This window comes from Dipodomys spectabilis, unplaced genomic scaffold, assembly GCF_019054845.1.
Source record: "Dipodomys spectabilis isolate Male_0828 unplaced genomic scaffold, ASM1905484v1 ptg000218l, whole genome shotgun sequence".
Lineage (NCBI taxonomy): Eukaryota > Metazoa > Chordata > Mammalia > Rodentia > Heteromyidae > Dipodomys > Dipodomys spectabilis.
This window is the reverse complement of record NW_024870895.1, coordinates 131375-203463: the sequence shown is the minus strand read 5'-3', so window position 1 is coordinate 203463 and position 72089 is coordinate 131375. Positions and strand designations below refer to the sequence as shown.

The 72089-nt window shown below is 38.8% G+C and overlaps 1 pseudogene; it reads left to right on the top strand.

Moving 5' to 3' along the window:
- The first annotated feature begins 40797 nt into the window (after window positions 1-40797).
- On the top strand, window positions 40798-40897 carry LOC122122919 (annotated as a pseudogene).
- The last annotated feature ends 31192 nt before the right edge of the window (window positions 40898-72089 follow it).

Genomic DNA, 72089 nt, shown 5'->3' with positions numbered 1-72089 from the left:
TCTGCTTTGAAGGCCTTGTAGAATTCCGCTGTAAAACCATCTGGTCCTGGACTTTTCTTAGCTGGGAGGTCTCTTATTGCTGTTTCTATTTCAATGCTTTATGTGGGCCTGTTAAGATGGTTTAACTCATATTGGTTTAGTTTTGACATGTCAATATTTGCTAGGAAAAGGTCCATTTCTGCCAAGTTCTCAAACTTATTAGCATAAAGTTTTGAGAAGTTATTCCTTTAAAGTGTTCTGAATCTTGATTGTTTCCGCGGTGATGTTTCCATTCTCATCTCCGAGTTTATTTATTTGGGTGTGTCCTCTTTTTTTCTGATAAGATTTGCTAAGGGTCTGTCAATTTTGTTAATTTTTTCGAAGAACCAACTCTTTGTTTTGTTGATCCTTACTATAGTTTATTTGGATTCTAATTAATTTAATTCTGATTTAATTTTAATTATTTCTCTCTGTCTACTGGATTGGGGTTTATCTTGCTGCTCTTTGTCAAGGAGGTTCAGAAGTCTCATGAAATTGTTGGTTTCAGATCTCTCTAATTTGTTGATGTAGGAATTCAGAGCTATAAACATGCCTCTGAGGACTTCCTGTCCTGTGTCCCAGAGGCGCTGGTAATTTTTGTGCTTGTTTTTGTTGAATAGCATAAACACTTGAATTTCCTTTCTGATCTTTTCCATGATCCACTCGTGATTCAGCAGTGTGTTGTTCAGCCTCCATGTGTTACCGGACAATCTTTGGTGGCTTTTGTTGTTGAGTTTTAATTTTATTCCCTTGTGGTCCGAGAGAATGCAAGGTATAAGTTCAATGTTTCTGAATTTGGACAAGTTTGCTTTGTGGCCTAAAATGTGGTCTATTTTAGAAAATGTTCCATGTGCTGCTGAGAAAAACGTGTATTCTGATGCTTCTGGGTGAAATATTCGTTAGATGTCTGTTAAATCTAGTTGATCTATGCAGTTGTTTAGATCTGCAGTTTCTCTGTTGAGTTTTCGCCGAGTTGATCTATCTAGTGGGGAGAATGGTGGGTTAAAATCCCCAACTATTGTTGTCTGTGGATCTATGTGGGATTTGAGGGAATGTAGTGTTTCTTGGAAAATTTGGGTGCTCCGTTATTTGGCGAATAGATATTAAGAATTGTAGTATCCTTCTGAAGGGGAGATCTCTTAATTAGTATGTAGCGACCTTCTTTTTCTTTTCTCACAAATTTTAATTTGAAGTCTATTTTATCTGATATTAGGATTGCAACTACTGCCTGTTTATGGGGGCCGTTTGCTAGGTAGATTTTGTTCCAGCTTTTAACATTGAAAATGTGTTTGCTTTTATGGGCAAGATGTGACTCCTGAAGGCACCAGATAGAAGGACCTTGTTTTTTAATCCAACTAGACAGTCTATGTCACTTAATTTGACAGTTGAGTCTGTTAATGTTAAGAGATAGGACTGAGAGGTATTTGGGAGTTCCTGCAATGATATCAATCTTCTTGGGGTCTGTGAAAACTGGGTTCTTCCTATGGTTCTTGGATTCTCGGTTTGGGTGCAGTTTCTTGACCTTTATTGTGGTCTTGTTGGTTTTCTATGTGTAGAACATCATTAAGAATCTTGTGTAGGGCTGGTTTGGTGGAGATGTATTGTTTCAATTTTTCTTTGCTATGGAAGGTTTTTATTTGGCCTTCAGTTATGAAGGACAGTTTAGCTGGATACAGTATTCTTGGTTGATAGTTGCTTGTTTTTAGGGCATGGCATATACCATTCAAGGCTCTTCTTGCTTTGATTGTCACTTCTGAGAAGTCTGAGGTGATTCTAATTGGTTTCCCTTTATAGGTGATTAATCCTTTCTCCTTGACAGCTTTAAGGATCTTTTCCTTGGTCTGAGTTGATCCTGTGTGGATTGTAATGTGACGGTGAGATGTCATATTCTGGTCTGGTCTATTTGGAGTTCTAAAAGCTTCTTGTATTTGAATAGGCCTGTCTTTTTGCATGTTTGGGAAGTTCTCTGCTAGGATCCTGTTAAACAAATTTCCTAGACCATTAACTTCTGTTTCTAGGTGCTCCTCTACACCCATTATCCTTAGATTAGGCCTTCTGATGGTGTTTTCCAAGTGTTGGATAGATCTCTCATATTTCTTGGATTAATCTTGGATGGTTGTATGTTCTTTCTCTACAATGTCTAGGCTGTCTTCAATCCCCAAGATTCGATCTTCTGCATGGTCTAACCTGCTGTCGAGACTTTCTACTTTGTTTTTTATTTCTTTTCCTTCTATTTGGTCAGCTTTGATGGCTTCAAATTCTTTGTTGAAGCTTTTTTTTAGATCTTGTATGAACTTCTTTACTTACTTAATTTGGTGTTCACTGTTTATTCTCAAATCATTTAGTTGATTGGTTATGGTTTCCTTGGACTCCCATTCCTTCTGTTGGGTTCCATTCAGCATTCCGTTTGTGGTCTCCCTGACTTCCTTCAGCTCTTTGTTAATGGATTCCATGAATGCCTTTAGTGATCTTTGTGTATTTTCATCCTGCTCTCTCAATTCCTATATTACTCTTTGATTAGCTTCCTCCCGTTCTTGAGATTCTTATAGTTCTCTTTGAGTGTTCTTAAGCTGCTGTGTTAAGTGTGTACACAATGGGGGATAAGGTCTAATAATCGACTACGGGTTTATCTGAGGATGTGCAGAAAAGCAATTAAGTCACATAAAGAATGAAAGAGAAGAACAGGTGAAAAGGATAAGAAAGAAAGAAAAAAAGATCAGAAGTTCAGTAGAGCTAAACAAAAATCAAGACAAAACATAAAAAAAAAAGAAGAATAAAAATGCACACACACTTATACCCCTAAAATAAAATTTTAAGAGGAAAAAAAATTACTAGAAAACAATTTTTTTCAAAAAAGGTAAAAATTAAATTAAAAAAAAAGCATTTTTAGAAAAAAATTTTTTATAAAAGATACAACAACAACAAAAAATCTTCTTTGATTTTTTGGAGATGGGTGGGAAAAATCCTGTGTCTCCCTTGTGTCTGTAACCAGCCTCTTGTTGGAGTCTCTGGTCTGCTTGTGTTCCTGTGGCTTGGTTGGTTACTTAATCAGTTTCTTTGAACAGGCAGAAAAATGTTCTGCGATCCTCCTCCCAGGTGAGTTCAATGGGTGGAAGATGGTTTTTCCTCGAGTTTGGAGATGCTGTGATGATGCTAGGTTCTGGGTAGAATTGAGGCCTTTCAGCAAACATTAGCTTTTCCTGGGGGCTGGTTTGTGAGAAACTCATAGAGTCCAGCCTGGAGCCATTCTCAGGGTTTCTGTTTACTGAATTTCAGTTGATTGTCGAGGCTGCTAAAGGGAGGGGCAGCCTCTGGCTCTGATTACCAGGTGAAGAAAGCCACTCCTGGTGCTGGCACCCGAGCTAGGTGACTTTTCCCTGGGTGGAGTTGAGTCTGGCAGGTGAGGTAAGGCTCTTGTGACCTGCTAGATGACCCTAGATTTATTCCAGGGCCTGAGTTGGAGCTAGCAGCTCCTCCGAGCTTTGTCAGTATCCAAGATGGAGATCTCCGGTACTGGGGGTGGGGAGGGGTGTCCTTCCCTCCTCTGCTTCCTGCGAAGGAGTGAGGACATCAGGCTTCTACTCATGCCGAGCCTTGGTTCCTGGGTCGTCTCTGGTCTGCGAACTGCAGGATAAAGATGTCTGCTCCTTGTCGGTTCCTGTTGGTGTTGAGTGGAATCCACTCGCCCACCACGTCTGGCTCCTTCATCCCGGACTCTCTGTGATTCAGGTATCACGCCTGCTGTCGCTTCCGCCACTGCTGCCGCGGCTGTGTTGGCTGCTGGCAAGTGCCCAGGGCTGTCTCCTTGCCTGTATTTTCTCTCTCTGTCCTCACTCTCTGTCCTGTGAAGGCACACTTGTTGTGATTCTATAGCTTAGGACTGTTCCCCGGAACTCTAAAACTGCTTTCTATGCCAGAGCTTGTTTAGCCTACAGCTTCTCTTCCGCAATCTTCCTGGAACTTCCTGGCAGTTTATTCTTAATGCAAGAATTACAATCACAATTCACCAAACAACAGAGCACCCAAATTTATGCAAGAAACACTATTTTCCCTCAAATCACAATAGCTCCAAAGACTTGAATTGTTGGGGACGTTAACACACCACTTTCCCCACAAGACAGATAAACTCAGAAAAACTCAACAGAGAAAACACAGATCTGAACAACTGCATAGATCAACTAGATTTAACAGACATCTATTGGATATTCCAACTAGCAGCATCAGAATATACGTTTTTCTCAGCAGCACAAGGAATACTTTCCAAAATAGAACACATTTTAGGCCACAAAGCAAACTTGTCCAAATTCAGAAACATTGAAGTTATACCTTGCATTCTCTCGGACCACAAGGGAATAAAATTAGAACTCAACACCGAAAGCCACCAGAGATAGTCCACTAACACATGAAGGCTGAACAACACACTGCTGAATCACTAGTGGGTCATAGAAAAGAACAGAAAGGAAATTCATATATTCATGATATTCAACAAAAATGAACACGCAAATTACCAACTTCTCTGGGACACAACAAAGGCAATACTTAGGGGCAAGTTTATAGCTCTGAATTCCTACATGAACAAATTGGAGAGATTTGAAACCAACAATTTCATGAGACATCTGAGCCTCCTTGAAAAAGAGGAGCAAGATAAACCCCAATCCAGTAGACAGAAAGAAATAATTAAAATTAAAGCAGAATTAAATGAATTAGAATCCAAAAAATATAGAAAGAATCAACAAATCAAAGAGTTGCTTGTTCAAAAAAATTAGTAAAATTGACAGGCCCTTAGCAAACCTTATAAGAAAAAGAAGAGAACTCACCCAAATAAATAAACGCAGAGATGAGAATGGAAACATCACCACAGAAAAAAACAAGATACAGAACATTATAAGGGAATACTTCTCAAAACTTAATGCTAATAATTTTGAAAACTTAGCAGAAATGGAACTTTTCCTAGCAAATACTGACATGCCAAAAATAAACCAAGATGAGTTAAACCATTTTAACAGGCCCATATCAAGCATTGACATGGAAACAGCAATAAGAGACTTCCCATCTAAGAAAAGCCCAGGACCAGATGGTTTTACAGGGAATTTTACAAGGCCTTCAAAACAGAGCCCAGAGCCCACACCAATACTTCTCCAACTCTTCAAAAAATTGAAAGAGAAAGTTCACTACTGAAATCATTCTATGAAGCTATGATAACCCTCATCCCAAAACTAGGCAGGGACTCATCAAAGAAAGAGAATTATAGACCCATTTATTTGATGATCATTGATGCAAAACCTCTCAACAAAATTTTGACCAATCGACATCAACAATTCATCCAAAAAAAGTCATACACCACGATGAAATAGGTTTCATTTCAGGGATGCAAAGCTGGTTCAGTATACACAAATCAATTAATTCATCACATCAACAAGAGCAAGGATAAGAAACATATGGTTATCTCAATAGATGCAGAAAAAGCATTTGACAAAATCCAACATCCATTCATGATGAAAGTTTTGGAAAAATTAGGAATCCATGAAACATTCCTCCATACAATAAAGGCTGAATTTCAAAAACCTACATCCACCATTATACTTAATGGTGAAAAACTAAAGCCATTTCCTTTTAACTCAGGAAGGAGACAAGGATGTCCCTTCTCCACTTCTCTTCAATCTAGTATTAGAATGCCTAGCTACAACAATACGACAAGATGAAAACATAAAGGGGATCCAAATAGGGAAAGAAGTAAAACTCTACCTCTTTGCAGATGACATGATATTGTATGTAAAAAATGCCAAAGTCTGTACTCCAAAATTACTCAAGCTGATTCAAAACATTGTCAAAGTAGCTGGGTATAAAATTAACCCTCAAAAATCCATGGCTTTTCTGTTTGCCAACAATGAGAAAAGTGTGGCTGAAATTAGGAAAGCAATTCCATTCGTGATAGACCCACAAAAAATAAAATACCTAGGAATTAACTTAACCAAAGAAGTGAAGGACCTCAATGATGAAAACTTTAAAAGTTTGAAAAAGGAAATCAAAACAGAACTTAGAAGTGCAAAAACTCCCATGCTCCTGGATTGGAAAGATCAACATCTTGAAAATGGCAATACTTCCCAAGGCTATCTACAAATTCAATGCGAAACCTATCAATATTCCAACCTCATTCTTCAAAGAAATAGAAGAGGCAATGCAAAAAGTCATATGGAACAATAAAAGACCCCAAATAGATAAAACTATCCTCAACAGAAAGAACAGTGCTGGAGGAATATCAATTCCAAATTTCAAACTCTACTATAAAGCCATAGTAATCAAAACAGCTTGTTACTGGCACAAGAACAGACCTCAGGACCAATGAAATAGAATTGAAACTCAGAAATGAACCTACAGTCCTATAGCCCTCTAATCTTCAATATGGGAGCTAAAAAAAAATAGAATGGAAGAAAGACAGCCTCTTCAGTTAATGGTGTTGGCTTGGTTAACTACTTGTAGAAAACTAAAGCTAGCTCGTTATATATTACCCTGCACCAAAATCAACTCCAATGGAGCGAAGACCTCGGAGTCAAAGCAGACACTCTGAAAACATTACAGGATCGAATAAGAAAAACCCTTTTTCTCCTTCGCTCAGGCTGAAATTTTCTTAATATAGACCCAGAAACACAACAAATTAAAGAAAGGTTGTACAAATGGGATTGCATGAAATTGCAGAGCTTCTGTATGACAAAGGACATCGCTAGCAATATCAATAGAAAGCCCATGGATTGGGGGAAGATCTTCACTAGCCATACAACGGACAGGGGTCTCATATTTAAAACATACCTGGAACTGAAAACATTAAATCCCCCAACCACAAATCTTCAAAGAAACAACTGACCAATAAATAAGTGGGCTAAAGACTTAAACAGAAACTTCTCTGAAGAGGAATGAAAGATGGCCAATACATACTTTAAGAAATGCTCAACCTCCCTAGCCATAAAAGAAATGCAAATCAAAACAACATTGAGATATCACCTCGTCCCAGGTAGAATGGCTATAATCAAGAACTCTAATAACAACACATGCTGGAGGAGATGTGAACAGAAGGGAACCCTACTGCATTGTTGGTGGGAGTGTAAACTTGTTCAACCTCTTTGGAAAGGAGTATGGAGGTTCCTCAAAAGACTCCAAATAGAGTTCCCCTATGACCCAGCAATCCCACTTTTGGGCATTTACACAAATATTCACAAACAAGATCACACTAAAGGTACCAGCAGGATATGTTTATTGCAGAATTATTTACCATAGTTAAGATATGGAACCAAACCTGATGCCCCTCAGTAGATTAATGGATCAAGAAAATTTGGTACATATATATATATATATATACACAATGGAATTCTATGCGTCCATCATAAAGAATGGCATTGCCCCATTTGTGAGGAAATAGAAAGAGTTGGAAAAAATTATATTAAGTGAAGTAAACCAGGCCCAAAGAAACATAGGCCCCATAGTTTTCCTTTTTTCCAATAAATAGTATATGTCTGAATCAAGCAGAATAGCTCAGATATATTGATGTTAGGGAAATGTACCCTAAGATATGTACTCAAATGCTGTTTTCTTTCATGCGATTTTTTCTAACACATTTATAAGATGATATCTTTGTTGCTTTGTATGTCCCTCCCCCATGGTATAACCCCTACTTTCACTGTTTTGATGTTGTTATAATTTGTGGAGGGTAAGGGCAAAAACAAATCGTTTAAATAGGGATACAGGTGGACCCATTGCAACAATGAGATGTACAAGTCGTTATGTCGAAAACGAACTTTCCAACTTTGGTGTGGGGTGATTGTAGGCTTGGGTAGAGGGATGGGGGAGGATGGGATAGAAAGGGGAAACAAAGGAGCAGGCTACAATGCTTGATAAGAAATGTACTCATTATCTTGCTCATGTAATTGTAACCCCCTTGTACAATATTTTCACAATAAAAACAAATAATAATCTAGAAAAAAAAAGAAAAGAAACTAGGCTTAACACCTTTATAACTTTTAAAAACATCCTAATTGTAGAACATCATTGAAAGCAAGTTCCATTATACAAATAAACTTTTTAACCCTCCTTTGAAGGCCTTTTTAATTGTAATTTTAACACATACAAGGGGCAGTTTTAGCAATAATAATCAGATCATCACATCACTCATTTTAACCATCATGTTTTCAGTGTCTATCTGCAGGGAAAAAAGACCGAACAAAGATGGGCCACTCAGCCCCTCCTATGGAATGGGCACACACCCAATCTGACTCTTTAAGGTTAGATGAACTGCGTTTATGCCAGCTTGCCCTCCTTTACCATGTGTGGACTCCTCCCAGGGCCAGTCCCACCATCTATGAAGCCCCCCCCCAGGGTCGATCCCACCATGCATGACCCACTTAACTGCACTGCTGCCTGCTCATCCTCACCCCTAAATATAGATCTTAGGTGGTCTTCTAAGTTTTCCCATTTTTGGTGCAGAGGTTTGAATAAAATACTGCTTTAGATAGACAGAACGGGTCATGTTTTGTAACAGTGCTAAATTGACCTTTACATTTAAATTTTTAATATTTATCCTGAAATTTTAGCCAAGGGAACTAAATCCCAAACTGCCAAAACATTTTAAAATATTAAATTTTAAAATAACACATTTTCTAATTTCTACATTAAAGAATCCTTAAAAAGCCATTTAAAACAATGTGAAAGATTTTTTAATTTTTAGTAATGTCTAAATCCCTTAACCTTTTACATTTTAAACTTAAACTCACCCAATTTTTACAGCATGTTGACAATTTTTATCTTGAACATGTTTACAAACACATAGAAAACACACACATCTTAAAGCGTGCAAAATTTAAAATCAGTTGTACATAGATTTTTTTTAAGATTTTTAACAAAAATGTAATACAGTATTTTTTTTAACTAAGTACCTTTGTTAAGCTTCATTTTCCCAGGCTTGCTTGTTTAGCAAGGCAATTCACCAATGGATCTTTTGAATACCTTCTGTTGCAGAAGGGCTGGTTGACGGGGTCACCTGAAACTACTGGCCTGAATTTTATCCAATATTAGACAAGAGCACTTTACAAATTGTTACATTGTCAGGACTCGCTGAAAAGTCCAAACCAGGTGCTTAGCCTTCCACACCCTCCGCTCAGGCAGCCTCCACAATGAGAAAATGCATCCCAAGGCCTGAAAGGTACCAGACTAGTCCAGTAACCTTTCATACCTCACAGTGAGGGGAGCATAACAGGTCTGTGGCTGAGCCCAGCCAGAGGCTGGAACTTTTATTTCCCCAGAGTTGTTCAAATAAATAACAAAAATATAAATAAACACAAAAACCAAGAATCCACACTTAAAACAGGTACCAATTCTAAAACAGAACTAGACAACAAAGGCTGAGTTGGGGACTAATGGACCCTCAGTTCAACCCTACTAGAATTGCTCCATTCTCACTCAGCAAGCTGAAATCAGAGTCTGCTGAGTGAGCTGGCCACCCTCACCCAGAATTTCCCCACCTCAAAAATAGAACAGAAACGACACCAAAGTAAACAAGACAGACAAATGGCCACAAAGACAAAATCAGATTTCCTTGAATTTGGCAACATCTCACCACCAGAGGATTTCTTTCTTTTTTTTTTTTTTTTTTTAGATAACTGCAAATGTTGGCCCAGGGGCCTTCCAAGGTGGAGGAGAACTCCCAATCATCTTGGGGCAAGGGAAAAATGACCCTGGAAGCTATCCTCTCAGACTGACAGTCTCCCCCCCATACTCAGAACCTCTGGGCCAAGTCCCGAGGCTAAGATCTTGCTGGTGGCACTTGGTGGTCAGTGGCAGATTCATCTGGCTTAGAGTTTTCCCTGCAGGCCCCTTTCAAAGTTATTGCTAGATCCTGCACGTTCTCCCTTCCCCCACTGCCTCCTCTTCTAGAGAATAAGTCTACCCTTGATGTCATCCTAAAATTCCAAAAGTATTAAAATGGGAGAGCGCCTGAGGTGAAAGGAGCCTCTGGCCCCTACTTTTGTGGGGGCTCCAGGATGCTCACTGATCTGAAAATGAAATAAAATGAATCAGGAAAGGAAAGAAAGAGAGGCGCTGAATTAAAATGACAATGGCAACTACAAATGAGACAAAGAGAGCAGGCATGTTGATCTCAAGCTCGAATCCACCCCTAAACCACGGTAGTGGAGGCCAGACGAGTTCCTGTCCCAAAGGATGGCAGAGGCCGGTGAGTCAATACCCAGGAGGTGGATAATCTACCCTTAACCCAGAGTGGCAGAGTCCGGATAAGTCATGGTCCAAAAGACGACAGAGTCCAGAGAGACCCCACTGGGGAGGGCTTCCCCAAGGTCCCAGGAAATGTCTTCCACCGGCCTGCTGGTTACCTTGTAGCACATCCGCCAACATTTCTTGCCAGCTCCAAAACCCTACTTGCAAGTCAAACATAAAACACTCAACATAAAGCAGCTGCACCCCCTCTTACCGGCTAGCTGGACGACTCGCTGATCAGGTATTTGGGTGGCTTATGGGGGGGCTATCCCAGAGGAGCACCCACATAAAGTGCCCAGTTTTTGGACGCCCCCTCTCAGAACACCAGAGACCATGATCAATGCAAACAGCAAAGAGTCGTTTATTGCAAGCTGGAGTTTGGTCCTCTGTGCACTTGGTAACCGGTGATGCTAAGAGGCCCCAAGCATAAAATTGGCACAGCTTTTATATTATCAAACAAACAAGTTTAGGGGGTTTCCACACAAGCAAGTTCACAAGTTCAGGGGGTTTAAGTCCACCCTGATCGCACTTCCCTTTTTCAGCTGGAACACCTGGGCAACTGTTCTGTTTTTTAAGGGTGGGTAGGGTTGGTGGCAACCTGCGGTTTTTCTGAGAACTATTTTTCTCTTTGGCAGCACAGCTCTCTTTGGGGGTTACTTTGAGGGCAGCACAGCTCAGGGGGCTTGATCTTAAATTGGAATTACTTTAGTTCTTCAGTTAGGTCCTGAGTTCAAGCACCAGGAATGGTGTATGCACACACACACACACACACACACACACACACACACACACACACACACACACACACACACACACACACACCACATGGAGGCACCTTTGCCAAAAATGTATCATTCCATTATGTTCAGCTCCCTAATTGTCTGCCAGAAGGACTCTTGAATTAATTGTAGCAGTTTGTTTCAACACTGAAACATAGTCTTACAAAGACAGCATGAGTGCAGGGAACTTGGCCTGCCACAAAAGGTGGCACAAATAAAGGCTTCCGGTCAAAACAGACCACTGGGGAGAGAGATAGCTTGGGGTACAAACAAGCCTTTTTCTCCTGACTTTCAGAACCTGTGCACATTTATCCTCATTAATTGGCCTGGATGAATTGTTTGTTATGCAGCTTTACAGGAGTGAAGCTTTTTGTCTGCCTGTTCCAACAACGAAGTCGACTTCCTCCGGCAGCCTGGGGTATGGAGACTCAGCAGGCTACACTGGGAACAATGAGGGAGCCCCGGAACATGGATTGTCTTGAAAGCACTCTCTGTGCTATGAAATCATTCTATTCAAACAAATTTCCTAGCTGGGTGCCTTTCTTCATAGCAACTCTGGATCTTCACTGATACAAATACATGCATACATACACAGACACATGGAGTTGCTGGCTCTTTTTTTTTTTGTGGCAGGTACTGGGGCTTGAACTGTGAGCCTAGACATTTTCCCTGAGCTCCCTTTGCTCAAGGAAACATTTTAGTGTGTATTAAACCATGATTACCCTAGGCTGGGGTACAGCTTGTACACCCACAGATGATCCAGGGATCCTAGGACCAGAATTCAACTCCCAGCACTGGCAAAAATACATTAAACCAACAAAAATGGAGGAGGAAAAACCAGAAAATGTTACACAACAGTTTTTACCTTTGTTTCCTTAGCACTGTGACCCTCCTGAGCCTCAATGACTTGGCTTGAAAATTGTATGTGACCTTGCATGGATGATGGCTGGGGGGCTGTCAGTGAAGCTTGAGGCAAACCCAGACACCTAGGCCCTGAGATCAATCGTAGGACTGCCACCTACACACAGCTGAAGATCCTAGGAAACTCGTGCCTATCTATAGGAACACTAATAGAATATTTGACATATACTAATTGAATTACTAACTAGCTAGTCATTCTAATATAAGATTCTATGCAATAAATATAGGTCATTGATTAATTAGTACTTTATTAATTCTTCTACCATGATAATTGGAAGCTTAATTTTATACCAAATAATTGGTAGTAATAGAATATATAAAAATAAGTTGCAGATATCACTCTTTATATTGGGTTATACACTAGAATCTACATAAATGTCTATCTGTGTCTCTCTGTATATATTTATAGATGCATATACATATGTAAATACATACACACATGCACACACACACACACACAAACAAACACACACACACTGCAATCTAAACATCTACCTGTTTATATATTGGTCATTCCTGTGGCTTGATCTCAGGTCCTCAAATTGGCCTGCCAACTTCATTTGCATCAGACTAGTGTGCTAACATGTAACCATTCATGAACTGGGCCTGCTAGGCCCTGAGTTCAAATCAGAGAATTGCCAAAAACTTAATCCTGTTGGAAAAGCCAATTGTTCCACTTGTTTTCCGTATCTGTGAAAGTCCTGGGTCTCAGGAATGATGTAGAATACATAGGAAAACCTATGTCTTATGTAATAGGATGCAAAATGTTATATGTGTAATCATACTCACTCTCAAATACATAAGAAATAAAACACAAAATAAAATGAATACACTAACTGCAATATGCAATAAACACGTGTACGTAAATATAAATCATGTATTTCAAATATATACGAATATTATATATATATTATTTTTTCAAGTGCTAGGATTTAAATTCAGGCCCTGGGAACAGGCCTGACTTTCTTGTCTTCCAGCACGGTGATCTTCCCATCCCCCACAGTGCTACAGATTTACTCACACCCTGAGTTCAAATCCCAGGCCTGGCAAAAACAATGGCTTGAATTCCAAACCAAGGAGCCACATAATATTTTAAATATTTTTAATGTATATATGTATGTATGTATGTATGTATTTTTATTTTTCAAGCACAGGGCTTGATCTCAGGTAGTGGCAATTCTGTCTCAGCATTGATCACTCTAGGCTGGAGTGCAACCACTGGACTCACAGACAAACCTGGGTTCCTGGGCCTCAAATGCTGAGAGGAAAACAATAATAAATAATGCGACAGAAAAATAAAAACTGGCAACTTCCTAGTTTTATATTTGTTTTCTTTGCAAAGTGACCATCCTGGGTCTGAATGACACGGCTGCAAAATGTTGGTAACCTGGCATTTCTGAAGGCTGGTGGACTACCAGGGAAGCCTTAGGCCAACACGGCAACATAGGCCATGTGTTTGAAGCACAGTCCTGACCCCTACCAATGGAGAGAGATCCTAAGAGTCTTGTTCCTATTCATAAGATTAGCGATGGAAGATTATGAATGGCAAAGTTGAATTAGTTGTTTCTGAATACTACTATACAATTAGATGGAGGGATTTTAGGAGACCAATGGATTTTAATGAATATTTTTGATACATTCAAAGAATACTATTAATTACATGGATGCAATAGTTTTGGGACAGTGGTTGATTTTTTAATAATTCATTAAGGATGAAAACAAGAATATTAATTACATGGACGCATAATAAATACCCAAGAATTGGTAGGAATGCAGTGCATATACCTGAATAATGTATAGACATCACTGGCACTCTATAAAGATCTATATTTATTTGTGTACTGCCATCTGCATGTCAATCTGTTCTTATTTTGTCAACCCCTGGGCTCGATCTCAGGTGCTAGAAATACTTGTCAGCTCAATATGTCCCAAGCTGGTGTGCTGACACTCACCCATTCATGAATTGGGACTTATAGGCTGTGAGTTCTAATGCCAGCACTCACAAAAATTGAATCGTGGAGTAAGAATCCCACGGTGACACATGTTTTCTGATTCTTTGAAAGTCCTGAGTGTAAGGTATGAAGTTTCATACACAGGCAAATCTATATCTTATGTAATATATGTAGTAAATATGTCATGTGTAATAATAGTCAATAAAATAAATGGTAAATAAATTAATAAAACAAAAAATAAAATGAATAACTACACTAAGTGAAATATGTGTTCAACATATGGGGCTCGATATCAGGGCCTGGGAACAGCCTGGCAGCTGAATAGGCTAGAGGCTTCTGTGCTGACAGTCAGCCATTCATGAATTGAGCCTTCTAGGCCCTGAATTTAGATCCCAGTACTGCCAAAAATGTAATCGAGGAGGAAGAAGCCGAGCGTGACACATGTTTTCTTTTTCTTTGAAAGTGCTCAGTGACAGGATGTATAATTCAGATGCAAATATATATGCTATGTAATAGGATGTCATAAATGTAAAAAATGTCATTGGTGGAAGAATTGTCACTACAATAAATGAAAAACAGGTTGAATTAGTAGTGAATCATTCTAGGATAAAATTAGACACACTAGTTATAGGAGGTGGATTAAGTTTAATATTTTATTAAGCATTAATAGAATAAAAATTGCATGGAAACATAAATGCCTAATAATTGGTAGTAACACATGATGTATAATTTAATTATATAGACATCTGTCACATTCTATAAAATATGTAATTTATATACAGATGTATGTACATATAATTTTAATTAATGCTTTATTAATTGCTGAGACACATGATTAAATGGAGACATAACTTAATACCTAAAAATTGGTAGTAATATTATCTATAAATTAATAATGTACATACATCTTTTGTGTATATAAAATCATATACAGCAACCTCTATCTATTTATAACTCTTTCACTCCTGGGGCTCTTTGGTTGAGTGCTTGACTAGTAAGCACGAAGCCCTGGGTTCGAGCCCTCAGTGCCACATAAAAAGAAAACCTAGAAGTTCAGCTGTCTTTCAATCAACTGAGTGCTAGCCTTGAGCACAAATGCTTAGGGACAGTGTCAAAGCCCTTACTCAAGTCGCCGGACTGTCAAAAAAAAAGGTAGAATATACTCACTGCAACTATAGAAGGACAGGACATCAAATACCTCATCACAGAGAAAGCTAGGAGTCTGGTGCTGACAGCTGTCACCTAACCTGACTTAGCCAGATGTAAACTGCTGTATCCCAGCTCCATGGGTTACCCCCATCATCCTGGCTTACCCTGGCTTACCCCCGACATCTTGGCTGCTTGGGGGCTTTAAATCCTGGCAGGAAGTCTGCTAGAATCTTTGAAATATGGCTTGAAATGGTAGACCACTAGCCTTGAGCAAATGTTAGTAGAAAAGTATCCCCATGTTTTGAGCTCAAGCCCCATAAGTAACCTCCCCCAAAATAAAAACACCCCACTAAACTATTAGTTATGAAATGTTCCTCAAAGAATGTGAAACCACCTTAATTCTAATGATAGCTTGTGGAACAGAGCTTTGTGCTGAGTCTTTCATAGGGTGATCTGTGCTGAGTCCTGCACAAGATGGAGTGTGCTGAGTCCTTCATTGGGTGCTGGGTGCTGAGACTTTCACAGGATGCTGTGTGCTGAGTCATGCAAGAGTGCCATGTGCTGTGTCTTTCACAGGGTGCATTCTTTCAACTTGTCCTTGTAAGAGCTCCACAACTGAGATGATTATGCAGACAAGAATATTGAGGCTCAGACAGGTCCCCATGGCAGGGACTAAATTATGTATTACTGAAGACTAGTGAGTTGTGTCCTGCAGACAATTGTTTTGTTTTGTATTTTCTCAGTCATGAACCTTGAACTAGGGGCCTAGGCACTGACCCTTACCTCTTGGGCTCATGACTAACACTCCACCATGTGGAGCCAAGGAGCCCGTTGCACCAGAAGCCATGGCCTAGTGTTCTATAGCTGAGGTCTGTCATCCTGCCTTCTCAGGATGCTGAGATCTGAGGACCTGAGTTCCAAACTATCCCAGGCAAAAAGGTCCTATGAGACTATCTTCAATTCACCACTAAGAAACCTGAAGTGGAAGCTGTGTGCTTGACGCTCATGTTTGTCATCCTAGCTACTCAGGAGGATGAGATCTGAGGATCATGGTTCAAAGCTAGCCTGGGCAGGAAAGTCCTTGAGACACTTTGCTCCAATGGACCACCAGAAAAGCTGAAATGGCTCTTTGGCTCAAGTAGTAGAGCACAAGACTTGAGCTGAAGAGCTCAAGGACAGCACCCATGCCTAGACATCAACTCCTACAATAAAAAATGACAGAAAGAAACAAACACACCTGAAATAGAGGGCTGGGAATGTGCCTTAGGGGTAGAGTGCTTTGCATATATGAAACCCTGGGTTTGATTTCTCAGGACCACATCAATAAAAGAAAGCCTGAAGTGGTTCTGTGGCTCAAGTAGGAGAGTGCTCTCCTTGTACAAGAGAATCTAGGTACAGTGTTCAGGTCCTGAGTTCAACTTCCAAGAATGGTATATGGGCGCACACACGCGTGTGTACACACACACACAGACTAGGAGTGATGCTGTTACACAAAATGGTAAGGTACCGGGCTTCTTCACTGAGATCATGGTCAGCAAGTTAGCTCCGTGTTCCCAAAAGATAGCCACCCTGGGCCCAAATAGGAGAGGGCAAAAGTTTCAACACCTGATGAGATTCACCAGCCCTAGAAGACAGGAAGCTTTGTGATGTCAGATATGTGCTTGGATTTCCCAAGCTTGCGAAAAACTAGGAGAGGCATCATAGGCCCAACATCGCCCTCAATGAAACATTTCATAAGCTTCAGTGCCCTAGTTGTCTGCCAGAAGGACTTTTGAATTATATTGAGAACTGTATCTGAACACTGGTATATAGTCTCACAAAGGCAGGATAAGTGCACAGAACTTGGCCTGTCATAGGAGATGGCACAAATGAAAGCTTCCTGTCAAAACAGAGCACTGGGGAGAGAGATAGTTGCGAGTACATAGTGACCTTTCTCTCCTGACCTTCAGAGCCCGCCTGCACTCCTCCTCACTATCTGACCCGGATGGAGTTGTTTGTTACACAGCAGTACAGGAATGAGGCCTTTTTTCTGCCTGTCCAGGAAATGAGAGAGATTTCGTCCACAAGGCCTGGGATACAGAGAAATCCACAGGTTATACTGGGACCAGTGAAAGGAGCCCTGGAACATGCAGTGTCATGAAAGCAGTCTCTGTTATAAAATCATTTTATTGAATACAAATTTCCTAGCTTGGTGCCATTCATCATAGCTACTCTGGAGCTTCACCAATAGGAATACGTCCATACATACACAAAGATATGGAGGTACAGGCTCTTTGATGGGACAGTTCCTGGTGTTGAACTATGAGTCTAGGCATTGTCCCTGAGCTCCTTTTGCTCAAGGATAGTGCATTAACCTTGAATCACAGCCCCACTTTGGTTTTTTCTGTGATCTCTTAGAAATAACAGTGTCATGTACTTTCCTATGCCGGCTGGATTCAAACTAAGATTCTCTACATCTCAGCCTCCTAAGGAGCTGGGATTACAGTCAGCAGCCACTGGTACCTTCTTTCTTCTTCATTTCTTAATCTGGACTATCTGACTTCTTAACAGGGTCATTCCAATGTCTTGAATTTATAAGTTAACTACCCAATGATCTTTATGGCTGTTTTCACTGAGAAGGATTTTCTTGCCTCATCTTCCCCTCTGGTCACAGGTTTGAAGCCAAAAGTGAGTAACGAGTGTCACAGGAATTGGGAGAAAATATCCACAGGACATGCCAGTTCTGTCACTTAGCATTGAGCTGCAGTGAATTTACTGTCTCAGGATGAGAGGACTGAAAGCTGCAATGATTCTCATAATGTCTGCATTGTTCCTTTTGCACATAAAATGATCTAATAATTATGTGTTGTGTGTCTCCAACCTTAAGTATCTAGAACACACTAGAAGCATTTTCATGTATCTCTTTTCCTCTAGTGCCTCTCGAGATTTACAATGAGGTTTTGTATGGAGCACTCCTCTGTGTATCCTTGAGAAAAGCTGCTTGAATCCTCTTCGGGAAATCGCCATTCAAAGTCAACCTGAGCAGGAAGTCTGTGAGACTCTTATCTCCAATAAACCACCAGAAAACTGGAAGTGGAGCAGTGGTCCAGAGGAAAGAGCTCCAGCTTTGAGAGAGAAAGCCAAGCAGGAAACACAGGCTAGAACAGGTAGGAAAGCCTGGGAGGTGCTTATGTCCAATTAATGACCAGATGGCTGGAAGTGGAGCTGTGGTGGCGGTAACACCTCAGCCTTGGGAAAAACAGCCAAGGAACGCATCGGGCCCTGAGTTTAAGCCCTGGGACGACCACAAAAAAATTTTCAAAAAGAGAAGGCCAAGTTTTTTTATCAACGCCCTACCTACTTATGTGTGTATATTACCTCCCTGAGTGCAAACAGACTGTATGCATTGCTTCTTCTTTTATTTACTTGTTCATTTTTTCAAATATGCTCCTAGTGCATACTGCACCATTTTCTTCATTTCAGACCCATGGCTTTTCTCTTCCAGGTTTCCAGTCCTGTGTCATTATATGATGAACACTGCAGCTCTCAGCAGCCTTTATTTACATTAATTATTAGGCCAATGCAGGACCAGTCACAAATCAGGCAGGGGAAAAGAAAATCAGGTTTTGTAGAAGTAACCAGTATTCAGAAAATTAAACTAGGGGACTTAAAATGGTAGCATACTTATGTAAAAATTACCATTAAGGAAAAGATGAAGGGGCTGGGAATGTGGATTAGTGAGAAAGTGCTTGCCTAGCATGCACGAAGCCCTGGGTACGATTCCTCGGTATCAAATACAAAGAAAAAGCCAGAATTAGTGCTGTGGCTTGAGTAGTAGAGTGCTACAGACAGTGCCCAGACCTTGAGTTCAATCCAAAAACTGGCAAAGAGATACCTAAGTAGGTAGGTAGGTAGATTAGATAGATAGATAGATAGATAGATAGATAGATAGATAGATAGATAGATAGATAGATAGATAGATAGATAGATAGATAGATAGATAGATAGATAGATAGATAGATAGATAGATAGATAGATAGATAGATAGATAGATAGATAGATAGATAGATAGATAGATAGATAGATAGATTAGATAGATAGATAGATAGTTGATAGATAAATCTGGTCTTGGATGTCAGGAGGAAGGAAGGGAACACTTCCCATTCATGAGGCCTTCTGCAGTGTGCTAGGTCACCAGCATCACCTTCACACAATGACAGAGCAGGAAGACTGTCTCTTTCCCACTTCTAAGGTAGCCAAAGGCCCCAGAGCCACGAGGGCAGAGCTAGGTTCTAACTCAGGGGCTTGGAGACAGAAGAGAAACAGCCCTGCCTCTAGTTGGTCTGGGGATTTGCATTAATTAAGTGGAGAATGAAGGAAGGAGAATGGACTGGCAGAGGTAGAAGGGCTTCAAATCTGACAAATGGAAGTCAAAAACCCACTCCCTAAGACCAGAGAGCAGGGTTTTTCTACTCTGTTCCTCCCCTCTCCCTCACTAAACTGGCTCTCTATTGGTAACCTAAAGATAGCCTGAGGCTCCTTTCACCTGAAGGAGGAAGGTTAATTAGTCATTATTTGAAGAGGCTGATAAAAGCCTGACCCTGATGTAACTCTAACAAATATTTCAGGTTTCCCTTCATTGCTGGTTGTTCCTGGAATGCATGAAGTGGTTTGGCAGCTCACTTCCCTGTTGAGTGTGTACATTCTGCCTCTTAATCCTGCAGGGCTAGGTCTCGGCACCTAGCCTGGCTTTTGCAACTGTTTTCTTTCCTTCAAATACAGTGTTACACTGGATTTCATCCTGCTAACAAGGCTAGGGCTTGGATTCTGAGAACTTCATTTGAACCCCGGATGGGTCTTTGATGTTTCTTGCCTTCTTCTATAGCTCAGGAACTCTAAGAACATTTAGAGTGCAAGTAAATTCTCATCACCAAGGGAAACACAAGAAGCTCTTGTACATCTGACCTTTCAGAAGTGGAAGTCAGAATGTCAAAGACTTCCCTGCCCTGATTGGCTTCACCCTGTGTTCCTGAGACCTTAGCCTCCGGAGCTAGGTTGATGGGCATGAGCTACTGGAGCTCTGGTAGGTTCAGATCTGTAATGACATTGACAATAGAAGTCAAATGCTTATTGCAAAGTGTTTGGGGAGCATATTATGCCTTTCAACAATGGACCGTTCAGAACCCTGTAGGACACAAGGTTACAATGCTAGAGTCTGAGAGGCTGGGTATATGGATCTGCTACACTTGAACCTGGAGCTCTAACTGCAATTCTGGTGTACATCAGTGTTCATTTTCCAGAGAATGTTCTCCTCATTAATAAATAGGAAAAGTACTTTGATTAACCCTCACTTTTTTTTCCAGGTGTATGTCTCGAACTCAAGCCTGGGCACTGTCCCTGATCCCTTCAGCTCAAGGCTAACACTCTACCACTTTAGCCATAGCGCCACATAGGGTTTTTTGGTGGTTCACTGGAGATAAGAGTCTAACAGGCTTTCTTGCCTAGGTTGTCTTTGAACTCTGGTCTTCCGCTCTCAGTCTACTGAGAAGCTAGGGTTCCAGCTGTGAGCCACTGTCATCTGGCCTATTGTTTTTAACACTTCTGGGGCTTTATCTTAGGGCCTGGGTACTGTCCCTGAGCTTCTTTTTCTCAAGTCTAGCCATTTGAGCCACTCCACAGCTTCTGGCTTTTTCTGATTATGTGGCAATAAGGATTCAAACCCTGTCATTCATGCATGTTGAGCAAGCTCTTTACCACTAAGCCACATTTCTACCCCACCCTTCCAATTTTATCCCTCACCTGCCTATCCTCAAGAAAAGGTTTCTGAATATAAACGTTCTAAAGAGATCCCAATGGGAAGATGTCCAAAGATAAGACAAAGCTCATACTTGGGGCAGGCTATAAACATGTGAAGACTGTGACAAATGCTTCCATTTAATTATGTACTGTGTTTCAACACTTAATAAAATATTAATGAAAAATGAGTCAATATCCTAAATTATTGTGTTTAATTTTAAAATATATGTGCAAAATGTAAAAAAATTATTTGTATAATAATACTAAATACAATAATCAATAAATGAATCAAAGAAAAATAAAATACAAAATCAATAATAAAAATCATAATGTGAAATTAACATACATATGTAAGTATATATATTACATATGTATAGAAATATTTTTTCTCTTGCAGGACCTTCATTCAGGACATGGGGATTCTAGCCTGAATTTCTTTTCCTCAAGGACAGTGAGCTCTGCCTTCAACCATGCTGCAAAAGAGTTACCTGGATGGTGAGCTCAAATCCTAGCAATGGCAGAAATACTGGCCCCAGGTCCAAGACAGTGACTTAGTTTTTATTAATGGAAGCAGTTATGTTTTTTCAGTTCCATACTGAACATTTTAAAAAAGCAGTGTAGAATTTTGTACAGCTATTCAGACGTATTTCCCTGAGTGCTTCTCTGAGAATTACATTGTTTCTCTTCTTTTGTATTTTTTTTTTTTTTAAAAATGTTGTACAGATTGGTTACAGTTACAGGAGCAAGTTAATGAGTACATTTTCTATTGAGCATTGTTGACTCCTCCTTTGTTTTCCCCTTACTATTCTTTCCCTCCCATCTCCACAACTACCTCCCCCTGCCGAGGTCAGTGACTTAGTTTTCCATTTTTTGTTGGCACAGGCTTTGAACTCATGTAGTGGCAACTCTTCCCTCACATTGCTAAATATTTACCAAGATCCTAATTTTAAATCCCAGGCTAGGAAAGAAAACTTGCAGAAATTCCAAACCAGGGAGTTTTATTTTTTTAATTTGGTTAAATGATTAATTAATTAATTAATCAATTAATTAATTTTTGGCCAAACATAGGGCTTGACGTCATGTCATGGAAACTCTGCCTCAGCTTGGATCTCCCTAGGCTGGGGTGCAGTCTCCAGACACTTAGCCAATCCTGAGATCCTAGGCCTAGAGGGATTTTAGGAAGAAAAAAAAGCTGGAAAGCACAAAAAGTGGTGAGGTGCAGAGTGCTGGGGTTTTAAAATTTTTTTCTTTGCATGTTGACCATCCTAGGTCTGAATGATATGGCTGCAGTAGACTTGACCTGTCATTGCTGAGGGCTGGTGGGATATCAGTGAAACCATAGGCCAACCTGTCAACATGGCCCTGGATTCAAATCCCAGTCCTGACACCAACGGCAGGAGATCACAAGAGACTCATTCCTATTCATAGGAATACTGATTAAAAGTGTAGTTCATGCACCAGTCTAATCTAAAATTGGATGCAATAATAGTAGAATGCTGATTGATCTTAATTAATACTTTATTAATCATGAAAAGAATAATATTCCTTCAATGGAGGTATAATAAAGATCTAAGATTTAGTAGGAAAGTTGTAGGTGTCATTTAATCATAGATAGACAGCCCTGGCACTCTTTACCAATATATATTTATTTATATACCACCATCTGCCTATCCATGTATCACTGTTTTGGCCAAACCAGGGGGTCGATCTGGGAACCACCTGACAGCCTCGTTGGCTAGAGGCTGCCATGCTCAAACTCACTCATTCTTGAATTGAGCCTGCTAGGCACTGAATTCAGATCCTAGCACTGTCAGGCTTGATGAAGAACACATCTAAAATCTAGATGCTTTGTGATAGGATGTAAACAATGTAATAAATGGTATATGTATCATCAGAGTCAATAAAATAAATGGTAAATAAATGAATAAAACAAGAAATAAAATAAATAACCACAGCAAACACAATATGGACTGAACATCTGTACGGAATTACAAATCCTAACTTTAAAATGTATGTAAGATGAAGTTTTCCAGGTCTGAGGCTTGAATTCAGCCCCCCCACTACAAGGAGGGAATGGCGGGAGAGCCTGAGATACTTGTTTCTGAACCTAGGAGGAGTCATGGAAAGCGATCGATCTCATCCCTGAATGAGTACTTCCTGCATGATGGGAGTAGGAAATGATAGGCAAGACTCATGGAGTATTGATTATTTGTAAAGAAGAGTTGATGAAGCATGATAATTATCATCACAGTCATGAAAAGGAGGCATCCAGAAAGATCCAAGAAATGGTAGTCACACAGAATGAATTCCATTACAGGTCACCATCTCTCCTACTCTACACAAATATGTACTTATTTGCATACTACCTTCAGCTTATGAATGGATGACTATTATGCAACCCAGTTTCCCCCCGCCAGGGGGACCTCAATCTCAGGTCCTGGGAATGGCCTAGGTCCTTCGTGGCTCACAGGCTGTTGTGCTCATGTGGACCCATTCGCCAATTGGGCCTGCTAGGTCCGGAGTTCAGATCCCATCTCTGCCAAAAGATTCATCTAGATGTCCAAAGCCAATCTTTGCACCTGTTTTTCTTTTCTGTGCAAGTCTTGGGTCTCAACTAGGATTGAGAATAAATGGGCCACCCTGTGGCAATGGGAATAAGTTGTTATCCATGTCAGTCCAGGTATACTTGTCATCATATACTCAAGAAAATACACAATATGTCCATGAATAGCATACAAAATAAAGAGAATAACTACACTCAATGCACGATGAAGTCCACACACGGATGTGAATATACATCCATTGTTTCAATGATGCATTGAGGACTATTGAAGCCTCCCTGGGGCTCGATCTCAGTTCCAGGGAATGACCCAGCTCCTTAGTGGGTCACAGTCTGGTGTGATCACGTGAACCCATTGGGCAGTTGGGCCTCCTAGGCTCTGAGTTCGATTCCCAGCACTGCCAAAATATTCAACCTGATGTGAGAATCCAATTGATCCACCTTTTTTCCTGTCCTGCGAAAGCCCTGGTTCTCAGCGCAGATGGAGAATGCTATATAGGCACCTCTATAGCCATGGAAATAGGTTTTCATCCATGTCAGCACAGTTATATCTGTCACCATACTCAATAAAATACACAATATATCCATGAATAAGACACAAATTAAAAAGAATAACTACAATGAACTCAAGATGCATACCACTCCTGTAGGTAAAGAGAGATCTTATGTTTAAAAAAGGTGGGCTTATTATTTTGTCCAGTGCTGGGCCTTCAAATCAGGCCCTGGACCAGGCCTGACATTCTAGTCTTCAAGGATGGTGAGCTTCAATTCTCCCACAGTGAAACAGAGCTACCCAGACCTGAGTTCAAATCCCCGCACTGACAAAAGATTCATTCTGATGTCAGAAGCCAGTTGTTACACACGTTTTCCTCTCCTGTGAAAGAAGAGGATGGCGAATGCATAGGCAACCCTACAACCATGGCAACAGGTTGTCGTCCATGTCAGCACAGTTATACCTGTCACCATTCTTAGTAAAATAAACAATACCTCCATGAATTAGAGACAAAATAAGGAGAAGTGCACCAAACACAAGATGCTGTCCACACATGTATGTCAATATTGATCCTATGTTTAATTTATGAACGTATGAAATTATGAACTTATAGTGGACCACCCTGGAGATCAATATCAGATCCTGGGAATAACCTAGCTCTTTGGTTGCTCACAGGTTGGTGTGTTCACCTTGATTTATTGGCCAATTGGTCCTTCTAGGCCCTGAGTTCAGATCCCAGCAATATTAACAAGTGGATCATCAAGTAAGAAGCCGAGGGTGAAACTTGTTTTCCTTTTCTCTGAGAATTCTAGGTGTCAAGCATGATGGAGTACCTTTCTACAAACCTAGTGCTCTGTGATAGGATGTCATCAATGTAATAAACGAAATGGGTTTCATATAGTAAAATCAATGGTAAATAAATGAGTAAAACAAAAAATACAAGGAACAACCACACCAAACATTTATGGACTGAACATCTATAGGTAAGTATAAATCCTATCTTTACAATGTATATAAATAGTATGTTTTCCAGGGATGAGGCTTGAATTCAGGACTAGTGAACAGGCTTGATTTTCTTATCCTCAAGTACGGTGATCTTCCCCTTCATCCACATTGCTGCAGATTTACCCAGATCCTTAGTTCAAATACAACACCTGGCAGAATAAATAGCGGGAATTGCAAGCCAGGGAGCTAATTTTATAAAACTTTTTCTCAGCACTGGGCTTGAACTCAGGTCGTGGTAACTCTGCCTCAGCTTCGATCACCCTAGGCTGGGGTGCAGCCACGGGACTCACAGCTGATCCTGGGATCCTCGACCCCCAGGCCTTTCAGGGAAAACAATGAACAAAAAAACTGTGGCCTTTTTAGGTTTTCTTCCTTTGCAAGTGACCCTCCTGAGTCTGAATTACACTGTTGCAAAAAGTACTTCACCTTGCATTGCTGAAGGCTGGCAGACTATTGGGGAAGCCATAGGCTCACATGGCAATATAGGCCCTGACCAACCAATGGCAGGAGATACTAAGAAATAGGTTTCCAACCATAGGAATAACAATGGAATGTTGTCAATGTCACAGAATGAGTTGTTCGTGAATAGTGCTCCATAAAATTAGGCAGCATGATTTCAGGAAGCTGATTGATTTTATTTAATATTTATGAAGCATTAAAAGATTATTATTACGTACAGGAACACAAAGATTTCACGACACTGATTTCTTTTAAGAAAGAAAACAATTACATTACTTACATGGACACATAATAAATACCCAAGAATTGGTAGGAATGTAGTCTATATAACTAAATAATGTATAGACATCTCTGGCACTCTATAAAGATATATATTTATTAGCTTACTGCCATCTGCATGTCAATCTGTTCTTATTTTTTTAACTCCTGGGCTCAATCTCAGGTCCTGGGAACAGTCTGTCAGCTCAATTTTCCCCAGGAGGACATGCTGACACATAATTTCATTATGTGTCCATTTTATGAATGTGATTGTTTAAATGCTTAATAAAGTATTAACTTAAATTGATTAGTGTCCTATAATATAATTGTGTATAATTTTATCATAGAATCATTCAAGAAATACCCATTCAATCATGACATACATAATATTCCATTGGGTATCATATAGATAGAAACAAGTTTCTTAGGATCTCCTGCCATTTGGAGGTGGAAGGATCAGGATTCAAACTGTGGGCTCCAGCTCCCACCACATCAACCCGAGAATAGGGTACTCACCAGTCTGTCCAAGAACATCAGAAAGACCAATGATTAGGCAGGCACCAGTGGCTCTCAGCAGTCCTCCTTGATACTTACAAGGCTGTGAAAGGAGGATCATGGTCAAAGTCACCCAAGCCAAGAAAGTCCTTGAGACCCCTTTCCAACTTCAGTGCCAACATATCAAGTGTGGAGGGCCAGCCTTGAGCAAAAGCAGCTCACAGACTGTGTCCAGATCTTTAGTTCAAGCTCCAGGATTGGCAACACACAGACATACACAACAAACTGTGCAGCCATCCAGCTAAAGCAGGTTACCCTCTTGTCCCCAACTGCATTGGACAGAGTTCCCTGGGAAAAAGGCTAGGGTAGCCGCTGTCATCTTGCTCTGCCCATACTGCCTGCATCACAGGATTCCGGCCACACCCCCATTCTTTCATGTTCCTTTCTGACCAATGGGATACAAGAATGGTGGCCACGCCCACATTCCATGCTGCTGGGTAGCACCAGGATTCCCTCTGTTTGTTTACAACACTACCAGAAGTTGAGGAAGGTAGAGGTGGTTGAGTGATCAGCAAGAGACTGGAGTATAGTAGGAAATTGATGCTCCCACCAGTGCCCCAGCTCCCTCCCCCCTTCTTGCGGTGCTGGCTTTCAAACCTCAGGCAATGGCGCACTACCAGCAGGCATAAGGCCCCACCCAGGTCCCTGACTCTGGTCCTCTGCTCTGGGCCCATGTGTACACAATGCCACCTCCATCGCTGCTCTTCCCACCTGGAACGGCTGCCAACATCTTCTCCAAGCAGCAGAGGTGAGTGGCTGCCCCAACACCACCCCTGCCCCTGGTCAGACACTCCACTGGGGGCACCATGACCTCCTGCTTGTTTCCTCTCCCTGGCTCTGAGGAGCCAACTTTCTGTCTTGGGCATTTCTGAGAAAGAGACTCAATAGAGACTCAGGCTGTGCTGGATCAGGGTCCTCCTATCTGTGACAGGTATGCTCCACCAAGCATGGTCCTCTGTAGTTGGGATGGTAGACGTGTAGCGCCATGCTCAGTTATTGGTTTAGATAGATTATCCCAAACTTTTAGTCCATGCCAGCAGATTCTTGACCACAGGTGAAGTTCTGGATAGTGCCGAAACCATCGGACCTCAGTCTCCTCACAGGACAGTGAGGAAACACGGGATTTATACAGAGGGATCTGTGGAGCATGGCTAGGCACAGAGGGAGCATCCTTCAGATAAGGTTCTCCGCAATTCTGTGAGCATATGACAGGAAGATACCCGGAAAGGGCTCAGGTTGGATCTGTTATTAATTGTGCAACAGGTGTGGGATTATGAAACAAAACATGGCTCTCATCATTACCCTATCCCCATGAGGAAGGGGATCCTTCACTCTGTTTAGTTTTGCAGCTGAGGAAACAGATGCACGGAGAAGCTGGGTGACCTGCTTATGACCTCAAGGTCACAGGAAGCTCAGCCTGACTTCTCTACCATGCTCCCTGGGACAATGGGTGCTATTCAGTCCACTTCATGTGGTGGGAATCCACTTCTTGTCAGTTGTGGATCTTGAACTCTAGGCCTGGACGCTGTTCTCGAGCTCTTCAGCTCAAGGCTAGTGCTCTACCACTTGAGGGCACTTCCGGTTTTCTGGTGGTTGTATGAAGATAAGAGTCTCACAGACGTTCCTGCCCAGACTGGCTATGAACCCTGATCCTCATATCTCAGCCTGTTGTGTAGCTAGGATTAGAGTTCTGAGCCACCAGCACCCAACTTAAGCACAATGCTGATTTTCTTTCTTCGTCTCTCTCATAGTAACTGGCTGAATGTTTTCTGGATGAGGTGGCCCAGTGTCCCTATGTGGCTAGAACCCAAGGTAGCCTTCTCATTCAGGAGGTGGGCTGTGGGTCAGGAGCAGTCTAGCTCAGACTGTTGAAACAGTTCCATGACGTAAGCCCCTCTGTGCCCTGTCTAGACCATGACGGTTATTCATTTTCCATCCAACCTTCCTGGACTTATTGTATTGTATTTTTTCTTACATCATTTTCTAGCACCTGGCCAAAATTATGATAAAGTTATGGAATGAAAATGTAATGCCATCTTAAGAAAGTCACTTAGGGCTCTGTGAATGTGGCTTAATGGCACGGTGACTGCCTAGCATGCATGAAACCCTGGGTTCAATACCCCAGTACCACATAAACAAAAAAAAAAAACACGGGAGGTGGTGCTGTGCCTCAAGTGGTAGAATGCTAGCCTTGAGCAAAAAAAGAAAGACAGAAAGAAAGACAGAAAGACAGAAAGAAAGACAGAAGGAAAGAAGGAAAGTAAGAAAGAAAGAAAGAAAGAAAGAAAGAAAGAAAGAAAGAAAGAAAGAAAGAAAGAAAGAAAGAAAGAAAGAAAGAAAGAAAGAAAGAAAGAAAGAAAGAAAGAAGAGAGAAAGAGAGAAAGGAAGAAAGGAAGGAAGAAAGGAAGGAAGAAAGGATGGAAGGAAGGAAGGAAGGAAGGAAGAAAGGAAGGAAGGAAGGGAGGGAGGAAGGGAGGTAGGGAGGGAGGAAGGGAGGAAGGGAGGAAGGGAGGAAGGGAGAAAGGAAGGAAGGAAGGAAGAAAGAAAGAAAGAAAGAAAGCCCTGGTTTTCCCTTATTCGCAATAACTAGTGTATGTCTGAGTCAAGCAGAAAAGATCAGATAAGTTGCTGTTAGGGAAATGAACCCTACTATATGTATTTAAATGTTTTTTTCTTTCATGTGATTGTTTCTAACACATTAAGAAAATTATTTCTTTGTTGTTTTGTATGTCCCTCACCCAGAGTATAATCCTTGCTTTCACTGTACTTGATAATGGTATAATTTGTGGAGGGGAAGGGAAAAAAATCATCATTTAAATAGGGATACAGATGGACCCATTGCAACAATGAGATATGCAAGTCGTTTTGTCTAAAACAAACTTTACAACTTTGGTGGGGGTTGGGAAGGAGGATTGGGTCTGGGGGCAGGTGGAGGATGGGAGAGGGTGGGAAGGGGAACCAAAGAAGGAGGATACAATGCTTGATAAGAAATGTACTCATCTTGCCCATGTAATTGTAACCCTTCTGTACAGAATGTTCACAATATAAAAAGAAAAAAATTAGTAAATGCAAAATAAAGAATTCATACTTTGAATATATAATTGCTCCTTACAAACTGACACCTGACAATAGTCTCTAATTCATGTATTTTACTTATAATAATGTGTTTAAAAAAGTTTTGGTTATTAGGTCACAGCAATTAATGCCAGGAATGTGCTTAGATGTCAGGTGAAGATTAATTCTGGAAATTCAAAGATTCCAGGATTTTGTGTGGTCACTGCTAATCACAAAGAGAAGGGTAATCTAAGTGATATTTAGAAACCTTTTTGGTCAGTGACCGCAACAAAAAGGCAGAGGCTAATTAATAGTTGTGACACAAGAGAAAAAATAACTCCAGAGGGAAGGAATGAATGATAGTAACTAAGGTATACCAGAAATTGTTCTACAAAAAAATTTTGGTTATTGAAGAACTAGTTTTCAACTAGGCTTATTCCTCATTGCCTTTAGCATTGTAAATCTCCTAGGCTAGTCCTTAATCTCTGTGTGATAAATGTATCTCTCTCTATGCTGTTCTTTCATACTTGATATGCTTTGCTTTCTAAAAATCTGTCTTTCTATATTTCTCTATGAACATTTCCTGATACTAAATACACCTATACAGATGGTAGAGGATGCTAATGGAGGGGTCCCATAGCTAATGAGGCATTAATGTAACAGAATGGAAAAGGAGGACATATTTATTGCTACCTCAAATTTTCTGAAAAACTGCAATGGCATCATTGGGTTCAAATTTCCATTGTTTGTCTACATAGTGTCATTCAGTGCACATAAATGCAAATATGAGCCAGGTGCTGGTGGTTCACCCCTGTTGTACTAGCTACTCAGGATGTTGAGACCAGAGGATTGTGGTTGAAAGCCAGCCTGGTCAGGAAAGCACATGAGACCCTTATCTTCAATTAAACACCAGAAACCCGGAAGTGGTGCTGTAGCAAAAGTAGTAGAGCACTCAACTTGACCTGAAGAGCTGAGGGACAGCGCCCAGGATCAGAGTTCAAGCCCCACGACTAACAAATAAAGTGAAATATGACTTTGTTTCCCCCAAAGGAACGACAAGATTAATAATCTTCCCAAGCAGAAAAATAAATTCCGAAATGATTCAATAAACCTACTTTTTCTAAGTTATTTACTTTATGGCTTCTTTGCTGGACATATTCTCTACTTTTAAAAACTGTCAAATATTAGCTTTACAAACTTCATCAAATATTAGATGTTTCAAAAGAGAAGTCTATTCAGTTGATGTCACTTAGCTTTCTTACTATCTTAGTTCAAAGCTAACCCAGGCAGGATAGTCTGTCACACTCATTTCTAATGAACCACCAAAAAAGAACAAGTAGAGTTTTGGCTCAAGCAGTTGAGTACTAGCTTTGGGGGCAGATGGGCAGGAAAGAAAACTGTTCAGGGACAGGGTCCAGCATCTGGGTTCAAGCTCCAGAACCAGCACAAACTAAACAAACAAGCAAACAAAAAAAACCCAGATATTTCTTTGGGACCCTCCTTAAAGGAGTACTCATTTGACAAGAGGCTCCTTTTGGTGATCATACTCACTGGATCCTGCTTTTTTGGAATCCTTATTGCTCTGGAGAACTCAGGACCAGACTAAACAAATTGATAATTGACTCCTACAAATAGAGATTCATCTCAGGGGTGAAATATCCATCCATAAGGCACTTTAAAACCTCCATGTCTTTGTTTCTTTGCAGTAACACTTTTAAAACAACGTTATTTCTTTTTGTTCTATCATGGCTTTCAAATGGCACATTATTTCTTTTTGTAATACTCTCAACTATAACTTTACAGAAAAGTTTTATATGAGTAAAGAACATACTCAAACAAGACCAGGACAGAGTTTCCTTCAAGCCTTGGGATTCTTTTCTTGTACAGTAGAAAGGAAAGCACAAGTTAACTTGAACTTTGTCATTCCTCAATGTTCCATTCCTCTCCTGGGATCAGTTTCCATATCCAGTTACCATTACTTCAAGTAATAATCGATGGTGCTGCTTGAGGTATAATGAATGTTTTCTGGCTTCACTGAAATAACACAAGGACACCTTTGGAACTGAGGTAACATGTGTTTCAGAGAAAACAGTAAAGAGAAAATATGAAATTTATATTGCTTATAAGTATATTATCCATGAGTATATTGAGTTCAAACTTTGTAAGGTCTCTGTAAATTAAAGTGAATTTTAAATGGGAAGAAGGTTCGCAGATCATTCTTTTTGTGAGTGTATGTACAGCACATTATTTCCCAGGTGTATATGAGTTAACATTAAGGGAAACTATAGCAATAAGAGGAGAAAGAGAAGTTCTGTGTTAAAATATATGGGTTCAATACACTATAGAAGACTCTACAAATAAGACAACATTGAAACAATAAAGCCAAGTCCAGTATGCAGATTTATGGGAGTGATATAGAGAAAGCATTACTCCTAGGTGGAACACGAAGTATGAGGCCACTCCCTTCCTAAATCACGCTTGCTAATCACACAACTCTGTAGAAAGTAGAATGGAAGTATAATTCTGGTTCCAATGCAAGTCAGATATAAGAGCATGGACTTAACAGGAAAAAAAATCCATCTTGAGAGAACAGGGCTTATGCTAGTAATGAACTGCTGGCTACGATGATATTTCTTTTTCTTTCCTTATATATTTATTGTTGGTGGTGGTGGTCTTTGCACTTGAAATCTGGGCCTGGGCACTGTTCCTCTGCTATTCAGCTCAAGGCTAATGCTCTACCATTTGATCCACAGTGCCACTTCCAGTTTTCTTGTAGTTAATTGCAGAAAAGTGTCTCCGAAACTTTCCTACCCGGGCTGGCTTTGAACCCCAATCCTCAGATCTCACCACCACTCAGCTTACTATCACATTTCTAACAGTGTACACTCAGGATATGTAATGGGTATATTCATCTATCTTTATATGAATTCTTGAGTTAAAAAACTGGGCTAGAGCATAGACTTACACTCTCAAAAATGATTATAGCTTAAAAGTTGATACTCCTAGAGAAATAAAACCTAAGAATGTAAAGGAGTCTGGGAAGTTCCGTTTGCATCCAGCTAGGGAAGAACAGTCTTTGCAACAGTACCTATAATTGAGGAGCCAAAAGCTGGATTGGAAGAATGGCTCAGGTGATGGAATACCAGTCATGAGCAAGATTGATGAATAAGAGCTTGAGGCTTTTTCATACAAACATGCACATACACACTGAGGCACTTATATGTGCACACACAAATACACAAATGAAAGGACTCTCATAAAATGTAGAAAAGTTAGAAAACAATAGAAAATATGTCCTGAGTAAGACTAGAATCATGTGATAATTTTTAATATAAGAAAGTCCTCAAATTACTTTTTTCAAAAATGTTTGAGAATATTACATAGGTAGGGACCAGAGATAGTAAGAGAATCAAGTAATCATTATTAAAGTTATTGGATCCATTGAGGAATGAATCAGAGACCCCGCAGGTGCATGTAAAAATGTTCATATCCTGTGTCAAATGTTTGAAAATAGTACAGGAACAGTCTGCGCAGTGTAGGGGGTAATATCACTGGAGAAATTCAAAATTTCTAATCTGTAACTAGATTAAATAAAACAAGAAACTATGGCAGGGCAATGTGATATAAGCCTAGAATTCTAGCACTCAGACTAAAACAGATTAGAGAGTAGAATTACATAGTGATACCTTCCCTGAACCAGGTAGTATAATTTTGTCTTAATAAAACAAACCAAACAAGAAAGGAATACATAGAAGGTTGGGCTAATTTTGTCATTTTTGAGAAGTCAAGTTACCTATTGAAATGCAACTCATATATAATCCTCACTTGTGTTTTAAATTCTCTCTCCATTACAGATCATTCTTAGATGCAAAATGACTCATGAATACCTTCCAAAATTTGAGAAAGTAAGTAATCATCATTCTGTTGGATTCCAAAGAAATAATGAAGGATTACAAAAGCTTAAGCCTGAGAAATAGCAAAGTTTGTCTAATGTAGGACTTTGTAAATGTTGCTAAATTAGAATTGAGATTTAAAATAAATATTTTGGTTTTGTTTGTAATTTCATATTCTATTGGATACTACAAAATTCTTTTCTTTTTTGTCAGTCGTGTGGCCTGAACTCTGGGGCTGCACACTGTCCTTCAGCTATTCAGCTCAAGGCTAGTGCTCTACCACTTGAGCCACAACACCACTTGCGGGTTTTTTCGCTTATGTGGTGCCGAGGAATCGAACCCAGGGCCTCATGCATGTAAGGCAAGCAGTCTACCACTAAGCCACATTCCCAGCCCCAAAATTATTTTGAAGTAGAGGGTTTAATTGACAAATTCACAAATGATTCTTGCAGTCTACTTGCCTAGAATATTTTTTCAAGAGAGATAAAATTAGAAATTAGTTAATAGATAATTCCAACAATTCATGTATAAAATGATAATGTGAATAGTGTAGACAGAGTTGCCAAGAAATGGATGATATTAATTTATAAATTTAGAAAAAGCAATTTTTTGAGGCTTTGGTATAACATAGTATGAGGAGAATAATTGTGTGACATCTTCTTTCTTCTACCTATGTAACACAGGAAGCAATTTCCTTAATTATGTGCCTCTGTATACAATGAGAAAAAATGCTAGGTTTGGGGTTTGTTTTCATTTTTGTTTTTGTATTATTGGTTTGTTCTAGTGCTTGAACTCTGGGCCTGAACACTGTCTCTGAGCCTGTTTATGCTCAAGGCTTGTGCCCTACCACTTCAATCTCAGTGCCACTTCTGTCTGGCTTTTGCTGAGAAGTTTATTGGAGATAAGCATCTAAGGAACCTTCTTGCCTGGGTGGGCTTTGAACTGTAACATTGCACTCTTAGCATCCTGAATATCTTTGATAGTTAAAAAAGTATAAATATGAATAATATTTGCAAATGTTCTGATCTCAAGAATACCAGTGGGGGAAAATGATGCAACTCAGTTTATTGTGGTGTTCTTTCCAGAACATAGAAAGCATCACATTAGCAGAGGTGTAGTATTTTTTTCACAATAGAGATAAGCTATTCGTGATGTAAATTAAGGGAACTTGGAGGTGCACCCTACACCTTGGAAACTGTTGGGCTAGGATGACTTTATGGCATAAATCTTCTGATTAATGGTCATAGAAATAATAACTTACTCTGATCAAGAATTGCTTACTCTTGAAGAATTAATTATTACAGATGCTTCATAGTTTTATCCTTTACCAGAATGTGGCTATTTTTCTGTTTACTTCTCAATCTGTAGCAACCCATTGGAATAAGAATCTATTGCAGAATTACATAACATGCAAACAGGTACTGTTTTGAAGCTCTCAGGTAGGAATGTTCAGAATTTGAAAATGAGTAGTTATTAGTCATAGGAATTTTGAAGAACACATATATTCTGTCCTCTTAAGAACTTATTTACTTTTAAAAGTTATGGGTTTCAATAGAATGAAACTGTTTTCTGTTTTAGTATGAGAAAGTTTAAATTTATTCTTTTTTCAAAGTATTGGCAAGTATATTGTGAAAATATTGTCTCGGTAGATAACATTCAAGTTGATGGCCCTTTGATTAAAAAGGGGTAATTAATTCATATTTAATGCCAAATAGTATTGATTTTTAAAAGTTACTAAAAATAATAATATTTACTATACCAATACAGTGAAATTTTATTTCGTGTAGCTTATTTATTTAATTTAATTTTCTTGTCAAAGTTATGTAAAGTGGAGTTACAGAAATTGTAAGGTAGTGAATACATAATGTTTCAAACTTGTTATCCCCTTTCTCATTTTTCTCACAGTTTTCCTTCACCACAATACCCCTCACAAGGTGTAATGTACATTTCCATCATATTGTCTTGTGAGCATTGCTATTGTATTGGTTTGCCCTTTGTCCTGTTTCTCGCCATTTTGTTGTTCCTATTCCCTTCCCTAATTAAGGTAAATGTATACCAATACACAGGGTATCAAAATCAAATACAGCAGGGAATAAACCATAGGGAAAAATGCCAAAAGAAAATAGAAATCACATAGTACATTAAAAACAACAACCGCAAATAAAAATCTCTGTTTCCATATCTTGGATTTCATTTTGCTTAGCATCAGCATATATGGTCATATATATAGCATAACAAAGGCCCTGAAAAATAAGAGTTGCATGGACACGATATTATGAAAACTACATGTTAACTGTTTTTGATGGTAAAGGTTGAATTAGGATTCTGTTAAAGGAATTTCAAAAGAGTTTTAAAGTTATGACAGGTAAATTTTAATTGTTCAAAATTTTTAACAAGTTAGCCTATTAAAATTTTTTTTAATTGCCTGGGAGAATAGGCTTTCATGCAAAGAAATCCATGGAGACTTAGCTGAGAGGGAGCAATGTGGGTGAAGATGGCTCTTTTTCACACGAAACAAACAAACCTCACAAACCTTGCTGTAAATCCTGTAGGTTACCTTGAGAATTGTCTTTACCCAAGAAATAAACTCTTACTGTGTGAAACAAGGTTGTAGTGGAATTTAAATTCAAACTTCTTTAAAAATAGACATCAAAATTATGATTTGACCTTTACTAACCAAACAGTAATTCTCTGAAAAAGATAATTGGGGTCAAACTATTTAGGGAGAAAGTTCCCTCCACAATGAAAGAAGGTATTGGGTTTACACTTTTCTGTTTATAATACATTCTACAATGTCTTTGCACATAAAGCACTGAAACACAGAAAAAAATCTGATTGAATACTTCAAACCAATGATTTCACATTTCTAAGTGGCTCAAAAATATAATATCATTATTAACATGAGACAGTGAAGACTTCTCTTATTACATAAGCCAAAAAGTTTTGGGATCAGAAAAGAAGAGCAAATGGAAATAGTAAGAAAACAGTGTTCTTTGAAGCCCTAGCTAAGCGTATTGGCTTCAGCAGTGGAGGGAGGCCAAAACTTTTTAAAATAGATTGTCTTAATATTTTTGCTACCTAAAGTGGTTTTACAGAGCCTATTTGGCTCACTTCAATGCACACTAGATCGAATGAAGATATAAAAATAAATTCCACATCCAAATAAAACAGTTTTAAAAGAGAAACCATGAAGACGTAGCAGTGGGGGAGGCCTTATTGTCCTTCCACTTCACTAGACTTTAAGCCAAGAAGCTGTGATTAATTGGAAATCAGGTAAGAGCTAAGAGGAGGACATAGAAATAGGACATAGAAGTATTGTCCTTTGTAACAGACACTGTCATCCAAGGTATGGGTGATTTAACTCTATTCTTCTCCACACATCTTGTTTGTTTGTTTTTTGGGTTTTTTTTGGGGGGGGGTCTGGTCGTGGGGCCTGAACTCTGGGCCTGGGCGCTGCCCCTTAGCTCTTCAGCTCAAGGCTAGCACTCTACCACTTGAGCCACAGCGCCACTTCCGGCTTTTTTTCTTATGTGGTGCTGAGGAATCGAACCCAGGGCCTTGAGCATGCAAGGCAAGTACTCTACCACTGAGCCAACTTCCCAGCCCCTCCATACATCTTGTTAAGCAAATGCAAGACCAACAGAAAAATAATCTATTGAAGTAATTTTGCAAAGAATAACTTCACTGTTCCTGATATGGTATCTAACAAAAGTCTTAAGTGAGAAGATAAAAGTGGAGTATTCTTCGGTTTCCTCTAAGCATCTTGTTAGCAAACTATATCTTTAAGGTTAGAAGTAATTGAACCAAAAAGTGGTGGAGTACTTATTTTTGTGGGCACTTTAGACACAAGAAGTCTTTCAAGGTAAAAGAACAAAAAAGTATAGCTAAATATTTGTGATCACAGCTTCTTGGGCTGGTTTTGTGGAGACAACGTTTTACATGAGAGTTTGTCCTCATTATCATAGATGTTGGGTTTTCGTGGCAACCAAATACAAGAGGGAAGTTTAATGGACTTGCTTGGACAAGTAAACAGCATAATAGAAAAAATGGCAAATAGTATTTAGTGAATTACATTGACCGATTACTTTGCCAGAACAAAGAAGGAAAGATATAATTCAAAATCACTTGACTGAAAAGTATGAAAAAGAGTAGTAAAGAGCGATGAGAGAAAACATAGAGGACTGTTTTCTCTCCAATGGAGTAATGGGTTTTGTTCTTGTTTCTTCCATTCTATATTCACCAGCTATCAAGTGTATCTCAGGACTGGAATATCCAGTTCAGACAAAGAGATCTCCCATTAGAAAATATTTGCTGCAGATGTAGGTGATTTATAACGTTAGACAATCTATTTAAGTCTGTTCAAAATTCTCCCCTACCCCAAACTGCCCTCTTTGAACAGTTGGTTTGCTTTTCCCATACTGCTTTTGATTAACTATTTAAAATTTTGAGAGGTCGTATTCATACTCTCTAGAGATTGCCGTTTGGTTGTGATTTTTGTGTGTTTGGTATTTGTTGTGTTTTTAACTGAATTTCAAAAGGTTGTGGTAGTGTGTTACAATTAAATATGTCCTTGTAATTGTCCAGTGCTCCTGGATCAGAGTCACTCCTTCTATCATTCTCAAACAAACTCTTCTCCAAGATTTATTTCAGATTTACCACTTCCTTTATCACATGTGTACATTGAGTATTCTAGTTGTACTTGCCATTTTTTCATTTTTCATTCATTCTATGTTTTTACTAATATTCTTCTCTGGTTTCAACTTCTTGATAGTCATTCTTTTAAACTGTCTGTTCATACTTTGACAGGTTTATGTACATTCCATGGCATTTCAATCCTGCATATACTTGAACTGATATCAGCTTATATTTCCATAATTAATTCATCTGCAATAACAATTTGCAAGACTGGAGACGTGAAGCACCTAGACATGATTTTATTCTTATCCATTTGGAAGATTAATCTCTAGTCAACAAGAAAGTTTAAAAATGGCTTAGAATGTTTTCCTAAATAGCAGTTTTTATAAATGGCTTCGTACAATGGTTTGTGATTATTTTATTTTACATGGGATAATATTTTCTACTACCTATAACTTTTGGGAAAAGAAGAAAATGAAAATTTATTACTGTGGAGGAATATGATAGAAATAGAAGACAGATTTTATGTTTGTCACATTTCTAATGAGTACCCATATTCAAAACTTGAAGTCATCTTTCTTAAGGAAAACATCAATCAACATGATAAGGCAAATATCCGTGATCTTTTAAAATGTACCTTATTATTTGATGAAACTTACTTTATTAGCTAATGTTTAGGCTTGAAATATGGGAGACTGATCTATGTAACACATTTCTGGAAGGCATCTACTGAACAACACAAATGGAGGGGGCTACTATTTCTATAATTTAAGGAATGGTTGAACCTGTTTGGTATTAGTGCTGGATAATAAATCAACTCTATTGTAACTTGTTCCTTCCACTTGAAAAACTTGTAATGTCACTAAGTATCATCTACTCGTCAAATGTTATTTTGGAGAATGTGTCTTTAAAAAGTTTATTTGAGGGGCTGGGAAGGTGGCTCAGTGGTAAAGCACTTGCTTGCATGCATGAGGTCCTGTGTTCAATTCCCCAGCATCACATGACCAAAAAAAAAATCTGGAAGTTGTGCTGCGACTCAAGTGGTAGAGTCCTAGCCTTAAGCTGAAGAGCTGAGGGACAGCGCCCAAGCCCAGAGATCAGGCCCCACACACGGACCCCCTAAAAATTATTTGAAAAGGAATATATTTTCAGGAGATTAAATATAGGTTCCTATTGATTTGGGAATGACAACCTTTTTATACTACATAACCAAGTTTTACTGAAGTACTAGTGTTTTGAAGCACTAAGGATCTTCTCAATTAATGTTTTTCTGAATGATATTTGACTTCTAATTCAAGTTTTCCGAGACTTGGTAGACAAATTATGGATCTATCCTTCCAGGAACTATTTTTTGCCCTACTTATACTAGACTGAAATCTTTCATTAATCATTAGGAGAGGGGTATTAAAAATATTCTTGTGACATTTGTGATCATGTTCACTCATATGGGCTAGTCATCTGTAAATTGAAAGTGTGAATTACAGTAGTTTCTCTCAGATTTTGTGATCTCATCTTTCATTTTTAAGTTGCCTTGCATTTCACAATTGCTTACTGCTAAACCCTGTGTAATTGGGGCACTAAATTATTATAGGAAATGAGAAGTTAAGATGAGTCTTCAATTACTTTCTGTTGGCATGTTGCATGGGCCTAGGTGGGAAGACTTGCCCTTGTTATCTGATGATGCAGATAACTGGGACCTGGGATCCTAGGATGCGTGGGTCCTGTAGAATAATAATACCTTTTGGACATCATATCAGCAAAATTTGGGTATGATCAGAAATATTTAGAAAACCATTCTGGGCCAACGAGTTAAAACAATATACAGAGCAGCAGAGTAAAATCCCTTGCAGATTAGAGGAAAACAACATTGTTTTTTACCATGTGAATTCAGTAGACTAAGGACACTTAGAAGGTATCACAAGTTTATACCGAAGACATTGCATTGATACTTCTTATATTCTAATATATATTCTAAACCTAATTATTTATATTCCAATCTATTTATTGTAATAAATATCAATTTATTTGTCAAATTATCGATTAATTCTAGTAAGTTTCATTGTGTGAAACATAAAATTAGCACATATAAATATAAAATATATAACTATATGTAATATAAGGAAATGTTTTTCATTATTCTGTTGTGGTTAGGGTATCAAAGGCAACTCTGTTTTACAGTATTATTCCATTATCTCTACCCCAGAGTTTGGTAGAGTTAGACCTAAAGCTTTACCATTTGTAGATTTACAGCCTAGAGGCAAGAGGAAACACTGTGATTAAAACATTACCAATTTAAGGCCTAATATCAAGGAGAAAAATATGGACTTCTCCTGGAGCTATGGAAATATTTGGTGATAGAAATTCAGTAGTGTAAGTTCCTGCCTGGTTGGATGGTCAGGACATTAGGTAATTATGCATAAGAACAATTTTTTTTCACCTTCTTGGCTTTAGCTACTTTTGAAATGGTAGGTATAATAAACAATTATGATAAAATACTTTCTAGTCAGAACTGTTTATTTCTCTATGATCCCTTGTAACTAAGATTAGTTTTTTTCCAGTAAAATAATCTTTGCTGTCAGGGTAAGATATTCTGTTTGGTCTGTTACTACATGGAAGAAGGGTAAAGGGTCAGTAGACATTTGTGCCAGTAAGACCTCATTTGGGAAATTTTAAGCTGCAAAAGTTTAGAAGTAGCACTTCAGCAAGGCTTACTTTGAATCCATTAGCTCCACAAAGCTAACTCAGTTGATAAATAAGTACTTGAAAAGCCATCTCTTTGAACCTAGCCATAAAGGCTTCAAAGTATGATCAAATTTAAAATGAAAAAGACTTAAAATAGTCATTGGCAAAAAAATGCAAGTTTGAGCAATCTACCAAACAATATGTTTTTCCACTATACACAGAATTTCAGAGAAATAAGATCAATAACATTGTTAGTAACAATAAGGTTTCCTTGCTACAAATAGGCAACCAAGGATATATGCCTGTATAAAGACTGCATCATTAACAACTTAAATTTACAGGATACTACATGCTTCAGCAGCACGTATACATAAATTACAACAATATAGAGATTAACATGCCACTTGGACAAGGATGATATGAAAATATGCGAATTATTCCATATTTTTCATTCTTCAGTTGCTAGAAATGAAAAACAGTTATTAAAAAGTTGATTACAAAAATATAAGTGTAACAACATATGTGATTCATATAATTAAAAGTTAGTTTGACATCAGTGTATTAAATCTTCAATTTAGAAAGGTCTTTACATAGCATAACCTTTACAAAACTTTTGAAATTAGATAACATCTTAATTTTATCCCAAAGAAATAAAATACTATAAGGACCTAGGAGAAAAAAGAATCTTAAACTGTTTTTATATGGAATGCAATCTGTAAGGACACATTTATTAATGAATTTATATAATATATAATAATGTAGTATTCAAAGCATTATATCTAGGAGAGAATGAAATAGATTATGGACATTTTACAAACAGAATACAGAATATGTTAAAATATACTTTCTTCAGACAAGCACCAGAAATGTCTTTAGGTTCTGTACTACTCATTTCAACAGATACATTAAAATTATTTCTGATTTTAAAAATCACAAGCTCTACAGAAATCATTATAGATGTATACAAACAACTCTTGAATATATTTTGACATCAAAGTCAGGCAATTCATTTGGAAGAATACCATGGAATCCATGAATTTTTAAAGTAAGATATTGCTGTTGCTTTGTATTGTGAAAATATTTTGTACAGAGACAAAGGATGGACTGGCATTTTTGAAATTTAAGTAACTTAACCAAACCATTAAGACGTAGGAGAACAATTTGTACAGCCTTTCACAACTTCAAAGAGGTAGTCATACATACTTATCTTTTGGCAGTATCAAATGCAGTTTCTTCCAAGTTGTTCTTCAGACCTGGTTTAATATAATGGTTCAAAAGAAGGAGATCAAACGTATCTTTGCTGTTTCTATTCCCAGCAGCAAGATGCAAGGGGGTCAAGAGGCCTTTCGTTTAGACATTGGTATCTGCATCATGATGAAGTAAGAAAGAAGCCACACTGGTATTATTCCACGTATAAGCACTGTGCAGGTGTGTCCAGCCATTCACAGTTATTGCATGAATATTTGCCTCGAGCCACCAACTCATGGACAATGTGTCAGTGTCAACTGTAGGTTTCCTGATGAAGAGCGGTATACTCATCGTCATCCCTAGTGGCCTTTTTGGAAAGGTTTCGCCACACTGTAGAAAGCCGATTAATTTCGGCAGCACAAAGAAGAAATTTGCTTGGATCCTTCTCCATTTTTTTCTTGCAAATGATACCATTCCTCACTTTTTCATCTTCTTCCTTGTCTTCATCAGAATTGCCTAACCAGAGACTGAGTACCAGTCAGAATGAGGTGTCTATGTATTTCCCCATTAGTTGACGTTGGTTGAACTGTTCAGAAAAATCCAGTGAATTTTCTGCATCTTTTTTTTTTCACCATGACTTATTTTCTCTTTTTCCATTTTTACTATTCTAAATTATTCTAACTGGAGAGTAGAGAATTGATAGAAAGCACAGGAAAGATTTTCCTCCGTATTAAAAGGTACAGAATGAAAATGAGGACCAGTGGTGTCTCCATGTGCAGCTTATTCTAGGAATGAAAACATAGGAAATAATACTTTCTATGTAAATGATTTGGGAAATGGCAGAGCAGAAAGTGAAATGATGCAACCAAAAATATAACAACAAAATAAATTAGGATAATTATGGAACAATCATATGAGAACCATGAATGAGAGAGAGGAAGAGAGAGACAGATGTTCAATGAACTAAATAGCCACAAAATCCATGCCTCTGATTAATTTATAGAGCAAACAATTTTTTTTAAAGAGATGGAAATAGAATTTATAGTGTGTCTCTTTATGATGTGCAATGTGATGGATTGATATACATTGTGCTGATCACATTTCTGTTAATGTGAGGAACATACCTGCAAAGAACATTTCTGAGGAGGAAACTATTATATTGACTCATGGTTTAAGAGAACACAGTTTAAGGTAAAATGTCTTCATTGTTTTTAATTATATTTTTATTATCTTAAATAATTGTACAAGAGAATTTCCATTCAACAAATCAGTTTTTAAGTACAATGGATCTTTACATAACTTCTCCACACCCTTCCAAATCTCACCCCACTTTAATTTTTTCTACTTTCATACTATCTGCATTGAATATTATGCCTTCACGCTCTTCCTCCATAACTCTTTTTATTCCTTCTCTTTGAATTCCCCTCACATCTTAAGTGATAGTTTCCTGGTATTCATTTTGTTGGATTAAAAATTCAATTTTATAAGAAAATACACCTTTGAAATTCTCCTCTGCAAATAGCATGCTTTGGTTAATATTGTTGTGAAAACTTGCATAAAGTTCTATCTTCCAAATATGAGACAGAACATGGTTCCTTTGTGTGTGTGTCTCTGACTTAGTTTACTTAACATATTTTTAGATCTATCCATTTCTTTGCAAATAATGTAACAGTCTTCATAATGGATTGGTGCAATCCAATTGTGTACATGTGCCACACTTTCTCTAACCATCCCTCTGCCAAAGGGAATCTGGGCTATTTCCATCAGTTTTCTACGGTGAATAGTGCAGCAGTGAACATGGTTGTGAAAGTGATTTTACTGTAACCTTTTGGAAGAATTCATCACTATCTTTCTGGGAACAACCCTCTAGCCAGTTTTCCAGAATAATCACATCCCTCTCTTCATCTCCATTAGAACGTATTGCATATCCTCAAAAACACACTACCCCCTACAGGTCACAATAAGCTAAAACCACACTGTGTCCATATTTTTTCAATACTTTTTTTCATAATTGTACATATAATTTATTGAGAACCTTCTATGTACTTTTCTAATGTGGGCATGAGGGACATGACAATAGAGTAAAAGTAAGAAATATGCAATTTAATAAGCTATTATCATACTTAAAATCATTTTCAGCTTTAACTCATAGCCTCACATACTATTATTTTAATCTTTATTTGATTACTTCATCTATCCTCTAACTTATAACAGGTGAGTTAAATACAATGGCAGAAACTGTGGTTTGATTTTGACACATGTGTGAGGATGCACAATATGGGCAAATAGATGGATTGGATTTAATAGCTATTATCCATTTTGTTAAGGTAGAGATGATTTTGCCAAACTGATTCTCACAATTCATATTACATTCAACAACAAGAAACCTGTGACAATTCTCTTTGTTTTGCTCCTTATTAACTTTTGTTTCCATTTTATTTTATTTTTATTTATTTATTTTTCGTCTGTCGTGGGGCTTGAACTTGGGATCTGGGCGCTCTCCCTCAGCTCTTCAGCTCATGGCTAGCACTCTACCAATTGGGCCACAGTGCCCCTTCCGGTTTTTGAGTGGTTTATGGGAGATAAGAATCTCTCCAATTTTCCTTTCCTGTCTGCTTTGACTTGCGATTCTCAGATCTCTGCCTCCTGAGTAGCTAGGATTACAGGCATGAGCCACCGGCGCCCGGCTACCATTTTATTTTATAATGAAGGATGATTTCACAACTCTATTGTAGATACAAAAATATGCTAAAATATTTCTATCCGTATGCATTGATATATACACACACATATATTACACAGGTTATAAGGATAATTTATAACTTCTGTAACTGCACAATTTACTAAATTATTAAAATCATTGATGACTCATGGCTGGAATTCTGGTTACTCAGAGGGTGAGATCTGACGATTGTGGTTTGAAGCCATCCTGGGCAGGAAAGTCCATGAGCCTCTTATCTCCAAACAACCAACAGAAAATCAGAATTGGAACTGTGGCTGAAAGTGGTAGAGTGATAGCCTTGAGAGAAAAAGCTCAGGGACATCATCTAGGGTCTTAGTTCAAGAAGTACCATCTACCCCCAAAAATCTATTTAATTTACCCCTGTGTAAGTAGAGTATTTCCATCACCCAAGTGCAAATCCATACTCATTAGCAAGGTAACTGTTTTGTCTGAAGTATCACAAAACATTATCACTTAAGTAGAAAGTATTGCAATGTGGGTTCATTCTATCTCTCTCATGGATTTTTCTCCACTCAAATACTCAAATCTTACCATTATTCCAATTATTTAAAATCATAGTTTTTTTTCTTTAATACCCATAATATTAGAGTTTGAATTGAGTGTCTTGTGCCCCCGAAATGGTTGTTCTTACCATTTTGTCATGTCCTCAGACTTAAATTATCCTGATTATTTTTCAGATAGAATCTGGCTTCCTACTTGTATCTGATTTGGGGCTCAGTACACTTTATGTTATTCTTCCTGGAATTTAAAATAACAGGTGCGTGGCATTGTGTACAGATCTTTCTGTCCAGTCTGGGCTTTAAGCACTATCCTTACAACAGTTCACTCCCATGGATTAAGGATATTCATAAGCTTGTCATAGTTGATTTTTTTATATTTGCATTTCCTGCAGGTTCTTGAGTACTGAATTAATTTGGTTTTCTTGGGTTGTTTTGTTTCATTTGAATATATGGATTATTGTTCTTCACTTTTCCTTTTGTTTCTTTCACTCATGTTCTTACCTGAAATGCTGAGAAACTAATTTTTCTTTCTCAAGATAGTCAAGATGAATATTATTTATTCCAAAAAAAATTCAGTAATATTTGAACACCTCATACCTATGAATAGTATACAAATGCTAAGTTCTGAGAAGGGTCTTTTTATTTGCCCAGCAGTCTTTGGCATACACAGACAGATCATGAATTTTATGAAGTTAGTAAAACTACAGATGTTCGCCAGGCGGAGAAAAACCTATTATTAATTGTTTGACAGGGTTATGTTGCTTCATGCAGGATTACACAAAATCATGTTCCTAGGAGGAACCTAAAAATCATCTAATACAACAGACTTGAGAGAGATGAATTGACTTCCTGAATAATTTACTTTTGGGTCAAATAAAAGCAGGCTTCCAAAAAGAGAGTAGACTTTAAAGAAACATGAGTTGTATGTAAATAGGTGGTTAGCTGATTTTGTTAATTTGTGAACTAATACAGGGAAATAAAGTACAGCAAGGTTAAAATGAAAGAACTTCACATTGAAATACTCATTTGTGTGTGTTTGTGTGCATGTGTGTGGACGCTCGTGCGAGTCCCCGCACACACATGTGCATGTGCTCATGCATACATTCATTATTCTTGAGGCTTCATACTGCGCAAGCATTATTCCTCAGCTTCTCTGTCTAAAGGTAATGGTCTACCACTTGAGCCACTGTTCCACTTCTGGTTTTTTGGAGATAATCGCATGTATTTTCATGATTTGACTGGCTTTGAACAGTGGCCTTCAGATCTCAGCCTCTCGAGTAGCTACCTAAGCTGATTCAGCCTCTGAGTAGCTAGTTAAAATTCTGTCTGTCCTCTATGGTTCACTGCTTTTTTATTTTTTTCCTGAGGTAATCACAAGTCATATATATGTCTAGTTACTTTAGAAAATACTCTTACTGCTTGGCACCATGGGCTCCCACCTCTACTCGTAACTACTGAGGAGGCTTGAGAATAGAACCAGGCCGAAAGTTTAGTGGACCTCCTTCTCAATCTATAGCTGGGTGCATTGGATCATTTCCACCACACTGCACTATCTACAGTCTAAGATTGGAAGGACTGCGGAATCCAGGCCAGGCAAGGTAGGAAGCTAGACAAGTTGGTCTGCAACTCTGATTCCATTGATGATGGGAAGGCTAAAATGACAGATCAGATGCATGTTCTTGTGGAAAGGGAACCCCTATCCTAAAATTAACCACTGATATGACGCCTGCCTAGCATGAGCAATAACTAAAGTTGAAATCCCCAGTTTCCCACAACCAAAATAAGTATATACATTAACATACAAAAACTTAGTAGAATCTGTTCTTTGCTCTAATATCAGCTTTATCTGATTATCATATGATGTGACAGAATAGGTTCTTTATTAAATTTAAGATATATTTTAAGTTTTGAGTATTAAGCTTAAGATATATTTAAGACCTAGAAAATTCTTTCTCACATATTAAGTGCAAATGTATGGCAAATTGTCTCATTTCTTACATATTTGACTATCCCTATAAATTCAGCTTATGATTATTATGAATAGTAACATATTCTGATTAATTACTTTACTTTGTAACAGTTTTTACAATTTTTGCTTCTCTACTGAAGTTTAATTATTAAAGTAGCATCATCAAAATATATTCCTTGGGTACTTAGGGCAGTTTTTTACAAAGGTTTTAACCAATGGCTTATAAGAATTCTTATTGGTATATTGTTTGCTTTATTTTTAATTTCAATTTAATTTTATTGTAAAGGTAATGTACAAAGGGGTTACAGTTACATAAATAAGTACATTTCTTTTTTTTAATTAATTAATTTATTTTTTTTTAATTTAATTTTATTTTATTTGAGAGCATACTGTACAGAGGGGTTACAATTACATGGGCAGGATAATGCATACATTTCTTACCAAGCATTGCAGCCTCCTCCTTTGTTTACCCTTCACCTCCCTTCCCAGCTTATGGAAGGAACGTTGTTATCTCTTCCATCGATTTTTTTTGTATGCTAAAAAAAAGAACTACTGATGCTTTTGCTGTGGCTATTGATCAATGAGTGTTTTTGCTTTCTTTGTTCATGCATTTTTATAAGAAAATTTGTATGCAGAGGGTTTACAGTTACTTTAGTCATCTAAAAAGTACATTTCATTTTATTTTCTAAATTTCAAATTTTGAACTTAAATATTTTCTTCTGTTTCTTCAAGGTAATTCTTTTTTCAGAGTTGTAGGACTAGTTAATATAATTTTGCATGATTTTTACACATGTAAATTATTCAGACACATATATTTTGTTTTTAAAATATTTATAAAGTGAATATTTAAAAATTATTTTTTGAATTTTTATAAGGTTGGTAAATTTAAAAAAATTATTTCTTATAGATGTAAACATATTTGTCCAGGTAGCAAATACTGTATTTTTAAGAAGCACATACTTTATTAAGAAAAGTTTCATTACCTGGTGATTTTTGGAAATATTTTTACTTAACTTAAAAAAAAATGTTTGAGCTGGGAATGGTGATTTTTGGCTGCTATTTTCTAGCTATGGTGGGAAATGTAAATAGGGTTTGTAATTCGGGAGAGACTGAGCAACTATAATATCTTATTATAAAAATATTCAGAGAAAAATGATTAGAGATATAGCCACCCCTAGCAAGATATAGAGCACTTGGTTATAATATTCTAAATCTTGATTTAAAACACCACGAGCATCAATTTTTTGTCAAAATGAAAGGATACATGTGTCAACATGTTTATTATTTAAAACTTATTTGAAAAGGTTCTCATGTCTTCTATTGCTTAATTTTCAGTTTACTTAATCTATAAGAATCTATTGTGATTATTTTATTTCTACTAAACTTTTAAATAGGACGAGAAATATTATTATTTCATATATTAACCTACATTTTCTATTTGTGATAATTTCCTCTGTTTAATATGATAATATCAATATTCCAAATGTGTGTATGTGGTGTGTGTGTGTGTGTGTGTGTGTGTGTGTGTGTGTTCTTGTGGTTTTTGTGTGTGTGCTTTGTAATGCTTAAGAGATCACACCATTGCTTCACATATGCTAGGCCAATGTTTAACCACTGAGCTATACTGTGTAGTTATAATCCAAATAGTGTTTTAAATTTTGACTTTTAAATTTTCATTCCTAGTATGTTTTTTTCAAAATTATATATAACAAAATGTGATCCATCTTCTATCCATGTTAGCAATTTTTATTGTTATTTAGAATATTTCCACTGCCTTTCCACTTCCAAACTCTTATGTTTTTAATTGATAAAGGTTTTACTGCTTCTTTTCTCTCTTCATTCTTTTTCCCTTTAGAGTTGACCTATTCTTTCTCTTCCCCAGATGTCAGGCCACATTGAGGCTCCTGCTACCCACAGCCTTACTCCTGGCACAGTCACCAACAGGGCAGTGCCCCCAGGATCCAACACAGACTTCTGACTTGGGTAAATAAAGAGGCTGTGCTTGAGTCGCCCACATTCAGCAGTCAGCAGTCCGGGCACATGAGCATCTACTAAGGCCACCCCAGTAGCTATGGGGACTCTGAACTCAAGAAAGAGGCAGGCACACCCATGCAGGCTGACTTTGTAGACAGCTCCTCTTCCAGGTGCAGCATGGTGACCTTTGAAGCAGAACATGACTGTGCGCACACTAGTAGATCACAGCACACAATAAAACAACTTGGTAAGCAATGGTCCTGTGCTCAGAGAGCTGGAAACAGAGGCAGGAAATCAGAAAGAGAGAGAGAAAGAGACAGAGAGAGAGAGAGAGAGAGAGAGAGAGAGAGAGAGAGAAAACTCAAAGCTAGCTCTTATTTGTACCAGTTTTGTTATCCTTGCTGAGAAATGCATATTTTCACCAAGAAATAAAAAGGAAAACTCCTAACTCTAACTCTGATGGAGTAGCTGGGATCAATCTAGACTTCCTACCTTAAACAATCACAAAAGTGGAAGTTATGTGAAAAATATATGTATATAAATGCATATATAATATAAATATGTAGGCATATATATGTATATTCAAATATACAATGTGAATATGTATTGTATGTACAATGTATAATGTATATATGTATAACATACAGGGATAAAAAAAATGAAATACGTAGTATTTGAAGGAATAATGACCAAATCCTTCCCAAATTTGATTGAAAGCATGAACCCTTCTATCCAGGAATCTAGCAGCTTAAAGAAGACAATTAACATAACTACACAGGTCCACACTAAGACACATTCTAATTAAACAAAGACAGGAAACCTCCCAAAGCACAGAGACACAACTCATCACACAAGGGATCTTCAATCATATTATGACAAATTTCTAATCAAACACTAGATTAAATATTAGACAGCAAGGGCAACACATTTAAGGTTTTAAAAGGACATATCTAATACCAACCTTTCTAACAAATATATATATACTTCCCCCAAATGTGAGAGAGATGAGCTAAGTACCTAATGATGGCTCAGGCATATAACCTTAACTACTCAGGAAGGTGAATTGTGAGGACTGTGGCTCAAAGACAGCCTGGGCCTTGTAACCTCAGAAGCAAATTGTAGGAGAGCTGTCCTTGAGTAGGACGGAGGTCTTCTTGCCATGTCATTGCTGGAACAAATATAGGATAAGGTGGCCATCAAGGATGGAGGCTATTGGCCAGTGTCTCCACAGAAGCAATTTATGAGATTCAGGAGTCCTCTACAAGATCAGAGGACTTTGACCACTGTCCTAGTAGTTTCAGGAATGGCATAACAATGACCAGAGCAACCTCAAGCCCACATGGAGTCCTTAGCAACAGTCTTTGAAGCTTATGGGCTAGAATATTAATGCTGGCAAGCTATGATTGGTCCACTTTTTCTCTGACTTCACTGGCCCAGACTCTGATTGGTCCATTTCTTCTATGATGTCACTGTGATGGGCTGCGATATCTCCCTTTTGAGAGGTCATGCAGTGTATATAGGAAGCCGCTGTGCTCCAACCTATGTGAGTTAACACCTCTAGGAGCTCTTGATTGGTGACATGCTGGACTGACTCAAAGCAAAATTCATGATTTTTTTGATATGGTGGGGGGGGAGTGAGTTGTCATTTGGTTTTGGTATTTCTTTTTATTTTTTCTGTGTTTCCATTATTTTATTTAGTTAATTTTAGGTAGACTTGCTACCTGCCATCATAGCAGAAGGATGGAAGAATACAAAGAATCATCCTCCGTATCCTTGAATGAAGAGATCATCAGTCAATACCAGATGAAAGAGCTCATTGACCATGGTACCAATGGACAAGTGAAGCTGGCTATCCACACCTCACACACATGGAAGTGGCAGTTAAAATACTCCTGAAGGGATGAAAGGTTAAAGTTTGAGGCAGTGACCACTTGTTGCTTGTTTCTGTCTAGCAAAGCAACACGTGGTGGTAATCCGAACACATGGTTGATTGTGTGCCTTTATAAGACCTGCAAATACTTAGCTCAGGGCTCTCTTCCTAGGCTCCGCTGTACCGAAGTGTAGGACGAGGCCCAAGATGCAGCCCATTTAAATAAAACAGCTGTAGAGTCTGACATTCAGTGGTCTTTTTGCGGGGGTGGGGGGGGTTCCTGCAACCATGGCATAACATATTAGTGGGGGCTGGTTCGGGATACCCCCCAAAGACCCCGGAGACCTCAGACTCCAAAGGTAAAACAGCGCTGTCTTGGTTAATTTGCCTTGTCCTCTCGTTTGTCTGTTTTACTTTCATTTTCCCTTGTGAGGATGGCCCCTCCAATTCGTAAAGGGTTGTCAAAGTGGACCCGCTTGCACGACAACACTGGAGGAACTGGGAGATGTCCCAGATCCTCTTGTGGGGAGGGGATAACCCTGCTGTGTGGAGCAGGGGTCCTTGGAACCCCACCATGTGGAGTGGGGGGGGGTCCTTGGAACCCCGCCGTCTGGGGCGGGGGTACTTGGAACCCTGCCGTGTGAGGCAGGGGTCCTTGGAACCCTGCTGTGTGGGGCCGGGGGGGAGGGGTCCTTGGAACCCCGCCGTGTGAATTGTGGGGCGAGAGTTGGTTTGGTGTTGGGCCGGAACTGACCAAGAAAGCCTTCTAACTGAAGCCCAACTCGCCCACTGTGGGTCTGTTCCTTCTGCTGTGGGGCATGGGTATGGAACGCCGCCATGACAGGAGTCAGTGGACCAATTTGGGAGATCTCCACTTTGTAAGCTTTTTTTTTGTAACTGTCAGGCCTGCATGTGTTCTTACTGTTTATTGTTTTATGGACTGTATGACTGACAGGACTGGAAACCACGGGCAACACTCCATCTAGCCCCCTAGACTTACAAAAAGAAACTAAGAAAGAGGAAAAGAAAGTGTACCCCTGGTTTTTCAGGGAGATAACTTGGAAGAAGAAATGTTTCCTCCCCCATACTCCCCTTCCCAGGTTCCTTTTGCAGAACCTGAGAATGATCAAGAGGAGGAGGGAGCTATAGAACACTTGGCACCTGCCCTTCAAGTTTCTGAGGGGCCAGTCACTCAATGCCGCAGTGGGATCAACCCCCCCATCTAATGCAGCTGTTTTTTTCCCTACGTGCCATAGGTACTGTGGATGTGGATGGTCAACAGCAACACAATAGTGTCCATTTTCTACCAATGTTCTATACAATTGGTGCATCCAAAATGCCCCCTTTTCTGAGAAACCCTAGGATTTAATTCGTTTGCTTGAAACTATTCTCTTTACTCATCAGCCCACTTGGGATGATTGCAGTCAGCTTTTACAAGTTCTTTTTACCACTGAATTGAGAAACCATATCTGAGAAGCGGCCCAGAAACATATCTGTGGCCCCACGGGAGTGCCCATCACGGATCCTGCCCTGATCGCTGCCTATTTTCCTGAGATCCAACCAACATGGGACTACAAGACAGTTGAAGGTAGGGAGCATCTCCTCATCTACCGCCAGGCTCTGTTGGCAGGTCTCAAGGTGGCGGCTTGCCAACCTACTAATATGGCCAAGGTTTATGATATGACAGGGAGTAAGTGAAAGTCCAGCAGCATATCTTGAGCGGCTCTTGGAAGCTTTTAGTCAATATACTCAATATGATCTTGAGACACAGGAGTCGGCTCAGATGATTATGTTTGCCTATATAAATCAAGCTGCACCAGACATAAAGTTGCAGGCTCTAGACAGGCTATAATTAGGGATCTAGTAGCCGTGGCAGGAAAGGTTTACAATAAGAGAGACAGAGGAGCAAAGACAGGAAAGGAAGGACAGAGAACGTAAAATGGAGCATGAAAAGAGAAACCGGGCCAAGGAAAAGAGGCCAGATTTGTTGGACTCACCACTACTGCATGCTGAGCATACCTGGTTCACAGATGGCAGCAATTTCATTCGAGATGGAAAAAGGTATACGGGCCCAGCAGTCACTATGGACACTGTGATAGCGTGGGTAGAAGCACTCCACCAGGGACCATCTGCACAAAGAGCAGAGCTAGTGGCACTAACAAAAGCCCTACAAATGGGAAAAGGGAAGAGACTAAACATTTACACAGACAGTCGGTATGCTTTTGCCACCGTGCATGTCCATGGAGCCATTTACCAAGAGAGGGGGATGCTGACAGCTGAGGGAAAGACTATTAAAAACAAGAAAATTTAAGCCTCATCTGTGCCCAATGGGAAACAGCAAATATTGCCATTATGCACTGCCCAGGCTATCAAAAGGGAACTGATTCAATAACCAAAGGAAATAACTTGGCTGATCAGGCAGCTAAGGAGGCGGCCCTCCAGCCCAGAGCATAAGTACTGACTCTAGTAGACCCAGGGCCACGAGCTTTGCCTCCTGAGCCTCAGTACTCCCAAGAAGACTTGGAGTGGATAAAGAAAATTCCCATGGCCTATAAACCCCCTGACAGAGAAGGAAAAAAAGACTAGTGGAAAACTGGTGAGGGAAAACTTACCTTGCCACAAAGATTGGGCAAGGGGATTCTTAAGAGAATCCATCGGGTCTCTCACATGGGAACCTGAAGAATGCAGGACTTGCTCTGACACTCAGAAGTAAAAATTAGGCAAGGGAATCAACTCTTGAGGACATTGTGAAAAATTGTAAAGCCTGTCAGCTCACCAATGCCCCCAATCAGCCGGTTACTAAAGGAGCTTGCCTCCATGGAGATAGGCCAGGTGTGTATTGGGAAATAGACTTCACAGAAATTAAAACTGGAAAATTTGGATATAAAAATTTGCTAGTTTTTGTAGAAACCTTTTCAGTATGGGTTGAAGCCTACCCAACAAAGCATGAGACCACAAATGTCGTGGCTAAGAAGATCCTGGAAGAAATTCTACCCAGGTATGGCTTCCCATCCCCCAATAGGTCAGACAATGGACTGGCCTTTGTCTCAAAAGTAAGTCAGCGAATAGCTCCGACATTGGGGATGGATTGGAAATTGCACTGTGCTTATAGACCCCAGAGTTCAGGGCAGGTATGAATCAGACTCTATAAGAGACCTTAACTAAATTGGCCTTGGAGACTGGTGTAGATGGGGTATCGCTCCTTCCTTTTGCTTTGTTTAGAATAAGAAATTCACCCTATCGGCTTGTCTTTAATTGCTTGCTGATTTGGATGATACTGAATTTCTGTGTAAGCTTGACTATTTAAAGCTGGTGCATAAGAGTATGTGGCCCCAGCTTAGAGAATTATATGATTCTGCTTCTATTCCTATCCCACATTTGTTTAAACCAAGGGACTGGGTGTTTGTTCGAAGGCACAACTTGCGATCTCCGGAAACACGATTGAAGGGACCTTACATGGTGCTACTGGCTACACCCACTGCCCTTAAAGTGGACGGCGTTGCTGCTTAGATCCACTGCTACCATGCCAGACCAGCTGACCCCTTTGCCCTGGATGACCATCAGGAAACATGGGAAGTCTCCAAGCATCCGACCCAACCACTCCGCATACGCAAGAAAAGATAAATGGACTGATTGTTATTGGTATACTCGTTCAAGATCAAGAGCTGTTGAAGTTTAGTTTGGGGCCAGAGCCACAAGATTGTGGCTCAGGACCATAAATCAAGCGCGGGGGGTGGGATTGAAAGGCTAAAGTTTGAGACAGTGACCACTTGTTGCAAAGCAACATGTGGTGGTAATCCAAACACTTGGTTGATTGTGTGCCTTTATAAGACCTGCAAATCCTTAGCTCGGGGCTCTCCTCCTAGGCTCCGCTGTGTCAGAGTGTAGGATGAGGCCCAAGCTTCAGCCCATTTAAATAAAACAGCTGTAGAGTCTGACTCTCAGTGGTCTTCTTACGGGGCGGGGGGGGGGGGGGAGGTCCTGCAGCCATGGCATAACAGCAAGAGTCCTCCAGTCATCAATTAAAGAATGAAGTGGACATTTTTAAGAAGGTATGGCACAAACACACCATCAGGTTGTACCAGGTGATGGAGAAGGAAGAGTATATGTATCTCATCAATGGAACTGGCCAGTAGGGGATACCTTCTGGGGTGGATCTCAAAATCCTGCCGCCTATATGAGGATGAAACCAAGAGGCTCTTCACACAAATTGTAAGTGCTGTTCACTACCCATACCCGAACAGAATCATACACAGATACCTTAATTCCAACAATATCCTGTTTGATACCAAAGGCAATATCAAAGTCAGTGGTTTTATCTGAGCATCTGGTTCACCCTGGGGCAGTTGCTATCAAATATATGTGCTGCTGTGCTATTCCACCCCCCTAAATTTTCCTGGAAGAAAGAAATGATGGCCGGGTGCCAGTGTCTCACTCCTGTGATCCTAGCTATTCAAGTGGCTGAGGTCTGAGGATCATGGTTCAAAGCCAGCCCAGGCTGGCTCTATCCTCTGACCTGACTCATACTGATACCAAAGAATAATTTGGGGTGGAGATGGCAGTGGATAGAGATGGCTAGCAAATTGTTACAACTCTTCTCAGAATAAGCTGCTGAATGTGGACTCAGGAACAGAGCAGTTCCAGACAAAGGGGAGGAGAACCCTAAGAGATATCAAAGATAAATTCACTTGAAAGCCAGAAGGCCCTGTTATTGAGATGGGAGAGATTTGTAGGTGGTGTATTAAAAAAAAGAGTTGTAAGTGGGATCCACGAATTGAGATCAAAACACTGTTTGCCTAGCAAAACCCTCAGTCCAGCCAAGAATACAAGTGCATCAACTGCCATAGAGTTCCTCAGGAGGGATTCCAGCCACTGAGCACCTTGTACTGCAGTGTAAACTGAAAGTTGTAGTTATCAAAGCATGTAATTTTTGTGCATACAAAAACTACTTTAATTACACTTCAACTACACCCTAGTCATTAAAATTTTTGTTTGATTTATTTTATTCTATGTTATTTAAGATGTAGTCTCTTTATGTAGCCAAGTGTGATCTTAACTTCATAATTCTACTGCTTAATCTCCCAAGTGTTGTGATTACAGGTGTGTCCTTCTTTGTTGTCCATCATATTTTATCTGCATGTTTCCTTAACTTTAATACTTTATTTTATCCCTTGGCAGTACTGCGGTTTTGATTCAGAGGCTGGTGCTGGGCAACCTAGTGCTCTACCACTTGACCTCTGCGCCTGGCCTTACTCTTCATTTTACTTTAGATGAGCTCTTATTGTATTATTTTTTGTATTGTATTGTATGTGCTTGGGTCAGAATCAGACTGTGATTGTAATGTATTTTCCTGCTGAGAAGCTTTTTTGTCCTTTTATATTTCTTGTAAATATAATTTTTCTTCTTAATAAAAAGAAGGTACAGAGAGGTGTTACATATATATAAGTCATTTTAAAATTCAAAACCTTATTTTAGAAGAGTAAAAATGCATATAATCACTAAATTTTATCTCTAGGAAAAATGGCTACTAGATTAAATGTTTTTGGAGGCTAGGTCAGTAGCATTTGGTATTGTTCTCACTTCAGCTCTAGACAATGTTACATAGGTCCAGGCCTGCATGGCCTAAATAAAAGCAAGTAAAAAGTAAAAAAAATGATTTTTTAGGGCACATCTGTGGAAGGTTTGAAATACATTTGAAATACATTTGAAATACATTTTATTGACCATTTGTACATTTCTGTGATGATGAAAAGTGATATAGCAATTATGGTAGAATATGACCCATTCTTCAAACATAACATAGCATTACCACATTACCCAGCAATTCCATTGCTCATTGCATAATCCAAAGAACTGAAAAGAAAAAACTAATAGCTCATATGCCAATAATAACAGCAAAGTTCACATTAGTCAGAAGCTGGAATTACCTGGAGTGTCTATCAGATATACAGGTTTACAAAATATGAGGTAAGCATTAATGGATTATGCCATCCACAAAAATGCTGCATTTAATATATATCTGTCACGGATGGACACAAAAAATAATCTACTATTTATGTGAAACATTTACCAAACCATTTTATAAGAGAAAATGGAAGATTAAAATTTCTGGGGCAGGTCATTGGGGGGATTATTACTCAATGATTGTGTGGATTCCATCAGTATCAACAAGATAGTTCACAAATAGAGGTAATGGTGTGCATATAACTAATGTCACTGAATTTTATACGTGCCTAACAAGCATGAGGCCCTGCGTTCATCCCCAGCACACCCAAAAAATGCTAAATCATCTTTCTGTTACCTACTTTGAGTGGTAGGTGCTTTTCTAATATTTTGATTGTATCCCTCAGAGGATCTCTGGTGGATCTCTGATGTTTAGTCATGCTTTACAATCAATCCATTATTTTAATATTAATTTTAAATTTTAAAGGAAACCTCATATATTAAAATGAGGGCAATGTCTGCAGATCTAATTCAAGAGGCTAAAACAGGAAGACCCTTACACAGTCTAGGCTGCATAGAGAGGTCATGTCTAAATTTCCATGGTTACTGCTGAAACTGCAGGGACAATTATTTGTAAGTAATTGCAAGTGATAGATAACTGAGAGATAAGTTTCTGATCACATTATATTTTAGTCATGTCAGCTTGTATTTAATATTTACATGAATTTTTAAATTTTTCCTTTTTCCCTTACTCTCAGCATGTCATTTTGAAACTTTATACTATGTTCTCATTTGCTACATTTAAAAAGAAACATAGTTTTCCTTTGTATCATATTAAACATGGTTTTTGATTATTTTCTATATTATACAACTACTATTATTTACTTTTGAAAATGTTAGGGAAATGGACCCGAAGATATGTATTCAAATGTTTTTTTTTTTTCATGCGATTGTTTCTAACACATTTATAAGATTATTTCTTTGTTGCTTTGTATGTCCCTCCCCCACAGTATAACTCCTGCTTTCACTGTATTGATGTTGGTATAATTTGTGGAGGGGAAGGGGAAAAACAAATCGTTTAAATAGGGATACAGGTGGACCCATTGCAACAATGAGATGTACAAGTCGTTACATCAAAAAATGAACTTTACAACTTTGGTGCGGGGGAACGGAGGTAGCGGGGAGGATTGGGTGGGGGAGTGGGAGAGGATGGGAAGAGATAGGAAGCGGAAACAAAGGAGGAGACTACAATGCTTGATAAGAAATGTACTCATTATCTTGCCCACGTAATTGTAACCACTCTGTATAGTATGTTCACACTAAAAAATAAAAATTAAGAAAAAGAAAATTTTTATGTTTTTTTTTTCTGCATGTAAGGACTAGCCACTGTCTCAGAGATTTTTCTTAGTTCTGCCAATTGAGCCACAGATAAACTTCCAGCTTCATTCTTTTGAAAAGTCTCATGCAAATCCCAGCACAACTAAGGAGGCTGAAATCTGATCTTGATTTGAAGCCAGTCTGAGCAGCAAAGTCTGAGATTCTTATCTCCAATTAATCACCAAAAAGCTGCGGGTAGTAGAACGGTATCTAGCCTTGTGTAAAACAGGGCAAGTTCAAGCCCTAGTATTGTAATTACATTAACAAGTCTCATGGACTTTCTTGCTTGGGTTGGATTTGAACTACAACCCTTAGATTTCAGCCTCCTGGGTAGCTAGGATTTAAAGGCATAAACAATCAACCGCAGACATTTTAATTTTTTTTGGTCATTCATGGGGCTTAAATTCTGGGTTAGGTGCTGTCTCTGTGCTCTTCAGCTCAAGGCAAACAGTCTACCACTTGAGCCATAGAACCACTTTCACTTTTCTGGTGCTTTATTAGAGATAAGAGTTTCACAGAATTTCCTGTCTGGGCTGGCTTGGAATTGTGATCCTCAGATCTCAGCCTCCTGAGTAGCTAGGATTACAGGCATGAGCCACTGGTGCCCATCTTATTTTAATATTTTTAACCAGCTTTTTCTTGCCTTCAACCTCAGTACATTTTATTTTGTCCAGTAGACCTGTTCTTTGGGCCACATTGCTGTTCCTTAGTTGTTTTGAATGGGGGTAGGGATTGAACACTCGGAATGGGTGCTGTCTTTGTGGTCTTCAACTTAAGGCAAATGCTCTACCAGTTGACCTACAGAGCCACTTCAGGTTATCTGGTGGTTAATTGGAGTACAACAGTCTCATGAACTTTCCTGACCAGGCTGGATTTGAACCATGGTCTTCATATCTCAGCCTCCTGAGATTACAGTGTAGAGGCAGCAGTGCCCTTCTGTTTCTTAGCTTTTTGACTCAAGGACGATGTTTTACAAATTCAACCACAGCTTCACTTCTAGCTTTTTTTGTTTATTTGACATTAGTTTCTAATGTACTTTTCTGGGTAGTCTGGCTTCAAACCGTGATCCTCAGATTTCAGCTTCCTGAGATGCTCCAATTACACACATGAACCACAAACCCATTGGTCATTTTAAAATATTAATATTTTTTCCACTTTATCTTGTTAAAATTTTCCTTGTTTTTTTTTTTTTTTTTTACTTTTGTATATGTTTTTGTCCTGGGGCTATATTTCAGGGCCCGGATGCAATGCCAGAGCTTTTTCTTCAAGAGTAGTGGCATGCACATAAGCCAAAGTATAGCTTGTGGCAATATTTGTTTTGTGTTTGTGCTTGAACTAAAACCCTGGGTGCTGTACTAGAATGTGACTGCCCAGTTTGCATCTTGGGCCACACCTCAACTCCAGGTTTTTTTTTTTTTAACTCTTGGTAGTTAATAGGAGATGAGTCTTATGCAAAGCCCAGCATGAATCAGTTGGCTGAAATCTGAGGATCATGGTTTAAAGCCAACCAAGGCAGGAAATCCCATGAGACTCTTAACTCCAGTTAATCACTGAAAAACTGGGAGTGGTAAAGCTCTATCCTTGAACAAAACAGCATAAATTCAAGCCAAACATAGCACACAGATGCATACACAGAGAAAGCCTCATGGACTTTCTTGCATGGGGTAGCTTTGAACAATGATTCTCAGATTTCAGCCTATCTTCATCCTCTCTCCTTTGAAAATTTTATGGGTCCTGTGGCTTGACCTCTGTCTCTGGGGCCTATATCTTAGCTTTTACATTCAAGATTGGTGCTTTACCACCTCAGCCACAGCTCAAGGCTTTGTGCTGTGTAGCTGGGGATAAGAATCTCAAGCAGTTCCTTCCTAGACTGACTTGACTCTGCAATTGTCAGTTGTCAGCCTCTTGTGTAAAAAGGATTACACATATAACCATCAACATTTGGGTCACTTTAAAACATTAATATGTGCTTGCTTCCACCTTTTTTTTCTTTTTTACTTTTCCTGGGAGTGGAAATTGAAGCTCAGATGTTGTCTCAGGGCATACATGGGACCAACCACAACATTTGGCTTTTGTGGGGAGGTTAATTGGAGAGAAAAGAATCATGTATAGCTAAGCCAGATTCAGGAGGCTGAAAATTGAGGAGAGTCCATGACACTCTTTTCTCCAATGAACCACTAAAATCTGGAGTTGTAGATTATTGAGCAAAATAGTGCAAGTTCAAGCACCAGGACTGCCAAACACACACACACACACACACACACACACACACATACACACACCACACACACACACACACACACACACACACACACACACACACACACGTCTTATGAACACCTATACTTGAGCTGAGCTTTAAACAGTATCCTCAAATTTTAGCCTAAGTAGCTAGAATTACAAATATGAGTCCCCAATGAAACTTCTGTTACTTGGTCTTTCTTGTCTTCTTCCACCCTTCTTTTCATTTATTTCATTCTTTTTGTTTGTGTTGGGCCTGGAGCTTGAACTCATGCAAGTATTGGCCTGACTCAGGAGGCTGAAATTTGGCCATCATGGTTTGAAAGCAGCCTGGACAGGAAAATCCATGAAATTCTTATCTCCAATCAATCAACAAAAACCTATCCCCAGTGTGGCCACCACACACAAAACAGTCTCCTGGAATTTCTTGATTGGGTGTGCCTTTACATAAGATCTTATATTTCAGCCTCCTGCATTTCTAGAATAACAGACATGAACCAAGAGTCCTGGGTTCTCTACTTCCAACCATTTAATTTTCTTATTGTGATGCTGAGGCTGGATCTCTGAGCCAGGGCATGGTTTCAATTGGCTTTTCATTCAAGGCTGTTGCTTTACAACTACAACCACAGTTTTATTTCTGGCGTTTTTTGCTGGTTAGTTGCAGACTTATGCACTTCCCTGTCCAGGCTGGCTATGAACAACAACCTTCAGATTTCAGCCTTCTGACTCACTAGGATTACACATATTGACCAAAATTTCATGCATTGTTCATTTTGAAACTTTAACTGGATTTTCTCACAACATTTTTATTCTTTTTCATAATCCTGAGGCTTGAATTCAGGGCTTGAGCACTGTCCCTGAACTTCTGTTACTCAAGGTGAGAACTTTACTACTTGCTCCACAGTGCCACTTTCATTCTTTTTTTATTTATGAGGTACTGAGGAAACAAACCCAGGGATTCAAACATGGTAGGCAAGCACTCTGTTACTAAGCCACATTCTTTGCCATTCTTATACCTTTTTATTTGTATTTTTATTTCCTTGTGTATACTGGTCCTGGGTCTAAAAATCAAGTGCTGGCCCAGAAGTTTTTATTCAAGATTAGAACACTAAGACACGAACCACCACATAACTTGTGGCTATTACTTTTTGTTTTGTTTTAAGTAGCTACTTAGATTTGAGTCCATGAATTCTACCAGGGCTGGCTTTCAAATGTGATCCTCAGATTTTAATCTCCCAAGTGGCTATCATCAGAGGTGTGTGCCACCTACGCTTAGCTCATTTTAATCTCTGAAATTGTCTTTTTCTTATCCTACCTTCTCTACATTTATTTATTTTATACTTTGTGTGTGTGTTGGTGTATATCAAGGTCTGGATGCTGTCCCAGAATATATTTTCTCATTTCTGCCATTGGAGCTACAGTTCAAACACCAGGTTTTATTTTTCTTCCTTTGGGTGGTTAATTGGAGATAAGAGTCTCATGTAAAGCCCAGCAAGACATAGGAGGCTGAAATCTGAGGATTGTAGTTGAAGTCATCCTTGGTAGGAAAGTCCATGAGACTATTTTCATCAACTAAATACCAAGACTTTGGAAGTGGTAGTGCTCCTACATGAATTCAAGCACAAGGTTGGCACACACATATAAAAAGCCCCATAGACTTTCCTGTTTGGACTGGCTTTTAACTGGTAACTTCAGATTTCAGCCTCCTGAATAGCTAAAATAATAAGCAAGAACCACCAGTCCCAGGCTTAAATTTCAAATGGTAATTTCTTTTCTTCTTTCAGTTTTGTTTTTGGTCGACTTAGGGCTGAATTGGGAATTGTTTCCCAGGTTTTTCATGGAATTTCAGTACTTTACAACTACTATCACACCTTCATTTCCAGCTTTTACTGGGTACTTAGAGATAAAAATTTCAGTCACTGCCCTGCCCAGGCTGGCTTTCAGCTATCATCCTCAATTTCAACATTCTTAGTAGCTAAGAATACACACATAAACCAAAAACCCATGGCTCATTTTGAAATTATAATTTTCGCTTTCTCCCATATTTTATAATTTGTGGTCTTTTTTCTTTCTTTTGTAAGTGTCTTTTTGAAAGTGAATAACTAGGAATAAACATGAACCAAAACCCATGATCATTTTGAAACTTTATGTTTCTCTTTACCCATCATTTTTAGTTTCTGCTTTTTTGTTTCTGGTTTTGTTTTCTGTTTTTGTTTTTGAAATGTGTGTCTAGGATTTCAATTTAGGACTTAGGTGCTGTCCCAAGCTTTCTGTTTAAGACTACCACTCAACCGGATGAACCAAAGCACAGCTTGTAACTTATTTTTGGTGCAAATTAGATATATGTGTCTCATAGACTTTCCTGCCTGAGCTGGTCATGAACCGTGATCCTTAGATTTCATCCTCCTGACTAACTCGTATAACATGTGTGAACAACAAATGTTTGATTCATTTCAACTACTCTCACTGACTCTTCCTTTTGTACTTCTGTTCTCCTTTTATTTCTTCTGTGTTTGTCCTGTGGCTTGAACTCAGGGTCTGGGTGCTGTCCCGGAAATATTTTCCCAGTTTTGCCAGGAGAACTACAGCTCAATTCCTGTTTTCTTTCTGTTTTGATGATTAACTAGAAATGATTATCATGTAGAGCCAGACCTGATTCATGAGGAAGCAATCTGAGGATCAAACTTTGTACCAGCATGGGCAGGAAAGTCCATGATACCTCCAATTATAACCACTAAAAAGCTGAGATTAGTAGAGCCTTAAGCAAAACAGTACAAGTTCAAGCAACAGGTCTCACACACAGACATACACACACACACACACACACACACACACACACACACACACACACACATGTCTTATGAACTTTCCTACGTGGTCTGGCCTTTAAATATTATCCTCAGATTTTAGCTTCCTTTGTAACTAGAATTAGAGTTATGAGCCATCAGTGATTGGCTGTTTGTCTCATTGAAGCCTCGGTTATTGGTTCTTCTCTTCTACCCTTCTTTACATTTATCAATTTCATTGTTTTGGTTGTGCTGCTCCTGGAGCTGGAACTCATGCAATCCCTGGACAGTTTCAGGAAGCTGTGGTCTGACTTTCATGGTTCAAAGCCATGCTGAGAAGGAAAGTCTAAGATCCTTACCTCCAATTAACAGCCAGAAACCTGGGAGTAGTACAGTACTAGCCCCAGGATGGCCCACAAACAACTGCCTTCTGGACTATCCTGCTTGGATTGGCCCTTATACTGGATTCCCATATTTCTGCCTCCTGATGTTTTAGAATTACAGGAATGAGTCACCAGCACCAGATTCTCTTCTTATGACTATTTTTGTGATCCTGAAGCTGGATCTCTGCGCCAGGGCACTGTTTCACAGCTTTCTCAATCAAGACTGGTGCTTTACACCTCCAATCACAGCTTCACTTCTGTTTTCTTGTTTGTTTGTTTTGCTGGTGATTTGATGATGAGACACCATAACCCTCAGATTTTTATCTATCTTTGTATCTAGGATTACACACATGAAACAAAAACTCATGCTCATTTTGAAAATTTAGTTGGATTTTCCAACACATATTTTAATTTCGATCTTTTTTATTTCCACATGTATGCTGGGCTTGGGGCTATAATTCAGAGCCTATATATTGTCCCAGTAATTTTTTTTCTCGTCTATCTTTTTTATTTATTTATTTTTCTTTTTACTGTGAAAATGCCATACAAAGGGTTCACAATTACATGAGCAAGTAATGAGTACATTTCTTATCAAGCATTGTTACCTCCTCCTTTGTTTCCCCTTCCCATCCCTAGCCATCTTCCCACCAACCCCCCATCGCCCTGACAACCACCCTCGTGAGCCAAAGTTGTAAATTTGTTTTTCAACATAACATCTTGTACATCTCATTGTTGCAATGGGTCCACCTGTATCTCTATTTTTTTTTTTTTTTTGCCCATCATGGGGCCTGAACTCTGGTCCTGGGTCCTGTACTCTGGTCCTGGGTCCTGTCCTTCAGCTCTTCAGCTTGAGGCTAGAGCCCTACCATTTGTGCTACAGTGCCACTTCTGGCTTTTTCTGCTTATGTGTTGCTGAGGAATTGAACCCAGGGCATCATGAATGCAAGGCAAGCACTGGACCACTGAGTCAGCTTCCCAGTTCAGTCCCACTATATTTTTAATGCTAGACCTCTAATATGTGAGCCACAGCTCAATTCGGGGCTTTGTTTTTAAACCATATTTGCCTAATTAGAGTTGAGTCCATGGACTCCCCTGTCTTGGCTGGCCTTGAACACTGATCCTCAGATGTGAGACCCTTGAGTAACTACAAGAACAAGTGTAACCTATTTCAGTTTTGCTCATTTTAACCTCTGAAATTGGCTCTCTCTTTTCTTCTTCTACCTTTCTTTTCATTTATTTATTTTATTCTTGTGTATACTGTTCCTGGAGATTGATCTAAAGGTGTCGGTAATGTCCCCAAATCATTGCACATTTCTGCCATTGGAGCCACACGTCAAGCTCCAGCTGTTTTTTTTTTTTCTTCTTTTGCGGGGTTCATTGGAGATAACAGTCTAAATGGAAATTACAGAATGATTCAGGGAGCTGAAATCTGAGGATCAAAGTTTGAAGCCAGCCTGCAAAGGAAATTCCATGATACTCTTTATCTCCAATTAGCTGGTAGTGATTCCACTAATGAGATTGATATAACTCCAACCTAGAGTAAAGTAGAACAAATTCAACCACCATGACTAGCACACACAGAAAAATGGCCAATGGAATTTCCTGTTTGGGCTTACCTTTACATATTATTTTCTGACTCTATCCTCCTATGTTAATACAACATGTGTAAGCCACCAATGATTGATTAATTAATTTATTTTTTTAATTTTAATTTTAATTTTTGTGAACATACTGTACAGAGGGGTTACAATTACATGGGCAAGATAGCAAGCATTGCAGCCTCCTCCATTGGTAACCCTTCACATCCCTTCCCAGCCTCCCCCAGCCACCCCAACCAATCCACCCTCACTCCCCGCACCGAAGTTGTAAAGTTCATTTTCGACATGACAACCTGTACTTCTTATAGTTGCAGCGGGTCCACCTGTATCCTTAAACGACTTGTTTTTCCCCATCTTCTCCACAAATTATACCGACATCAAATATAGTGAAGGCACGAGTTATACTGTGGGGGAGGGACAAAGCAACAAAGAAATAATCTTATAAATACGTTAGAAACAAATTCATGAAAAAAAAAACATTAAATACATATCTAAGGGTTAATTTTCCTAACATCACATTATCTGACCTTTTCTGCTTGACTCATACATATATTAGATATTTCAAATAAGGGAAACCATGGGACTTATGTTTCTTTGGGCTTGGCTTACTTCACTTAATATAATTATTTCCAAGTCTTTCCATTTCGTAACAAATGTAGCAATGTCATTCTTTCTGATGGAGGCATAGAATTCCATTGTGTATACATACCACATTTTCTTGATCCATTCATACACTGAGGGGCATCTGGGCTGGTTCCATATCTTAGCTATGGTAAATAATGCTGGAATAAACATAGTCGTGCTGGTAGCTTTAGTGTGGTCTTGTTTGTAAACATTAGGGTAAATGCCCAAAAGTGGGATTGCTGGGTCATAGGGGAGCTCTATCTGAAGTCTTTTCAGGAACCTCCATACTGCTTTCCAAAGTGTTTGAACAAGTTTACACTCCCACCAACAATGAAGTAAGGTTCTCTTCTGTCCACATCCCCTCCAGCATCTGTTGTTGTTAGAGTTCTTGATGATAGCCATTCTAACTGGGGTGAAGTGATTTCTCAATGTTGTTTTGATTTGCATTTCTTTTATGGCTAGGGAGGTTGAGCATTTCTTCATGTGTCTATTGGCCATCCTTCTTTCTTCTTCAGAGAAGTTTCTATTCAAGTCATTAGCCCACTTATTTATTGGGCAGTTGTTTCTTTGAGGATTTGTTGTTCAGGGATTTAATTTTTTGAGTTCCAAGTATATTTTAGATATGAGACCCTCGTCCGTTGTACGGCTAGTGAAGATCTTCTAATCCGTAAGCTTTCTACTATTTTTGCTAGCTATGTCCTTTGTCATGCAGAAGTTCTGCAAATTCATGCAATCCCATTTGTCCAACCTTCCTTTGATTTGTTGTGTTTCCGGGTCTCTTTTCAGAAAATTTCGGCCTGAGCCAAGGAGATCTAAGGTTTCTTCTATTCTATCCTGTAATGTTTTCAGAGTGTCTGTTTGACTACGAGGTCTTTGATCCATTTGGAGTTGATTCTGGTGCAGGGTGATATATAAGGATCTAGCTTTAGTTTTCTACAAGTAGTTAACCAATTTTGCCAGCACCATTTACAGAAGAGGCTGTCTTTCTTCCATTCTATTATTTTAGCTCCCTTATCGAAGATTAGTTGGCTATAGGTCTGCCGGTTCATTTCTGGGTTTTCAAATCTATTCCATTGGTCCTGAGGTCTGTTCTTATGCCAGTACCAAGCTGTTTTGATTACTATGGCTTTAATAGTAGAGTTTGAAATTTGGTATTGATATTCCTCCAGCAGTGTTCTTTCCGGTGAGGAGCATTTTTGCTATTCGGGGTCTTTTATTGTTCCATATGAATTTTTGGATTGCCTCTTCTATTTCCTTGAACAATGACGTTGGAATTTTGATAGGTATCACATTGAATTTGTATATAGCCTTGGGAAGTATTGCCATTTTCACGATGTTAATCTTTCCAGTCCAGGAGCATGGGAGGTTTTGCCATTTTCTAAGTTCTGTTTGATTGCCTTTTTCAAGATTTTAAAGTTTTCATCATAGAGGTCCTTCACTTCTTTGGTTAAGTTAATCCCTAAGTATTTTATTTTTTGTGGAGCTATTACAAATGGAGTTGCTTTCCTAATTTCAGCCACACTTTTCTCATTGTTGGCATACAGAAAAGCCATTGATTTTTGAGGGTTAATTTTATACCCTGCTACTTTGCCAAACTTTTGTTAGTGATTAATTTAAAACCCTGTCCCTGAGTATTTCTTCTCTTCTTCTACACTTCTTTATTTTTTTTTTTTGTGCTGTTCCTGAAGATTGAACTCGGGGCCTTCGTGTTTGTCTTTATATATCTTTTATATAACTTGTTTCAGTTTTGTTGTTCTAATGTTTCGTTTGTTTATGTTGCTTTATATATCTTATTTTTATATCTCACAAAAGTAACTTTTAGCTTGGTACTGGTGGCTCATGCCTGTAATCCTCCTCAGGAGGCTGACATCAAGGATCACAGTTTGAAGCCAGCACAGGCAGAAAAGTCTGGGAAATTCTTATTACCACTATACTATCAAATATACAAGAAATGGAGCTATGACTCAAGCAGTAAATTGTTGGCCTTGAGCAAGAGAACTCAGAGCTCTGAGTGCAGGTTCAAACCCCTGGACTGGCACAGAAGTAAAACTTTCATTACCTTATATTATATTAGGATTACTGGTGTCAGAGTCCAGTCCTAGTTTTAAGGACCAACTTTTGTAGCAGATGCAACTTTTGATGTTTTCCCTAGGAAATTTTATGCTTGTTTTATTCCTTGCCTTGTATTTACATTCCACTAATGGCATTCTTATTTTTTTGTTTGGAAGGACATTTCCATAATTCAATGACATAAAAAAGCATGTCTTGAATTTTTCTTTATTTTAAATAGGAAAGGGAAACACTGTCTGAATCTAGCAGAGAGCAAATGATGGTTTGATTGCAGAGCTGTTAAATCTATTCCTGAATGTGGGAGGCTACGATTTGCAGTGCTTTGGTAGATGAGTCTTCATGCAGCTTCACAATAAACTTCTATGATGTCACTGTCAACTTTGCCATTACAACAGATAGGTGTCAGCCACTGATTTCACCCTTACGTGGACTTTAGATACACAAAGAAGAAAAAAATAATTAGAAGAATTAACTATTAACCACAAGATCACAGCTTGATGAGCTTTCCTGACTGAATTCTGAGATTACATGAGCAGGGCAGTTTCATCTACACAAGGCTACTAAGCACTAAGTACCAGGCAATGTTGTAGGCAACTGGAGAAACAGATGTGAATACAGCTGCAAGTGGCCTGCTCCATGAACCTTTCATGCTGAAGGAGAAAACCAGAAATTACAATGATAATGTCAATATTTCAGAAGGATGGTAATGTGGGGAGACAGCTTCACATTGAGGATGGGAGGAAGGCACATATGATCTAACAGCAGGGGACATCATCCATGCAATTATTGCTTTTCCATGCTGGCTCCACTCTCAATCCCAGATCTCATCCTTCTGAGTAACAAATTATAGGTATGAGGCACCTGCAGTGAGCTCTTTGATATAAATATCTATAACCAATTTTTGCTAAGTTTCTTGAAAGTTTCTTGAGAAGAAGGTTCAAAATTAAATACATTATGTGTCTTAAACATTCTTTTCATTATCTTCTAATTATTTGAATATGAGCTGTCTTCCTCACTTTTGGGAAAATTTTTTTTCATTGTTCAAATCCTGGAGAGGGAAGGAAAACCACAATTTCTTTGCCAAACTTGAAAAAAAAAATAGTCATTTCAACTTACGAGTTTTGCCAAATAGTATGTCATGTCCTTGATGGATTTTTCATCTTCAACAAGGTTAGATGAATGAAATTATAAATGGGAGAAAATCAACCACATAGTAACAAGTTTATCACAATGACAGATATAAGCTCTCCACTTTCTACCGGATAAATCATTTGCCACAAGCATTAAAAATCTTGAATAAAAACTTGGACATTCTTCCTCTTTATATAAAGTTGGATTTTTGGGTTTTTTTTGTTTTGTTTTTGGTTGGTCATGGGGCTTGATCTTCCTCTTTATATAAAGTTGGATTTTTGTTTTGTTTTGTTTTGTTTTTGGTTGGTCATGGGGCTTGATCTTGGGGCCTGTGGGCAGTCCCTCAGCTATTCAGCTCAAGGAAAGCACTCTACCTCTTGAGCCACAGCACTACTTCTATTTTTCTGGTGGTAATTTAGAGATGAGACTCACAGAGTTTGCTGCTCAGGCTGACTTTGAACTGCAATCCTCAGATGTCAGCCTCCTGAGTAGCTAGAAATACAGACATGAGCCACCAGCCCCTGGCCAAAGCTGTATTTTATCAGTTTTGTTGGCTTGAATGATTACCAAGGAAAAAATACAAACTAAAATTGTTAGCTTGTGCTAAAATTTGCAATAGTTTTACCATGAATAATAGTGAAATATTTAAAATTACATATTTTGAGAGTATATAACTAATTAAATTTTATTGTTTTAAAATAATTAAATATATCTCTTTTTTTATAGACACTGAAGTCTGAGTTCAGAACTTGTACTTGTTGGCAGGCACTCTCCTGTGTGAGCCTCATCCTTTTGATCATTTTTAATCAATCATCTATTAAATAATTTGAAGCTCACAAGTCATCTTTTGCTAAGATTAAGTAAAATAAGCCTAAACTCCTGCCTTTTGAGTAACAGAAGAAATCCTAATATCTAGATGTATAGACTCAAAAAAATGCAACAACCTAAGAACAATCTTATCAATAAATAAGCAAGTGAATTCACTAGATCATTCCCCAAAACAGATATAGGTGTCTAAGGAATACATGAAAATATTCAACATCTTTAATAATCAAGGAAATGCAAATCAAATCTATGTTGAAGTTTCATGTCTGCCTAAGCACAATGCCTATTAATCCTACATATACACCTGAAGAAATGTAAGTCAGCCTTATGGTAGAGCTATCTGCACACACATATTTTATAGCAGGATTCAAATAATCATATTCCAGAATCGGCCTCCACAGGCAGAAAAGTGTGTAAAACTGTTATCCCCAAATAAGAATTAAAAAGATCTGGGAGTAGAGCTGTGGACCAAGTGGCAGAGTACCAGCCTTAATGGAAAAAATCCAATCAAGAGATTAAGGCCCCAGGTTCAAGCCTCAGGACTGGCAAACACACACACACACACACACACACACACACACACAAGGCTGCCTATATTTTTAGCTAAGTTTCTTAATACCCTAAAATTCATGTACCTATGACAGAGCTTAATATAATGGGAAAGTGATATTTATAATGATAAACTCTTACTGAAGAACCCAGGTTTTTTTTCTTGATTTGTTTTGTTTTTGTGCTCATTGGACTTGAACTCACGGCCTAAGTGCTGTCCCTGAGCGTTTTTGTTCAAGGTTGGTGCTCTACCACTTAGTTACAGTGCCACTTTCCAGGTTTATGGTAGTTCGTTGGAGATAAAGAGTCTCAAGGACTCTGTCCTCCACACACTGATTTCAAACTGCAATTCTCAGATTTCACATTTCTGAATTGATAGAATTAGAGGCCTGATCCACCAATGCCAGGCTAGAACTTGAGTATTTTCACCACTGCTCATTTGAAGAGTTCAAATCTTTTTACTCCAGAATACTTACCAAGCACAGTTCTCTCTGGATGGCAATCAAGCAAATACAGAGGCGCCCATAGTTCACACCTGTAAATCCTAGCTACTGAAAAGTCTGAGATCCTAGAATCGTGTTCAAAGCCAGTCCAGACAGGAAAATCTGGGAGAATTTTAGTCCCAATTAACCACAAAAATGCCATATGTTGAGCTGTGGCTCCAGTAGTAGAGCTCTACCTTAATCAAATATCTCAGATTCACTTCAGACCCTGAGTTCAAGGCCTAAGACCAGTGCACATGCGCGCACACGTGCACAATTTTATAACATAGTTCTCAAACCTAGCAAGGTTCCATCTTAATCCCTTAATGTCATGCTTTGCTTTGAGAATTGGAAAAGTCTAACCTCTGGTATGGGCTGCAGTCCATGATGGTAAAACAGCATCTGGAGAGAGTAATTACCTCAGAGCCAATCGGACCGACCCAGACTGGAAGTACGAGTGAGGTGGTGCGAACACATGGTCATTTGAAATAGAAAATTCATGACATTTGTACTGTATCTACTAACAAAATTGTGCAAAGATCAAATAACTTACAACCCAGTTGTTAAAAATTTAGCCTGAGATTCAACTGAATTTCAAATTCACTTTTGGTTATTTATCTGCTTTTGGTTAAAGAGGAAGACACTTTATCACTGAGCTTTATTCACTTGTACAAAAATGTGGATTGAGCCATGGACAGATGGCTCATGACTATAATCTTACTCAGGAAGTTGAAATGGAAAGATTATGTTTTAAACCCATCCCGGGCAGAAAAGTACCTATGAGATACTTATGTCCAGTTAATCACTCAAAAACTGGAAGTGGGGGGCTAAGAATTTGGCTCAGTGGTAGAGTGCTTGCTTTACAAGCATGAGGCCCTGAGTTCAATTCCTCAGCACCATATAAGCAGAAAAAACTGGACGTGGTGCTAAGGCTCAATTGGTAGAGTGCTAGCCATAAGCTGAAGAGCTGAGAGACAGCGCCCAGACCCAGATATCAGGCCCCATGAACAACAACAACAAAAAATCAACACAGAAGTGGGGTTGTGGCTCAAGTGGTAGAGTGCTAGAAAATGGATCAGGGACTGTACCCAGACCCTGAGTTCAAGTACCACAATGAACAACAAAAAAATGTGATTGGATTGTGGTATTTTCCATCTCCTAGGTTTATGATTATTCAATAATCAGAATTTATTGAGCATTTCCTATGGAAAAGAGGTATTTTTGCTCACCAGCAAGTGATTTATGATGCTGCAGAGCATGCAATGGATACCCTCTACTTCAGTGGAGAATTGAATGTGAATTTTGTGGGGTCCTATTAGAATAGCAGGTCAGGAGCAAAACTGATAAGGATTCAAGCTCTCTGTTAAACCATACTGTAGCCATTTTGA